This window comes from Primulina tabacum, chromosome 8 (assembly GCF_025594145.1).
Source record: "Primulina tabacum isolate GXHZ01 chromosome 8, ASM2559414v2, whole genome shotgun sequence".
Lineage (NCBI taxonomy): Eukaryota > Viridiplantae > Streptophyta > Magnoliopsida > Lamiales > Gesneriaceae > Primulina > Primulina tabacum.
Window position 1 is genome coordinate 15,522,169 of NC_134557.1, and position 72,089 is coordinate 15,594,257.

The 72,089-nt window shown below is 36.9% G+C and overlaps 2 protein-coding genes and 1 long non-coding RNA gene across 3 annotated transcripts; 1 reads left to right on the forward strand and 2 right to left on the reverse strand.

Annotated features, from left to right (window-relative positions):
• The first annotated feature begins 2,555 nt into the window (after window positions 1-2,555).
• LOC142553826 (long chain acyl-CoA synthetase 6, peroxisomal-like) lies at window positions 2,556-12,211 on the forward strand. Its single transcript, XM_075664326.1, has 23 exons — window positions 2,556-2,907; window positions 4,163-4,223; window positions 4,328-4,405; window positions 4,634-4,705; window positions 4,797-4,878; window positions 6,082-6,187; window positions 6,268-6,344; window positions 6,743-6,787; window positions 6,882-6,968; window positions 7,648-7,737; window positions 7,869-7,948; window positions 8,026-8,119; window positions 8,843-8,931; window positions 9,019-9,107; window positions 9,480-9,609; window positions 9,704-9,822; window positions 10,023-10,146; window positions 10,237-10,323; window positions 10,588-10,691; window positions 10,764-10,849; window positions 11,421-11,507; window positions 11,739-11,825; window positions 11,980-12,211. The coding sequence occupies exons 1-23, from the start codon at window positions 2,790-2,792 to the stop codon at window positions 12,076-12,078; spliced, it is 2,091 nt and encodes a 696-aa protein (XP_075520441.1). The 5' UTR covers window positions 2,556-2,789; the 3' UTR covers window positions 12,079-12,211.
• A 115-nt stretch (window positions 12,212-12,326) lies between these two features.
• LOC142553825 (aminopeptidase P2) lies at window positions 12,327-32,107 on the reverse strand. The gene is made up of 13 exons (XM_075664325.1): window positions 31,716-32,107; window positions 31,322-31,447; window positions 31,073-31,192; window positions 30,266-30,541; window positions 29,378-29,550; window positions 27,338-27,592; window positions 26,942-27,093; window positions 19,588-19,778; window positions 15,415-15,523; window positions 15,161-15,315; window positions 14,876-14,968; window positions 13,133-13,213; window positions 12,327-12,604 (listed from the first exon to the last, which is right to left on the reverse strand). Exons 1-13 carry the CDS (start codon window positions 32,028-32,030, stop codon window positions 12,539-12,541), a joined length of 2,112 nt encoding a protein of 703 aa, XP_075520440.1. The 5' UTR covers window positions 32,031-32,107; the 3' UTR covers window positions 12,327-12,538.
• Window positions 32,108-71,106: 38,999 nt separating this feature from the next.
• On the reverse strand, window positions 71,107-72,032 carry LOC142554828 (uncharacterized). Its single transcript, XR_012822215.1, has 3 exons — window positions 71,598-72,032; window positions 71,342-71,523; window positions 71,107-71,242 (listed from the first exon to the last, which is right to left on the reverse strand). It is a non-coding gene; the product is annotated as an uncharacterized LOC142554828 (long non-coding RNA).
• Between the last annotated feature and the right edge of the window lie 57 nt (window positions 72,033-72,089).

Consider the following 72,089-nt stretch of genomic DNA (forward strand, 5'->3'; position numbering starts at 1 on the left):
AGCAGTACACGTCATCGGTTAAGGAAAAGAATGTTCAACTGACAAAAGATGACTGCAACAAGTAGTGGGATCGCCGCATTTCAGAAAAGCTGCAGTGTATGACTGTCAGAAGAATGTTGTCGTGGAAAACAACGGATAGAAAGTTTCAAATCGCATTCAATATTACCGTTGGAGGGAAAGCCTATAAATAGCAGAGAAGAACAGCTGAGAAGGAGTTAAAGTTACAAAATCAGAATACCAACTAAGCTGTTACTCTGCTGAAATCTTTGCTCACGTTTATTATATACATTCATAGCATTCAAGGCTATACTTCGAGCTCACAAGCACAAACTGTTAATGTTTTAATACTTGATCTTGAAGAGATCGGTTGTGCTAAATTATTTCAGTTCTGCTGAGTACTGTAAACTTTTTTGTAACTAAAAGTTTCAGTTTGGCATTGTTAAGTCCAAAATTGAAGGGGGTCTGTACAACTCATTGTATCGACCAAAGTTTTTTAGCGAATATATTATCTTTGTGATAGAAGGGGTGACGTAGGAGTGTTTGAAATCTCCGAACATCCATAAAATTTTGTGTTTTATTATTTCAGTTTTATTCTATCTATCAGTCAGTTTATTTTCGCACTTTTTATTGTTAACTGATTGATATCGACGTACAAGATTCCCGAGTATCAGTTTATCACTAAACTGACTCATAAATCGAAAAAGTTGTGAAAAGTGTCAATGTTTATTCAACCCCCTCTAAACACTTTTTCGTTTCTACCCGATCCTATCAATATAAAATAATAAAAAGCTTGCTAATATGTAATCCACACTAAAATCGATCCACTAACAATTTATTACAAAAATAAAGAAACCAAAACTAGGAACGAGAATCAAAACTTTTGATCCTGGATTTTTATTTCTCTAACAATCCATGATATGACTTGGCTCAATCCATGAGATTTATCAAATTTGTGCAGCCCATTTCTTACATCAATTGCTTTTGAAAGCTCTTAGTGGATCCATTTTTTTAAGTCAATTGCTTTTCGAAGGTCGTGCATGATCTCACATCATTTCCCTTTCTTTGAAAAGTTTAGAAAGAGTTGTCCTTAAATCTTGTTTACTCCTCAACTTTCACATTATCCAAAATTTGAAAAATGAGATTGCAACAACTTGAAGTTTAGGGACAGATTTCACACTTAAAATCTGTGTGACTTCATAGCAATTTTATGACCCAAAAAGATATAAATTTTAAAAAATGAAATCTATAGGGACTTTATGCAATTATGGAGGAAAATTTTCTTAAATGGTAGGTAAGTATTAAAGATACGTGAGGATAATATGTTATATGATTGAAGGAATCAACATTATTTTGAGAATGTATATAGTCATAAATAAAGAAAAATCAATCATGAATCCTATTTGAGGTAAATAAGATATATATATGATAGAGATTTTCTTATTCAAAACTCTTCAAAATCAAATATTTTCACACTTGAAAAATACCACATTTTTCACTAATTTTCATTTTTTCCGACTCTAAGATTAAAACAAACAAACAAAATAATGATCTAAGCAAAACGACAACTCGAATAAATATAGACACAAAAAGAAATGATGACTCAACAAAACGTTTGATTTTTATAAAATCAAGGCCCTGATACCAAATGATACGACCTTCAGACGACATTGTTTGATAAGACTCAAAACAACGAAACACGGGAATAATATTTAAAAGATTGTTTACTAGGACTTAAAAATCAAGCAAGATGTTGAATTAATAAAAAATTATTTAATGTAAGACACTAAAACAAAAACGGCAAGAACACTATTTTTGGATAAAGACTTCTACATGTTGCTTACCCAAGCAAGAACCTCGATATATGATTATGCCTTAACCCATTGTCTAAAATTTAGGCAAAAACTTTGACACATGAAATCTCGACCTATCACTATGATGAAGAATGAAACTAAACTATCCATAAACTTACATTGACCCATTGCCAATAATCGAGATAAGAACCAAAGGTACCTAGATTCAAACACCACATAGATTTACCTTGATAAGTTCATGATTGGTCACAAGGACCAAAATTCAGAAAAAAATCATGTTTCGAAGACCTCAAATTCAAAGATAAATTTCAAATAAAAAGTCTTCCTTTAATAAAATAACAAGCCTGACCTAATCATAATAGGTTTAAAATAAGTTTGGGCTACATTCTAAGTAACTCACAAAATTAAGTTACGAAATCGATCATGAACTAATAATGGAATCAGATTCAAACGGACTCGATTAAAATAGTGTTGGGTCCATTTTGAATCAAATTTGATTCACTATTGACGTTAAATTCGATTCAACTCGTAACCAAATATATTGGTTCCGGATTAAATTAGATTAAACTAAACCGAATTTAAAATGATTTCGGATTGATTATCATGGCTACATATTGGTCAAAGTTTTATGTTAACCTATAATTTGTTCATACGCATCCAATTGTCGGCATATAAAAGATAAAAAACAGAATAGAGAACCCGTGGAGACTAGTACACCACGGCACCGGCGACTAGTCTTAGTCCCCCCGACCATCGCTACGCTGAAACTTATCTCTTATATATACACACGCACACCACATTTTCATCATCTTTGAAAAGCGTGCCTAATTTATCTTGTTATTTTCAGAAATATATATTTATATCACACAAAGACACCATTTCAACATTCACATTTTTTCAATCTGCGGCTTAGATTTTCGATCCATCGTTGTCTTTATTTGGTTTTTCCAAACGGGTTATTGATTGAATTATAGTTCAATGGAATCGAGGGCTGAGCGGCGGCTGAGATTGATCCAAGGGCATCTCATATCCTCTGAAGATGATGATTCATTGGCACGGTTTTCTGCGAATCCCACTGCTGCTGAGTTCTGTCATGGTATGATCATTTTTTGTTTACGGAAGAGTTCTTATCAATCTTTCAGCTTTCGGTTTTTTTGGGAGTTGAATGTTGTGTTGTCTTTTTTGTATGGCTGCTTTTTAGCACGTGTCCCTATTGTTTGAGCGCGCATTAGCCTTTGTGTTTTTTGGGTGAAAATTGTTCCGCTTTTTAACTTTTTTGTAACGGAGCATTTTAGTTGGTAATATCAATAGTGGTTCTGGTCAACCGTCTACGCTTATGGGAATCAAGATGTACAACTTCGCATGGAAGATTGCATATTGAACATTGATGGGCCACTGATTTCGACTTTACAGGACAATTGAATGAATCCCTTCGATTTCTAGCTTCAGCAGAACCCCAACTTTCCTTGTGGGGGATTGGTTGGGGGTTGCTTTGTTCTCTTTCTTCTGCCATTGCGAGACATTACAGTTTATTGAATCTTACGTTTATGATTCTTTAGGAGTTTTTCTGCCACTGATATGTGATATTCGGCGGCATGGATTATTTCCTGGTTATCTGAATATCCCATTTCTTTTGAGAAAAGATGGGAGTTCTTGGTACCAATGGGCCCCCACTATTTTTTGTGACCTTTGTACCTTCTGCCAAAGCTAATAGCTTGGACAACACGTCATTATTATTTATTAGACAACCCAATATCTTCAATCATATATGTGTCAGATTTTGTGATGGCAATTTGTTTCTTTTTTCCATAATATCTTTTATATTGTGCAAAATTATTCTGTTCACCGCTTTTATTTTTAAATTGAACAACATTTCCTTTTCATAATAGATGATCTGGGCCATTTGGCTGTAGGCCATTGCATGACAGGAGTATTCTTTGACGATTTCTTAGAAATCAGATTACAGACAATACCAGCCCAATAGAACTGGTATTGATCAGTTTTTAACGTAATTTCCAGATTTAAATTTTCTGGAAGATTGGATTTTCTGAAATCTAGACTTGACTCTGTGTCACAACCTTCCTTGTATCGTGTAAAACTGAACATAATATCAATCATTCTCCAAAAAAAGAACTTTACTGGTCTGGAATTTGTGGGATTTTCTGACATTTAATATTAATTCAGAAGACCCACTTTTTTCGCTGAGCCCTCCTCCTTTTAAGGCCAACGTGCTTATGCATGGAGAGACATGCTCATAATTGATTTGATTCTTGTCCTTCGGTCCTTTTTTGGTAGGGATATCCCAATATATATCAGTTTAATTTGGAGAGTAAACTTTTTAATATGTTTAGGTCAAAGATATAGTGTAGTTCTTCCTGAGAAACTGAGGACGGGGAAATGGAATGTCTACAGGTGCTCTAATTTCTTAAACTGAAACTATTTAATATTATTCTATTGTTTGTCTCATGGAAGGTATGCATTTTGACCTTTTCTTTGTAATGCTTGTCTCATGGAAGGTCCACAATCTCTCCATTGAAGCTTGTTGAAAGATACCCTTATCATCCTCAGATCGGCACACTGCATGATAATTTTCAGTGAGAATTCTTGCTGTTTGTCGTTTACCATTCTGGTGTTGATACTTGTGTTTGATATTTATTTTCTAATGAATTCTAGTTGTAGCTATTACGTGAATGTGTTTTTAGGTCCCGTTATTCTTTTTCAAACTATCAATATTCTAATGCTTCCATATCTGTTGGAGAATCTGCTTTTCATTAAACTGTTATAGACTCGTATAGTTCCCATGTAAGGTTATGTACTTCCAGGCATGCAGTTGATAATTTCCAAGACCACAAATACTTGGGAACTCGTATTCGAATAGATGGAACTATTGGAGAGTAAGTTTATCCATGAAATCTTATCTTCTCGAGTCGGAAAGAATTAAACTAAACAAACCTAAATATTGTTTGTTATCCTCATCATGTGAAGCTACAAATGGATGACATACGGAGAGGTAGGCACTGCTCGATCAGCAATAGGCTCTGGTCTCCGCCATCATGGATTACGATCAGTATGTTATTGTTTTCTTTTCCCATTTTATATGTCAATCTTGGCAGTCAGTATGTTCAACAAGTATGATTTGATTGAAATGTTTTTCCATGTCATGACATGAAATTCTCCTTTAAAAAAATTGAAAGAAAATCAAACAAATAAATTAGGGGATTTACCAATCAAATAGAGAAGGGAAATTTATGAAACAGAAGTATTAGCCGCATCCAAGCCTATACAAATATTGGGAATTTAATTGATTGAAATGATGATTTGAGTTGATTTTTGAATGCTACTCTTGACACGAAAGAATAAAATATACTTTAAGCTTGCGTAAAGGTTAAAAACCCAATTGATATTGACATGGAAGCAATTACTCTGTCACATAGCGTACTTTGTTGTTAACAAAGCCTCTGATTACCAAACTCGTTAGTTGCTTGTTAAGTTTCTTCACTATTTCCTGCTCATGAACGTAAAGACTAATTACTAGTAGATGATGCATAATCATGGGAAAAAATGCCCTGGCACTATGGATCATTGTTATATGCTACTTGTCTCGTATTGTATCATTTTTCTCATGTATTAACACCATATATTACCCTTTCATGTAGTAGTTATTCTTCAATACAATATCGGAACTTTTGCAACTCATAATTTTGCAATGACTCTTAAATGATACAGATTTGCGGTTCTTGTCTCTTATGGTAAGATGAATCGAAGGGATAAAAATTGGTTATGAAAACGCATAGTGTAGAGAGCGAAAATTGAAATTATGATAGTGCAATGCCTGTCAATTGCTTTGAGAACTCAAGGGCTTTATAATTAAAACAAAGCTTCATTAAAAACTCGATGTTGAGCTGAATAAATCTGAAGACAAAAGTTTTTTCTCTTCTATTTGTCGTGACAGTTATGGCTCAAATTATATGGTGCTGCAGCGGCCCTAGGGTTTGACAATTATCTCTCCCACCAAATAACTTTTAATAACTTTGATGATACAGTATCAAAAAAAGTAGATGAATTATTATTCTCTTTTTGATTATCTGTCTATGGACTTGTAGCACTGGACTTGTTTTGGAACATCTGTTAAAACTAACAAGTGGCACCTTTCCTTCTTTGATATGGATATTTGAATGTGTATCAAATATTTTGAGTTATCATGCACCATCAGTGAAATATCGTACAGAATCACGAGACTCTGAAGTAACTTGAATTTTTCTCGGAGTAGGGAGCTTGTATTGGACTTTATTTTATCAACAGACCAGAGTGGCTCATTGTGGATCATGCCTGCTCGTCATATTCATATATTTCAGTTCCTTTATATGACACCCTTGGTGCGTAAGTTTGCACTTGATTCATTCTTCTTTAGTCTAGTCACCTTTATTAAACTCGTGACAGTTTGGTTGGTTTGCAGGTCCTGATGCTGTTAAGTATATAGTCAATCATGCCGACATACGTGCAATTTTTTGTGTTCCCAATACCTTGAACACAGTGAGTCCTTTTCTTCCCTGTAATTTTTGGTTGCTCATCTCTGGTAGCATGTGACGATCCATCAAATGACTTCTGGAACACTCACAATTGTGCTAGCTTTTGCTTCCACAACACAAGGCATGGAGATGGTGACAGTGTAGTTTTGAAATCGCTTGTACATTTCTCATTCCTCCTAGTAAACTGAAAAAACTGAAAATAAAATAGCAGACCGTAGTATCAGTATGTGGAGATGTATAAATGGATTTCGATGGCATGATCGTCGTAGCTGTTCTTTCTATTGCACCATTTATATTACCTTTAACTGAGAGAAAGAAACACTATTTGTATTGTAGATCTTCATGAATGTTAATAATTAAAGTTCTGGAATTTTTTTTAACTTATTTGTCTAAATTTTGCAGCTTCTTACGTTCCTGTCAGAGATTCCATCTTTACGTGTTATAGTGGTATGCTTATGAATCTCGTCTGACTTTTTATTTTGTAATAAAAAAAACATAGCGCCATTTCTTTTAATCGTGTCTGAATGTTTCTTAAATTTAGGTAGTGGGAGGTATAGATGAACATCTTCCAGCTCTACCCTCCGCGTCAGGGGTTACGATTATATCATATTCCAGGTTACTCGGTCAGGTAATTGTATTTTCTTTGCAGTGGCATGCTTTCCTTTTTGGAGACTGTGCATTAAGACTTGTGATTTCACTTGACGGGCCTGTGTTTTGGGGCCCATACTAGAGATACTAGTCAATTTTTTTGCTCGCAAAAATTGGTAGATACATGTCAAATTACATTGATAACATGAAATATCAGCCACAAGTACTGAAGTAAAACATGTTCATTACGAGGATTAATACCTTTCCCTTGAATTATGTCTTGCCTTCTAACCTACCCAGTTTAACTCGTCGCATCCAAGCTAATAAATTCTGTCTGTCTGATGAGAGGAGAAAATGGATGTATGCTTCTTTTGTGAATCTTTCTGATGAATGGAAAGAAACACAAGAAGCGTTCATTGTTCCTTGATATTTTACTTGAGCAGCTTGTTACCAGACTCTACAGACACATGAATATGATAACACCATTTTATTTTTAAATGAAACACATAATGGAATAAGAAGATATCTGAGGCTTCCTTCCCACTTCTATATGCAAGAACTCTCGACGAGATTTTTCTTCTTTCCTTAAGTTTCTAATATGTTTTCCGTGTAGTAAATTAGTGATCCGCTTTCTCCGAGTTGGATATTTTCTTTTGGAAAATAATTGCCCAGTGATCGAAAGATCGATATGTAAATACTTTTAGTTTTGTACTTGTTAGGGCCGCGGTAATATGCATCCATTTTGTCCTCCCAAGCCTGAAGACACAGCTACTATATGCTATACAAGTGGTACTACTGGGACGCCAAAGGTGCACTTGTCAATATTAGTTTTTAGATATAGACAGCTGAATCATCCTACTTGAACAATAGGTGGTTATTACAATGTAATACCACTTTTTCTTGTTTTCCCATCTGTTTTATTTTATTTTACTTTGCACAGGGAGTTGTATTATCACATAGAAATTTGATAGCAAGTATTGCTGGAATGACTCATTCAGTCAAATTTTATTCCTCGGATATGTGAGTTTTGTCTTGTATTACATGTATTATTTCTATTTCCCTTTTAACCGTGGAATAACCTGTTACTCTTTGGATAGTTACATATCTTATCTTCCCCTGGCACACATCTATGAGCGAGCTAATCAAATCATGGGTGCGTACTACGGTGTTGCCGTTGGCTTCTACCAGGGGGTATGTGATTCATACATGGCAGATCTTTTTCTTCCAGGGATCTGTTTATACACTTGAGGGTATTCCTGGCTCTGTTATGGTTCATTTCACATGTATACCTGTATGACATGAATAAAGAAAACATACTTCTGAAACTTGATGCTTGAAAATAATCTTCTTCCATAGCTTCTCACCCTCCCTCCTCTTGCTTTCTCTCCACCTTAGATAATTTTCCTGATATATGATCGTGGAACAAAAGATAGTTACATTGTAGAAGAACTGGGTTATTAAGTTTGTGGTTGTTTAGAAAATTGACTAGCTGAGGCATCTATTTTTACTCTCATACAAACGTGAGGAAAGAACTTATCTGTGTTTAGTAATTTAGTACTTAGTTATACTTTTCACTGTGGACTTAAATTATGCATAAAATTGATCAACACCCAGCGACTCAGAAAATCAATTATAAGTGGAATCTGTTTTCGAGTAGTGGTGCTTATACCTACAGAGTGGCTAAGTAGGGACTCACTAGTCACTGAGCTGTGAAAATTATGTTCAGGTGACGAGCATTAAGCCAATAGCCTAAAAATTGGATAGGAATAGCAATGTTCAGCTTTTTGCTGTTAATTGAAAAAGTTAAAGTTTCAGTTTAACAGTTTTCCCGCTGTAAAGTGATTTCTTTGTTCGAAAATTTGAATTGCTATGCCGTATGAGTGCCGTGTGTATGAAATTTGCTACAAACTGCAGGATAACCTGAAGTTGATGGATGATCTAGCTGCTCTAAGACCCACAATATTTTCAAGTGTTCCTCGTCTATACAACAGAATTTATTCTGGGTATCAACTGATTATGTCCATTTAATCATTGCTTGAAACCCTTCATTAAACTCTAGTATGATTTTCTTTTGGGGTGTCCTATTGCAGGATAACTGGTGCTGTAAAAACTTCTGGTGCCCTGAAAGAGAAGTTATTTAATGCAGCATACAATTCCAAAAGGCAAGCCTTGATAAATGGTATGACCTAGTGCAACTCAGTATATTTGTTTGTACAGTTCTTTTTTGAAATCTCTGGTTTCATCATAATGAAAATTTTAGTCGTGGGAAGTGGACATATCTCTCACATCGAAAGAGCCATTATAAATTTTGTGTACATTCTCTGTGTTTTTCTTTTTCAGCAATTATTAGTGCTATGATAATTAGGAATAGCATCTTCGGTTCTAAGATCTATATTGTTTAAGTTCTCTTTGTACTCTACCTATTAATTCCCCTGTTGTTTTTTTTACAGCAAATTATGTAGCGCAGGATTTGGCTTGAGTTGATTTCTTTCCTCATAAAATATGTTTTATGGGGTTTCTGCATATGTTTACAATATTCAGTACATTTTAGGTCGAAAACCATCACCAATGTGGGATAGGTTGGTATTCAACAAAATAAAGGACAAACTTGGAGGTCGAGTTCGTTACATGACCTCAGGTGCTTCACCGTTATCTCCTGATGTGATGGAGTTTTTAAGGGTGTAAGTTTATTATCACATTCTGCCTTTGAGTGACTAATATGACCAGTTCCAGCCATTTTTAGTCTCTCTCTTACTATAAAGCACCTATCTGCAGATGTTTTGGCTGTCAAGTAATTGAAGGTTATGGCATGACTGAGACTTCCTGTGTCATAAGTTCTATGCAGGAGGGAGACAACTTGACTGATCATGTTGGTTCTCCCAATCCTGCATGTGGTAAATAACCAAATTATCCATGCAAATTTCAACACTGTGATGCTGCAGAATTTTTAATGTGTAGGAATTTTTAATTTCCTCACCCTTGAAACTCTTGGAATAGAGTGAATATTAGAGAGCTTAAGAAAATGCAGTATGTCTTAAGATTTTTCCTTGAATGGTATGATGGTTATTTCCAATTGATTTCTTCGTCTTTGCAGAGATAAAGCTAGCAGATGTTCCTGAGATGAATTACACTTCTGAGGATCGGCCTCATCCTCGTGGGGAGATCTGTGTTAGAGGACCCATTGTTTTCCAAGGCTATTTCAAGGATGAACTTCAGACGTACTTACCTTTCTAACTTAGAGTTTAATGTTCTCAGATTGAAGTTTCAATTCAAATCATAGTTACTTTTTTAAATATGATGAATAACAGGAGAGAGGTATTAGACGATGAAGGCTGGCTGCACACAGGAGATATTGGATTATGGCTACCTGGAGGCCGCCTAAGAATCATTGATAGGTAAGTTTTACAATTACTTTAAGACATCCCTGTCCTTGCCCAAACAATGCAATTAGTTTGGGCAGTTTTTATCATCTTTTTATTGACCTTTAAATGTAACTGTTCGGATGAGGACTCTCAATGAGGTTTGAAAATAAAGATATTGGTTTTTTCTTTAAATATCGTTTTTGTTCAAGATTGCTTGAACTGATTTAGTCTGAAAGTGTATTTTTTCTAGTCTGGTTTAGGTAGAGGTGTAAATATTGACTTTTCGCTGTTAAACAGGAAAAAGAACATTTTTAAGTTGGCACAGGGTGAGTACATAGCTCCAGAGAAAATTGAGAATGTCTATGCAAAATGTAAATTTGTTGCCCAGTGCTTCATATATGGTACGCTCATTTTTATCTCCTTCATAAAACTCTCAAATCATTTATTTTTTATTGAAAGTATCATGTTTATAGGTGATAGCTTGAACTCCTGTTTAGTTGCTGTTGTCAGCGTGGAGCCCGAGTCGTTAAAGGATTGGGCTGTATCAGAAGGTATCAAGGTAATTTATACCCTTCTACTTGTTCCGTGGGCAGACAATTATGGTAGCACTGATATATTATCATCTCACGTGTGTGAAGCTGCATTTTCTTGTTCATTTCTTATATATGAAATCTCTCTTATTTACACAGCTATTTATACAAAATATTTATTGTACTCTATCTGCGACAAAGGAAAAACAATCCTAACAATCTTCTAAGGAAACGGACATAAAAAAAATTACGATGTTCTTTTATAATTGGATCTTCCTCAAATATAAGAAACTGAGACATGGAAAATGTTGATTTTGTTGTCTTTTCGAAAGAAAATACGAGGGAAAGGCTTGGACTATTGTCATCATGAGAAATGGTTAATTATGTATGCACTTCATTTCCTTTTGTAATGATAGTTGATCTCATATTCTTTGATTTGATTCTCTCTTACTAAATCCTTGATCTCAATCAAGCATCTGCGAAGTGATGGAATCCATTCACAAAATTTAGGGAACTCGAAGTCGGTATAAAAATAAAAATGACATTTAAGAGGATTCTATCTTATATATGTCATGCTTGGTGAACTTGCATGTATCACAGTATGATAATTTGGGTGAGCTGTGTACCAATCCAAGAGCAAAGGCAGCGGTTCTCGCTGAAATGGATGCTGCTGGAAAAGAAGCTCAGGTAATCTAATTTCACGGAGATTTAACTTTTAATTTTTTCAAAAAAATATTTGGTTTGAAGGGAGTGATCTGAATCAATTATAATATATATATATATATATATATATATATATATATATATATATGTAAATTTCCACCCCCAATGTGAACCTATGACTTGGAAACAAATAGTTCTAGGTTGGACTATACGATTACATTTTATTCAATATTTATTTCTTGCATTGTTGTGCAGTTGAGAGGTTTCGAATTCGCAAAAGCTGTGACATTGGTGCTGGAGCCGTTCACGGTGGAGAATGGCCTGTTAACACCTACCTTCAAGGTAATTCAATTTTGCTTGAAAATTTTAAATCTCGGATGTAAATAAATTTCCGTGGTTGAGATTGCTACAAAGTTCTCCGATAAATTCGTATTTTAAATACTTATTTTGCATTAAAAACCACATATTTTTTGACACTATTTGTTTGGAAACTCAGATCAAGAGGCCTCAGGCAAAGGCCTACTTCGCTGAAGCATTATCTAAGATGTACAAGGAGCTTCCCACATCTGATCCAACCCAACAGCCGATGCTATGACAAGGAGTCTTATCAACCAACGGATATTTCTTGAATTTTTGAGAAATGCTTACAGTTGAAGACGACTAAAATTACTACAGCTTTCACAAAGATTCTAGAGATTGTTTTTAAGCAAGGCTTGCACAAAAATGTAACCAACGCACGCCTTGAACTGTGTTTATGACATCCACAAACATGTATATTTGGGAGAACTAGAACTTGATTGTTTTTAAAAAATATTATTACATATGTGATCCATACAATCATGCTGTGTAAAATTAAAATATTTAAAATATAAGACTAAGTTCATACACGAGATCAAGTTGAGCCATATCCAAAATTGTCAAAAATAAAATATGCAAATATTAGAAATTATAAGCTATTTCTGTGCAGTATACAAACTAGAATCTGCCGAGTGTATGATAAAATGCGGGTCTCCACGTTATAATTTGTACATTTCCATTTGCTTGAAAATCAAGGCTCAACAATCTGGCCTTGTGTTGTCCCAAAGCCACTGTCTTGCTGCACCATCCAGCAATGGAGAAACCTGAGGATAAAAAGGAGTATTTCAATATGAACCGTGTGCACTCTAGTCCCGACCATCAATCTAGAAATGCAGTTTCAAAAGAAAATAATAGATACGGCACAATTCATTAGTTAATTTTTTTTTTTTTATGTATCATACGTTCTTGGAATGCATTCGAATAAATAACAACATTAAGTTTAAAGAATACACTTGCAGTACCCTAATATGTCATCGCTCCATTACTCAAGGAACTTTGACCAAACAACATGCCCGAAAAACAGATAAATTAACTACCGAAAGTCACTCTTTCCAGCCCTGCACGCAGATTAGTGGTCAGCAAGTAAAAAGGGAAAAGCTATGGCAACAACATGCATAGATGGCTGGTAGAATCCATTAAAAGTTCAAATGGCCATCACAATTACCAAGGACTAGTTTTGATGATATTGTTGACGTTTCAGTCATAAAATGGGAAACATTAAATAAAAAGTGAGCAGATACATATACCCAAGTTAACATGTTTGTCAATGCAACTAATGGACGTTCTCTTACCTTCTCCCACACTTGTTCATGGTAACCATTGAGCCAATCAATCTCTGCCGCAGAGAGTAATGAGAAGTCGACCAATTTGGTCTGCATGGCATATTTGGAGTGATTTACAAATTAAAAGATAAGTATTTAATGACACAAACGTTCTCAATCAGATCTCATCACAAGAATGCAAGTTAAACTCATGTTACACCATCAGGAAAAAATCAGTCCTCATGAAATATAAGGAATACCTAAGGCTGTGTCAAATGGTTCAACAATTTTTGAAGTGTATTAAGATCTTTTATTTGTCTCTGGAATCGGTGGGATTCGGAGAACGTTGCGTGTGTGAATTAGAATAGAATTAAATTACAGGTAGCGCACAAGTTATGTCACGAGTTGTACCAGCTCAAGTCAGAGGCCAAATGAGCACATAAAAACAAGTAGAAACAAACTAATGCCCTGTGAATATAACATAACGTACACCTTCAAATTAGTCGGTAATGATCCAAATCAAACACAAGCAGATTGTTGAACAAGTCAATGTACTTGTAAACCTTGAACCCTATTGACATGTAGGAACAACACAAAGCCTTACTGCCTAGAACCTATTGCCCCGTGGCCACAACCGACTTACTCATAAAAACTCCCATGCTGGTACGTGAAGTTCTTGTTGTATCTGATTCAAGGGTCCATGATCTAAACCACAATTAGAAGCACATTATAGTGGAGAGTAGATAGCGCAATGAGTGAATGAGATTCAATTGTCCGAACTACGTCATCCATAAATAGCTAGTCGGAAGAAGCATTTACTCAGGAATTTTAAATCAAATAATTATTTGCCTCACAATTGGTACAGAACAAATAGTTAGACTAATGAGATATCCACTGAACTCAACACATTACTTAGTGATCAAGTGAGAAGCTTATAAAGAGTTCCAGATTCATGCTTCGCAACGTAAGCACACTCGTAATGCTTTTTTAAATTTTTGGAAATTGAAAAGAAAAATGGTATCAAGACAAAACTGATTAGCAAGCACTATGTGTTGTTGCAATTGTCCTTGCCCAATATCTTAGCTACGTCGTGCTAAACAAAGAATATACTTACTGCTACCACAACATTGATCAGTAGGCCTTCTTGATCAGATTATATGTGTGTCGTTTACTCCACTAAAAGCCCTTTGGCTAAGCTTGAAAACCAAAGATTATATCAAACAAAGGTCTAGAAGATACAAAATGTATCATGATTTCTAAATTATGAGAAGCACTAGAGCATATGATAATTGAGGTGTTGAACTATTGGCTTGATATGTTCTCCACTTCTCCATAAAAGTGAAATGCTGTGTTCAGTAGGAAAATGATGTTCTAGCCTTGCATCAAAACCGTCTTTCATCATTTGCATTTGTTTTCAGTAAACCATGTTTGCAGGGTAATTAGAAAACAGAATTTTACACACACACACACACATATATATGAACTTTCATAACTGCTAAAAATCGCAGGCAATTGTTATGACCACAGATTAATAAAAATGGTAACCATCATTTGTGGTACCATTTGACATTTTCCATGTTCATGTAATTCATCTCACGGGTAAAGTAAATAGGTCATAGTAAAAAGACCAATGATGCAATTGAGTATGCCATAGGTCAATAAAATTAAGATATTTGCTTTAACAAAAGGTGGTTGAAGAAACCAACCCCCCAAGTTTCTACGACAGGAAATTGAGACAGAGCAGAACTTGACCTTAATAGTAAGTTAAATTACCTGAATTGGAACAAATGTAAGCTTTTCAAATCCAAAATATCCAATTCCTCCAAAGCGATTTGGCGTGTCAGCTTCTTTCACGTAAAGGAGATTCTACATGACAAAAATGCATTAAGAACATTTTTGTAAGACAGCAGGCTGGTAATAGTGTCAAATATTGCGAGGTTAATGCCATAAGCTCCCATGGACCCAAATTTTTTGAAAAAAACATATCTTGCAACTGATACATTTATGTATTATAAGTTGGTATGAAGAAGAACAAATATGAGAAAAATGGTTACAAACTTCGATCCTGATGCCAAATGAATGGTCCTCATAATATCCTGGTTCATTGCTGACAACCATGCCTTTCAGCAACGGAGTCATGTTTCCAAATCGGAAGCTGATACTTTGCGGGCCCTCGTGAACATTCAAGGCAGCTCCTACACCATGACCAGTACCTAAACAAAGGATGAAATGAGTCACAATAACAGATTATTTGAATCTAAATAAGCATCGAGAAAATCTATCTACATTACAAAGGATAAGATGACAAATACCATGGCGATAGTCAAGACCAATCTTCCACAGTGATGACCTTGCAAAGGCATCTAACACAAAACCAGGGTAATTTTCAGGAAAAATGGCCTGATCAAGAGCTATATGTCCCTGTATAAAAGCGGATTACTATTAGTTCAATATTTCATATGCTACACTTTTTTTTAGAAATACAGATGAGCCGCGAAGACTTCTCAAATGACAACAAAAGTAAAGAAAAATACTCTATATGTCGAGGCACTTAACAGAAGCAGCTGATTACTAATATAACTATACCACCCACTAGGTTTATGCTCATCATTGATTTACGCCGCATGATGGTAAGATGAATCGTTTAGATTACAACTCTAAAAAACTAATGATAATCACATATTTAAATATCTCATTGAATGAACGTGGAATGTATTTCTCTTTCTAACACCTGTCATTCAAAAAGAATCTGTGAAGTAAATGACATCAGAAAAACCTAGTTATCTAAGTTGGTCAAGTAAACAGGAGCTACAGTATCATCATACATCACTAGGTTTTTGTATCTATCCAGTGAAATATCCCATTTTTCCCCTGCCTCGGATCACCATGACCACATATTGAGACCACTGAAAGAAGTTCTTGCCATTTAATTTGTGATTTGGTAATGAGAAGAGAGGACTGTATGAAGCAGTGATAAATGAATTTTGGGAACAGAAACTAGACTCCTCACTCAAGGTTTCTAAAGCCCCCACTCAAAGTTTCTTTTCTGGATGTCTCCATGGCTGAGAAGATGTTTCTGACCCTTCTCTGATACCATGAAGATTTGGAGGGAAAAACAATTATTAGTTTTATCGCGTTACAACAGTAAAGACATACAAAGGAAAGCAAGAACAAGTTCTTTTAGTAAAAAACAGCTAATATAGAGATTTACACAGATTCAATTTAGGAATTTATAAATACTAGCACGTAGCACGTGCACTCGGACGTGAACCCACGTTTTATATGGCACAAATTAATTAGTTATATATTCTAACAAAATCAATATTAATAATAAAAAAATACAATGTTAGACTTTGCTGTATAGTATTTTTAAAACTTTTTTACACAAGTAAAATGGACACTGAATTTTTCATTCATCTATTTTAAAGTACTAAATTTTGTGTGAAATATTTATCTTGCTTGCTATGGAGAAATTTCCTATTTTCTCATGATTAATAATAATTGTTTTTTTTTATTTTCTACAAATATTATAATTATAAATAATTAAAAATTTATATAAAATGAAAATTATTTATGATATAAGTTGTTGCTATAGCTTTTTATTAAAATTTGTTGTGTTTGCATGTTGTCTTATTTTTTAATATATTTCCTTTCTTTTTCCGTTATAATTTAAGAATATTTTACTTTTTCTACATTTTTTATTGCTTAGTAGTTGTTATATATAACTTGAGTTTCTTAATTTATTTGTAATTGAATTAACTGAAAATATGTTCCAACTTTTGAATTGCAATTTGATATCTTTTAATTATTTTACTTTCTTTTAGGTTAAAAAGATGGCGTGGTACTAATACACGATGGGTAGCTTGTAACTTTTGATTCTTTATTAAACAGGAGTAGTTAATTAGGTAGATTGACATGGTTGAGAGTTCTAAGGATTACTAATTGTGTTGTTTTAAGTTAAAAAAAATTTCAGACATTTTATAGTTATAAATAGCTATATGATAATTAATCATTATTAAGTAACATGGTCATGTACAAATAGTAAATAGGATTAATTATATATTGCTTATTTTTAATCAAATTTGTACGATAATATAAATGAACAAACAATGTAACTAAACTTCTAAAAAAAATAGAACTTAAAGCAAACTATCCAAACTCTTCTAACAGCTTTGTGGTTTTATTAGATCATAACGTACTAAAATTTATAATATTATGTGCAATATATTATGGTTTTTTTACTTATAATTGTAACTTTAACTTTAGGAACTTAAATTCTTGTTCTTATAACTTTAGGAACTTAAATTCTTGTTCTTATTTAATTTAATTATGCAATTTTTTTTTATATATTTCACTCTCATTTATAATCCTCGGTTTTATGATAATTGATTGTTCATCCATCTCTTACTATACAATATTGTAGCATATTCACTTTTTGCGAGATAAAACAATATACTTCAACTTCCAATTTATGCTACAAGTATATTTTCCCATTTTTTCCTTTAACTTTCTATAGACTTGTTTTTGCTTATTCTTCCCTTTTTCTACATTAAATAAATAAAATATTTATCAAACACAATCAAAAGAAAAACATTTATCAACCAATTAAAGAATTAAAAAATATATCATTATGGCATTAAGTACTAAACATAATTAATTAACCTAGAATTTAAGTGTGAAATTAAAAAATACTAAGTAAAACTCTTGATAACAATAAGCATGAAAGTACGCTTTTTGAATCCAAAAATGAAAAACATATTGACCATTTAAAGAATTTAAAAAATATAATTATGGCATGCATTAAGTACTGAAACCTATTAAATCAACCCAGAATTTAAGTGGAAAATTACAAAATACATAGTACAACTCTTAGTAACAATACGCATGAAAGTCCAACTTTCAATTTTAATTCTGAAATGAAAATCGAACCAACTAATGAAAAAATAAAATATGTTGGTATATTATCAACAAATTGATTTAAAGAATTAGTATGTATAATTGTGGTCAGGCGGCCCTTGAATGTATAATTGTGGTCAATGTTCTAAAAGGATGCCAACTTCTTTCCTCCCTCTTGGCCGAAATTTTTAGCCCAATTTTTCCAAAAATTTGCTTCTTCATTTTGATGAATTGATAGCATATTTCTCAATGAAAATGCCTTATATTTTCTAGTGCAAGTGTAAGGTGGTTCTAGCTTGTTGGTGGTGGCTCGATTTTGAGCAAGGACTGCTCAAAGGAAGCTTGTAGATTTATCTACCCATTGAAAGCTAAGTTGTTTAACAACTTAGTTGGAGCCATCATCAATCCTTGTGACTGATAGGTAAAAATCTAAAACACACTATGTATTTTTTTGTTTTTGTATTTGCTACACATTAGTGAAGGGTGCTCGATTTTTGCTCATGTAAAATGCTATTTTAAAACATTCATTGCCCATTCCAGACACCCGTAACCGATCCCTTTCAATTGGAACTTAAATAAGTTACCTAGAGCGCTCATGAAAATCAAAAATGGCGCAAGGCCAAAATATGCCCAACCGCTTAGAACAACCCAGTATAGAGAAGTGAATTGTGGGAGGTAAGTCACTGTATTCAAATTAGGAAGCCAGGTTCATAGAAATCTAATTTCACCGAACTTCCGTTAATTAACACCTATTTTCACTACGTATTGGTACTTGGTTCATAACCCCAAAGGTACCATCATTTGTGCATTTCATTTCTCAATTTGTCACAATAGTTCTTATCATCTTTATCAAAACTTTCTTTGAAATATGTGGAGGATTGTTGGGATTTTTAAAAAATCATTTTTAGTTCAAAGAAAGATATGATTGATTTTAATTTCTAAATTAAATATATTAATTTTTCATATTAACACCTAGTTATTATCATAGTATTTTGTAGCCGTTTTCCATCATTATTCTCAGTTACTACTATTAATGGTGTCCATTGGAGTCTTTGCTAATTTTTGTGTATAGTACAAGGAATGATGGAATCAATTTTATCCAACATAAAGAAATACATTTTTCTCTTGATAGTTTTGTTTTGCAATCTAACAATTGTGTATTCTAGCTACTTATGTGCTCTAAGTTGAGTCAACTCTCTTTTATTTCTTCAAACACTGTGACATAATATGAGAGTTGTTCATGGAAGTCTTGCTCCGAACTGTGCAACTCGCGAGCAAGATGATATCGTAGTATTTTGAGGAGTATTTGGCATAATGTTATTGCATCGGGGTATTACCTACAAGGTAACAAAAATACTCTTTAGTTCAGCCATTCGGCACGCCTCAATTTAATCATTTTCCTCCTAAAACTGTTTTTCTCCCCAACCCATCGACCAAAATTCTCAACAATTAACTAGGATCGTTTAGTCCTTTCACAATTGAAAAACATTTGTCTTTCATCCACAATTTTATCGGTGTATAGATATAGATTAACTTCCCCTTCACAGTCATGATTACCGATATTAACTATTAAAAAAGAACGGTAATACCTGGAGAACTCGGGTAAAACATTCTTTTTGCCATGAAGTAGGCTCGCCAAAATGCACTGTACGGGTAACATCGGTTGTTCCATCAATATATTGAGCACCACTGTCTAATAAGAACAGTTTCTCAGGATCTATTGTACTGCAACTGTTTGGCTCTGGTTTGTAATGTATGATAGCACCATTTGCACCAGACGCTGTGGAGAACAATCTGACAACGTGAGACTAATTTGGTAAAGAGATAACCTAGTATGATTCAAAATGAAAAATATACAAGTAGAGATGGTATGCTTAATGTTCATAATGCAACTCATGGATATCCAACATCCCTAATATTATAGATTGTTACCTGGAGTTTAAAGGAGTACACTAATGAAAAATGTGTTACATATTTCCTCCGAGTATTCAGGTTTCTGATAAAGAGAGAGTAAATACGCTTGCAGCACAACAAATATAGTGAAAATATCACATTTCTATTCCAAAATTTGATTACATTTACAAATTTACAAGCTTATGAATCCATAAATCTTTTGGAAAGGGGAAGGACTTAACTTTTCTTTTAAATTACCCAGGGGAATTGTACAACCCCACTATTTGGTTCTCGGCCATTTTATGATCTATGGTATATTTAAGTATTTGTATTGGATAGGGCAAAATGGTAGAAGATTGGAATGACAGAAATCAAAGGTGTTATTGTGTACAAAATATAAAATGAACAACTTTGCAATTTATAATTCCCACAGCACTTCCTCGTGTTTCCCATCCTTTGACGGCCTAATTCCAGCACTATGTCGACAGAATCTTCCACTACCTCTGCAATCTCCAACGAAACAATAAGGAAAAAATCTATTGGCTCCATGGCTTCTCTTCCGATAGCAAGTTTTCATCTCTACAGATTACCACCCACAAATTAAATGGGTGAATTATCTTCAGTCTCAATCAATCAGGATTGTAGTATGTGGTCGTCGAAAACTTGGCTATCTCAATGGCGAACTACCCGCGCCAAAGCTGTCTGATCCTATGTACAACACTTGGATGGCAGAAAACTCCTTTGTTCTTGCCTGGCTCTTCAATTCAATGGAGCCCAATATCAGTAGGCGATACTTGTTACAAACTGCAAAAGAACTATACGACGCATTTCGAAAAATGTATTCAGATCTTGGAAACTCATCTCAATTCTTTGAACTTCGAACAAACTGAAGGACGTCAAGCAAGGGGATGATTTTGTCACTCAGTATTTCTCTGATCTACAGGATATTTGGCAGGAATTAGACTTGTTCCTTGAGGATTCCTCGCTGTGTTCCAACAGCATTATCAAAGTCCGGCAGTCCCTCGAAAATGAAAGAGTCTTCGACTTTTTGGCTGGCCTCAACTGCAACCTTGATGATGTTCGTGGCCGAGTGGTTTCCCGTGATCCATTTCCCTCATCTGAAGATGCCTTTGCTGATGTTAGGCGTGAGGAAACTGAGCATAAAGGTGATGTTTTCTGATGATACATCGTCCCAACGTTCTTCCCCTGATATCTCTGCCTTTGTAACTCACAAGATGCCACCCACTGCTAAACGAACGTTCCAACGACCGGTGTGTGATCACTGTAAGCACCCGGGTCATACGAAAGACAAGTGCTGGCAGCCCCGAAAGAAAGTTGATGCGCATGTGTTTCAGACTCGAGCCATCCAGGATGTTCCTGGACACTGCACGTCAAAACCATTCACCAAGGAGAAATTTGAGTAGATTGAACAGTATTGTCAATTCCTCCGTCAAATGTCCTTCAATCCTCCAACATGACCCAATCTGGTATGGCTGTCTCGGCCTTTTCCTCAATTGTGTTGGCTCTTGGTTGTTGATTCCAGTGCTTCCGACCACATGACACCAAATCCAAACTTATTTTGAGCCTTTACTAATTATTTCAGTCCAACTATTGTAAAAATTGCAAATGGGTAATTCACTCCAGTCATTGGTATTGGTAGCATCCGTCTTTCTAAGGATATTACCCTAAATTTTGTTCTGCTTGTTCTTTCCTTAACTTGCAACCTAATTTCTGTTATTAGGTTCACAATTGATAATAAATGTGTTGCTAAGTTTGTGCCTGTATCGTGCATTTCAATTTCTTTTTTTTACAAGAGACGAAATTTTATTAAATATTAAAAGGTTTTAAGAACAGAAAGTAGTCCACTTTCGACGAAATACTAAACAATATCCTAACCAAATCAATAATACACAAAAGCACAATCTCTAAGTAAATCTGATATCGAAAAATTCTCAAATTCTATATTATAGACCAAATCTAAGTAGTTATTTTAATCTTGATCTTTTTCCAATACTATTCACCCGTGTCTTCAATGTCTCCAAAAATTCTTTTGTTTCTCTCTAGCCACACCGATCAACAAATGTCATGAACTACCACTCTCTAAAAAAGTCTCTCTCTTACCGAAAAGTTGTCCAAGATCCGTAGCGAATAATTTTCGCACAGCCCAAACAAATCTCAATTCTTTCAAAGCCCTAGCCCACAATCCACTTGTGAAAATACAATTAATCAACATGTGGTCTTGAGTTTCCATCTGCCAACACAACAAGCACCAATTAGGGCACAGAGCACACGGCAAGTCATCTCTTTCATATCATTTCATAGGCCAGTAACTTTCCCAAAACAGCCATCCACGAAATACCTGAATCTTGGTTGGAACCGGAGTTTTCCAAATGATATTAAAAAAAGGGAAAGACAGAGAAGCGACTGTTCGAAAAGGACTCAAAGTCGTGTCAATTTCAAGACCTACTATCAGGGAGGTTAATTGGTAGTGCTAGGATTCAAAATGGCCTTTACTATATGCTCCGTCTTAAGGTCTTTCCACACAGTTTCATGCAAATATCCAATCCCTTTGCACAGAGAATGGTAAAGAATACTTCAATATCATTCTGGGTGACTATTTTTTAAAACATGGGATCATCCATCAAAGTAATTTGTGTCCGATTTTATCGAGTATTTTTCCTTTTGAAAAGCAAGTGATGTGAATAATCTAGCTTAGTTTCTATTCTTTCTTACAGTCCACAACAAAATGGGGTCTCCGAAAGAAAAAACCGTCATCTATTAGTGGTTACCAGAGCCCTAATGTTCACAAAGAGTGTCCCCGAGTATTTCTGGGGAGACGATGTCCTTACTGCTGTTTACCTTATCAATCGCTTACCAAGCCAACCTCTAAATTTTGCAACACCGTTATCAATTCTCATCCAAACATATCCGCACCTATCTCAAACACGTAAACTTCCCATCAAATGCTTTGGTTGCACATCCATTGTCCATATTCATAATCACAACCGAAGCAAACTAGATCTCCGAGCCATCAAAACTATCTTTCTCAGTTACTCTCATACTCAGAAGGGTTATCGGTGCTGCTGCCCAAAAATAAGAAAATTATTTCTCTGGGGATGTCATTTCCTTGAAAACACCCCACTTCTCTTCCACTTTGATTTAAGAAGAGAATGTGAATGAAGCTTTTTATTATTATTATTATTATTAGAAAGGAAATTTTATTAGAACAGAAAAACAAAGCACAAGTAGGTGGATGAGAAATTCGCAAAAGCCACAAGGAAAACTACTACACTTTCGTTAATAACATAGAAATTTCTAATACCTCACTATGTCTGAGGCAAGTAAATGGTTAAATTCTGTCAACTTTGTCGTCCAACTAGCGACCCTGAATGTGAATGAAGCTTGTTGGGACAATCTACTTTTTCCCACATCTGATCCTGTTCATCTTACTTTTACCAAGACAAATCCAAAACCAGTTAATCCAAACATCCAATACTCCAGAACATACCTCAGGGTCAGAAGCAGGGAGAGAATCAATACCACTACAAGAGTTGCAAGTCTACTTAAGACGGAAGCCTCAAGATAAAAAGACCACTGTGAATCTAACCACAGTCAAGAAGAAGAACCGATAGTAGGTTCTCAGTCAGGTACTACCTTCGATATAAATATACCTAAGATGGTAGAAAAGGTATAAAGACTTCTACCCAACATCATATCTTAAATTGTCCCTTACTCAAACTTATCATCATCATCATTTTGTGTGTTCACCACGAGTTTGTCTAGTATAAAGTTCCCAGGACTGTTCAAGATGCTATTATTGTCCCTGAATGGAAAACATCAATTCTTGAGGAAATGCGTGCACTAAAGAAAATAATACCTGGAGTTTGGTGAAACTACCACAAGGAAAAAATACGGTGGGATGCAAATGGATATTCACGGTAAACTATAAGGTTGATGGTTCAATTGAACGATACAAGGCTCATCTTGTAACCAAGGGCTTTACTCAAACCCATGGCACCCATGGCATTGACTACACTTCGCTCTTGTTGCTAAACCTAACACTATTCGAATTCTTCTATCATTAAAAGCAAATCTAGATTGGCCATTATATCAACTCGATATAAAGAATGACTTCCTAAATGGTGAACTTAAAGAGGAAGTGCATATGTGTCAACCTCAATGATTTGAAGAACAATTGGGGAATCAAATAGTATGCAAGTTTCACAAGCCCATGTATGGGCTAAAACAATCCCCCCACGGGTGATTTGGCAGATTCTCCAAGGTACTTAAAACATTTGGATATTTTCGGCAGCAAGAAGATAATATTCTCTTCATCAAACACTCTGAGAACAACAAAATTACAATTTTGACAGTGTATGTTTTAGACATTATTGTTAATGGCGATGACTGTATAGAAATGGCAAATATAAAACTCATGATGGCAAGAGAATTTGAGGTTAAAGATCTTGGAACACTCAAATATTTTTTGGGAATGGAAATTGCCAGGGGAAGGGATACCTATTTCGCAACGAAAGTACACATTGAATCTCTTGGATGAGACTAGAATGCTAAGATACAAACCTAGCAATACATCTATCGAGCTAGGAAACAAAGGTAAGATGTTTGAACGGAAAACCGTGGACAAAGGAACAATAACAGCGACTTGTCAGAAAATTCATTTATCTCTCCCACACACGCCCATATATTGCCTTCAATACATGCACTCACCACGTCAAGGCCACCTCGATGCTGCATACAGAATTTTGAAATACATGAAAAAAACTCTAGTAAAAAGCTTATTATTTGCAAAACATGATGATCGACAAGTACACCCATTCACAAATGAAGATTGGGCTTGATATATATCTGATAGGAAGTTTACATCTGGGTATTGTACAATCGTGTGAGAAAATTTGGTCATTTGGTGCAACAAAATACAATCCCTGGTTGCAGCATATAGAGCAGTGGCATATGGAGTTTGTGAACTCGTTTGGATAAGGAGAATCATGAGAAACAAAAATTCAAGTTTGAAGACCCTATGTAATTTTTGTGACAACGAGTCAATTATCAGTATTGTGCACAACCCTGTTCATCATGACATGACAAAAGATGTTGAAGTCGATCGTCATTTCATAAAAAACATGATAAAAGAGGGTACTCTCAGTGTTGAATATGTTTATTCCTCTCATCAATTGGCTGACTTACTCACCAAAGGACTATCAGAACAGACTCGTGAATTCTTGGTTGGCAAGCTTGGTCTCATCAACATCTACTTCCAAGCTTGAGGGGAAGTGTATATTAGAATAAGTTTATTTGATAAGATAACATATATTTGTATTTGTAAATTAGGAGGATATGATTTTCTATCTCTTTATCTATAGAATCTGATTTGTATCTATAAATGATGCACATAATCATTGAAATGAATACAATTACTGATTTTTACTCATTTACAGCAACAAGCTTACCAAGTACAAAACTGAACCAGCTAAGCTAGTGTAAGGAAATTTATTAGATTTATGCGGTCATTAGTGATGCAGAACCCTGGAAATTGGTACGCCTTTTCAAACATTCATTTTTATGATAGGTTGCCATAATTGAACCTTAAAAGACCATAAATAATGTTGTATTCATCAGACAAGTGACAAACTGTTACGGTGTTTCATGGGTAGTAGTGATAATGGCTGGATTCAAATAGGAACTATACATAATGTACATGTATTAGAATTAAATGGGGTGGGGTTAGTAATTTTGTGCGTGGGCAAGGAGTAGTCATTTGGATATAGATGTGTATTTTGTTATGGTTGTTGCTAGCCTTGCTAGGGAGAGAAATTTATTCTCTAAAAATATTTTCTGCTCTAGGGGTCACTCTCCTTGTAAGAATTGATCGTTTCTTATGTATATTTCTCTTTTAATTAATGAAATTATAGTTTTCTTTGTATCTGTGGGTTGAGTTCCTGAGACAAACCCATCAGCTTTACAGCAAGAAACTACACAATAGTAGTATATATCTTTGGTTGGTCTTATCGGTTATAAATAGACTTCTGTTCATACTTCACGACAGGTTTATAAAACATTCAAAAGGAATTTATTCTTATGGTTAAGAATGTGTTGAACATGTATGTGTTTGAAATGTTATGATCTAATGAGATTTACACATGCTATTTTCTTGTAATTATCGTGCTCGATGGCATCGTGCCATTCATTTCTCTACTGTTTTTAGCCTGGATGGATTTTCTGATTACTTGTTGAGTTGTCAGCTCCCATTTTTGCAAGTTATTTTAAACCGATGAGGACCTTAGACTAGATTTGGGAGTCGAATGCTGGCAATTTTTTCCAGTCTTGGCCCCTCCTCTAGCTCATTTTAGAAGAAAATATTGTATAAACAGTGTTAAGGCCTCAGTTTTGTAAATTGTAGTTTAGACAAAATTGGGTATCTATAAGTCAATCAAATTTTTTATTGGATGCTGGGAGAGCTATTGTATCTTGCATCATCAAATGAAAGACCCTATCTAAAGAGATGTCATTGAACAACATTCAATGCGGTACTTGATAATGTAAATTGTATTGGCACCTGGCTTGACATAATAAAATTTAAGGAAAAGTGATTTTGATGGATTAGGGCGCATCCACATCCTGTTCTCCAATAATGCATTTGGATTAAGTCATTTGAAATGTATTTACATTGTTTATATAACTTAAACAAAGGAAATAAAAATTCATCTCATGCTTTTTTACACAATAATTATTCTAATTACAATGGATTTAAAATGACCCCAATATTATGTGGATTTGAAAATCATTGTGAACTCCAATTATATTGTAAATAAGCAGCAGGTGGATCTAAATTTCATTTGTTTAAGTTATCTAAACAATGAAAATGTATTCAAAATAATGAATTTCAAGTGACTCAATCCAAATAAACCCTAAAATCAATTAAAGTAGTGGATTCTAGCGACTGGGGTGATCAGTAAACTTTTTTTTAGCAAAAAGGAAAAAATAACAAAAAGTAGAAAAGATCAAGTTCAATAACGTGGCAAGCCGATTTACCACTTATTGTGTCGAAGCTTGTATCAACAAAGCCATCTTGCCTAGACCGGAATTCGAGAAGTTTGTCCACGGCGTCTACTTCTGTCAAAATAGCACCATTGCTGATTTCATTCTCCAACCAAGTCCAAAATTGTGCAAGAGCAGCTGCATCCCTGCAAAACATTAATCTCACTTAAATACTCCTAATAAAATTCACAAGTTAGTTCATTAATCACTACTATTAATTGTATCTAATGCTAAGCAAAAACCACATAGACACTTGCAACATATTCAATTAAATCAACCAAAAATGATGTAAAAAAAGGATGGTGATTCGAGCCAAGTCACATTTGCAAAAGTAGAGTTTCATTAATTGTTCTCTGCATGAAGTACATCCTTTCAAAGAGGTGGTGTTACCTTAGATGAGAGCCACACATCCCTTGTAATTCAGCTTCATTCTTGATAGCTTTAGCCAGAGAAACAGGAGAGCTCTTGTATACGGCAGTGGATCCATAGGATAGGTCTTCTATTCCATTTGGTAAGACCCTTTTGTTTTTACTAGCAACTCCAGCAGTGCCCATGTATTTATTGCATGAGCTTTTGTACGTGTCAGTGATAGCAGCACTAACAGATGATGAGTCCAACCAAAGGCTTGCCCCTTTTGCAGCCAAACTTCAAGAAAGTTACGCTGAAGTTAATTGGTTATGAAAATCTAGTAAACAAGTGCTCTGAACGAATATCACATTCCATGAATGACATAATAACTTTATGGTGAAAAGGAAATTACAAAAGACTGCTTCAATGCCAACAGAATGAGTAAAGTTATCATAGGGATGGCAGAGTGATCTTTCCCAACACATTGACAAAAAGGTTTGGTACCTTAATGACAACTCTCACCCATCCATGGAAATAGAATATATATATATATATATATATATATATATATATGAATGTCAACCAACAGAAGAAGATATTCTTCTTGGTAATTGAATAGGTAGAAGCGTTGGAATAGCAACCGATGCCTTCACAAGACTCAGTATAAGAGGTGTTGAAAGTGATATACAAATCCATGTGCTCATCACCTTCTATGCGTTGAAGCTAGAATTGATAAGATGCATATAGAGGTCAACCAGGAGAGAACACAAGCTTCCGCTTATCACAAGAATGCAGAAAGAGTAGCTAACAGAAGAATTTGTAGCAAAAAAGAACAAGTGGAGTTTGAAGTGATTGCATTAATAGGTCATCTGATGCAATGTAAATCAAAGATAAATCGCAGACAATAGCATCAACTAAGGCTACTATATGTATGGTTTTGTAAAGGTGTTTGGATTAGAATGGAAACTAGTTTGCATTGATATGGCCTTAGGAATTTTTGGTTCCATCATTGTTCATTGTATTTTTTGGTCCACATGGATGAAGTGCAACAGTAGAATTTTTACTGACAAAGAGGACTCGTGGAAGGATTTATGGGAAAAGATCAAATTCAGAGTAGCGAGTTGGACGATTAACATACCACAGTTTCAGCATATGCTCATATCGGACCTAGTTAGGGATTGAAGTTTTATTTGTTACTAAAGAGATTGCAGTTTACTGATTGTTGTGGTGTCTTGTGGATCGCTCATCCACTAGCTTTGTAATTCTAACTATTATTATAATAAAATCATAGTTTCCGATCAAAAAAAAGTTTGCACTGATATGGTAATTAAAAACAACTTATGTATTGTCATATTGATGGATCAAGTTTGGAGATGATGCATGATGAAACAGAAACAAAAGGTCCATGTAGCTAAAACACGGCAAGTATGATTTATTGTTTCTGTTAAATTTAAGCAGAGTTGCACCTTCATCCAGTTCATGCTCTGATGATAAGATCAAATTTGTTAAAGTGATGGGGTTAATTTTACTCTTTTTCAGACACAACCTCATAACCAACACTTAAGTCCTTCAATTTTTGTTGATGCTGCTTTTTGTGATGACTATACTCAGTCATGTGAGTTTCTTCAAATTTCTTTTTTTGGATAGTAAACAATATTATATTAATAAAACATTTTAGATACATAAAGCAGACCAGAGGTCCACGCCTGATGAAGTAAGACCCGGATTCAACTTAACATAATATTAGACTAGGATTTCTATACATATCTGAAACCGAGAACGATTTAAACTCCACATTCTTCAAACTCCAACAAGAGACTCTAAATTTAATTTCATCCCAGCACTCTTGAAGTGAGTTTTCTAAGTTTTCAAAAATCCTCATTTTCCTCACCACCCAAACGGACCAACGTAAGCCATGGATCAACACAACCCAGAATATTCTACCCCTCCTCGAGTTTCTTGCAATTTTTTGTTTCAGTAAACCATCTATATGACTCTAAAAATCTCCCAACCCTGAAAGTCAACAAATGAATGTAGCAGGATAGAGTTCACTTCAATGTGCACTTGATGCTTCTGAAATACCTTTCTACTTCTGCAAGAATGGATTCATATGGTCTCAACTCTATTCCGGAATTCTTCAAATATTTCATCACTTCTGGGGTAATTTTCGCATCATCGGTAAATAATTTTGCTTCATCAATCTCCACAACCAAATAGGCATACATGACTGGTGAATGTGGCACATCACTACCTCTCTGTTAACAAAAGTTATATGTCAATCATGGGAAGGAGACAATAGTAAGAACCTCCATTAATTTCTCACAAAATCACTGGCGTCTTCATCGGAAGAAAAGCACAAGGAAAAGTCTTTATACATATACGTTGCACCAAAAATAATCAAGATTCAATTTTAATATATCCTCAAATCACTAAAATGAATTTTGATGATATAATTAATTAACCAAAGAGAATTTTAAAACAGGTTAGAGTCTCCTAAAATGGAATCTACTTGACAAAATTATAAAATAAAAAGTTAATAAAGTTCTTCACTCTTACATTTTAGTTTCAAAAAAGCCTGACGTGAAACAAATATAATTCAATGGAAGCTTTTTTTTTATTTAGTAAGGAATATACTTGGAAATAAATATTTTCTTACCTGCATGGAACTACACCTGAACCTGATCCCCTCATAATCAAATCTCGACCTACACAACTCCCTGCCTATTTATGGGATCCTGATGGTATTTCTCAAATGTAGGACCCACAACATGATTTGACATACACAACAAAACATTCCATTCTGTTATTATGTTTCAATATTTTTCTAGGCTAACTTATCGGAAACATGAAGAGATTTATCACACTATTAAGGACAGGACTTTTTTCCCCTTTTTATGGGGCAAAGAAAGCAGGAATTTATTTTCATCAACCAGACGACGAAAGATTCAAGAAAGCAGGTTAGCTATCTACCAAGTTCAACAGCCATGCTATCTCATCCAGCATTGAGATAACAATTGCAGATGAACCAGCATCATTTAATTCTGCTCGCAAAGAAGACAGCTTAGAGGACACATCTAGACCAGCATATTTCAGGTCATGCACTCTGATATGTTTCTTTGGTGGCTTTGGTCTGGATGGTTTCCATATCTCATCCACAAGATTGATATCATATAAGTAGACCAACTCATGATTCTTTTCAGATACGGCTTCCTTCAGTTCATCAGCAGCATTTGAAGAAAACAGGAACTGCACTCTTCACAAAAACAAAAGGCGGGATTAGATGGATGCAGTTGAAGAAATAACAAAACAGAGATCGACACTCTATGTGATCAAGAAAACAAAAGAGGGAAGAGTCATGAACACATACAAGAAAATGATTACCGAAATGGCAATGCCAGCTGGTAGGAATACTATTAATAAAGATGCTGGAATGAGTTTTAGTTCAGTAACCAGACAAATATATTTTCTATTCAAACTTTTAAAAAAACAATTTTCACAAATATAAAAAAATATCTTATTCCCTTTGCTAGCTAACATCGTTCACTGAAGGTATAAATAATTTTTGTGTGGATAGCTGCTTAAATTTTCTGAATAACTTAAGCACATTTTCTGGATTTGGTGAAGGCCATGGCACAAGGGGAAACAGGACCAAAATCACCACTACTTGACAGAGATATATTCACGAACTTTGAGTGAACCAGTTTAAGTGCTATTAGGGGGAAAAATGAATGAAGATCATTTGCTACAATACTGAACGCAACAAAAGATATTACTCACAGGATCAATACCAATTCTGCAACCAGGAACCAGGACATTATTAAGCCACTCACTTGTCGTGGGTACTCCAAGATTACCAGCTCTCATAAGAATCCAGCCTGAAGTTAACTGCTGCTCAGCCTGTTAACAAAAAGCGGAGGTAATAACATAGATATAGGCAAATCCCATAAAATTCATCAAAATTAAATCATATTCCAGAGTCCCTGACATATAACTGGAAGAGATGATCTAGCCATGCACATGCCAAACCTGAAGAAAGTAACGTCCATCAGTCCAAAGAGCTGCTTTATCTTTCGTTACAATAGCCGTGCCTGCGCTACCAGTAAAACCTGATATGTATGATCTCCTCGCATAACATTCCGCAATAAACTCGCTCTGAAATTAAGAAATTCGATGTAAGAAAATCCAACTGCAACCACGATTACACTAATGTTTACGAGAATTCAACGAAATGTTCAGTTTCAAACAACGAAATGCATGCTACCTTGAGTAACACTACAGACTATAAGCAAAAACAAAGAAAAGTAGCACCTAAATAACCAAGAACAAAGACGGATGATGCATCCACAAATGTCCCAATTGTCCACCGATACGAGAGTTAAATTCAATTTCTCGTGATAAAAAACTCCAAGTTGCCATGTACCTGATGAGCATCCTGGGAAGGAATGATATAGGCGTCTATGTTGATGTTAGGCCTGGAAAAGAGTTCGCGAAGGGCGCTGAGCTTGTGATCAGGCTCGGAGCTTTCGGGATTCCTTCGGAGCTCTGACGAAGGCTTGGCAGTGATGGAGGCACATATTTGGCGGGTGGGTTGGCCTCGAAATCTGGGGATGAAAATGAACCCACGGTGAAATGGGGACGAAGAGGAGAGGAAAGGGAAGCAGATGCGAGCGTGAAGTTGAAGAGAGGAGTGGGAAAACAATTTGGTAGCAGAGAAAGATACCGCTGATTCCATCATAGCAGCCAAAGATTCCGCAACAGAGATGAGGATAAGACCTACCTTTTTTTTCTTTTTTTTAATGAAAAATAAGGCCTTAGTTTTCTTTGTTTTTTGGAACTAAAGATAGGTTTATAGGAGGAAATATGAGAAAATACCAATTTCATCCTTATTGTTTGCTGCCTTTTTCCATTTTAATCCTCTCTATTGTCGACCTCGTAATTAATCCCTCAAGTTTCTGATATCTTTCCAAATTCGTCCCTATCAGTTATCATCACGTTAAAATTAACGTTGATCCAGGCATGTGCGTCTCATATGACCCATTTTTATTTTCAACTAATTCGAGACACTACTACTCATGATTTCATTCTCCCCAAATAAAACTGTAATCCCAAATTCTCTCAAATCAGACGAAGAAATGCCAATTGATTGGAGACACGACAGCGAAATCGAAGAATTACATCTTTTTCAATGAAGTAAGCTCGTTATATTTGATTAATTTGTTGTTACAAACGATTATACTTGAATGAACGATGGCCGCGATTTTCTCGAAATAATTTCCACTCGTAACATTGGAGTTTCAAGGCTCACGTTCTTTGACTACGAAATCACAGGACTGGAGTTTCAATATCTCCATACCATGTCCAAACTTTTTCTATTTTGTTATACTATTTTTTCATTGAGGATTGTTTTGGCATTATTTTTTTAATAGTTCGGAATATTTGTTCATTTCAGCTAGAATTACATTTTTTTAATACAAAAGCATAGCTGTGATTTTTTAAAAATTGTCCATTTAAGTCGGAAAATCTCTCCCTTTAGCATTCACTGATTTTTTAGTTGTCCATTTCAGCCAATTTTTTTAAATTTCAGCTTATTAGTAGATATTGCATTTGCTGTAAGTGGAAGTTGTTTACGGCTAAACGAAGTACTTGTTTTAATAATATTCTTTGTGTTTTAGGCTGGATGCGAAACCTACTCTTGTTACAATTAAATTGTATTACAATAATTCAATGGAAACAAATAACAAGAGAAAAATGTACAAAGATGGGAGTATTGAAAGAGTTAGTAGGCCAGCTAAATTGAGAAAACAACTTGCGGAAGTACCAGTTTCAAGGCAAATAAAGTTGAAAAGTGTGGAACAAAACAACGTATATAAGAGATGTGATGAGTTTGGCCACAATCAAACGAGTTGCAACATAAGTAAAGTAAGTGGCTTACATATAAAACAATGAAATGAGCATGGTTGAAATGGAAGCACCACAAGATTACAGTGAAATGGGTATAGGTGATGTTGAGTTGAAATGAAAGCACCACAAGATTATAAATGAAATTGAAGCACCGCAAGATTATGTCAATAGCATTAATTCCTCTATTTATGTATGTAGTGTCCAAACATTAGTACACGTAAACCTCATGCATGATTGAAATATTTTTATTTAATTAATAATTTAGGTGAATGCATGTATGTTTTAAATTATTTTAAAATTATATATTTATTTTATTATATTTAAGATATTTTCATGAGTTTTAGTTTTAAGACGAATGTTCGATACCGAACTGGGAAAGGAGACCGGAGACGAATAAGATGCTAAAAATTTAAATTATAATTTTATTTTAAGTCATGAAAAATAGTATTTTAAAGGATTTATAAATTTTAGCATTTTTTAGGGTTAAATTTAATTTATCGAGTATAATAGAAACACCAAGCATTTTGATTAGAAAAATTCGAAAATAAAGAATTTAAATACTTCCACTCGAAATAAAATATTTTAATAATTATTTTATGACTTAAATAATTAAATTAGATAGTATTTAATCATGAGTAGAATTTTAAAATTGTAGGAATCTTAATTCAAACGTTGGAAAGTTAAATTAGTGATTTAAATTATAAGGACTTAATTAATAAGTAGTGTTTTAATTAAACTAAAACACCTAATAAATATCCTAAGTAACTTATAAAAGAACCATATCCTAATCTACAACCCAACTACGTAAAAGCACAACACACACACCTATACACACAAAAACACACACTTTCATAGGTGTTAGCTTTACAAAAACGTGATCACCTACGGCAAATTCAAGATCCCTTCTTCTTTTGTCAGCATAACTCTTTTGACGGCTCTGGGCGGTCTTCATCCTGTCTCGGATCTTGACCACCACATCTGCATTCTGCTGAACAATCTCTGGACCAAGTTCTGATCTCTCACCGACTTCATCCCAATGAATCAACGATCTGCACTTCCTCCCATACAATGCCTCGTAGGGAACCATACCTATAGATGATTAAAAGTTGTTGTATGTGAACTCCACAAGAGGTAGCTTCGATTCCTAATTCCCATGGAAATCAATCATACAAGCTCTCAACAAATCCTCCAAAATCTGAATCACTCGCTTAGACTGGCCATCTGTCTGAGGGTGGAAAGCTTTACTGAATAGCAACTTCATCCCCATGGCTGCGTGCAAACTCTTCCAGAAGGATGATGTAAACCTCGGGTCCCTGTCAGACACTATAGTAACTGGGATCCCGTGCAATCGAACTATCTCTCTGATATAGAGCTCCGCATACTGCGTCATGGAGAAAGTCGTCTTCACTGGCAAGAAGTGTGCCGACTTAGTAAGTCGATCAACTATAACCCAAATAGCATTGGATCCTCTGACTGACCTCGGCAAACCAACAACGAAGTCCATGGTGATATTCTCCCCCTTCCACTTGGGGATAGGGAGTGGCTTAAGCATCTCTGCTGGCCTCTGATGCTCTGTCTTCACCTGCTGACAAGTGATACATTCAGACACAAATTGGTGGATGTCTCTCTTCATACCTGGCCACCAATACAGAATCTGCAAATCCTTGTATATCTTGGTGCCTCCTGGATGAATGGAATACGGAAATGTGTGTGCCTCTGTCAGAATATCATCTCTGATTGAATCAACACTCAGCACCCACATTCTTCCTCTGTGCCTCACAATACCATCGGACACCGCGTAGAGAACACTGCCCTTGGCTTTATCCTTCAGTCTCCATTTCTGCAACTGCTCATCTGAAGGTTGACCTCTACGGATTCGGTCAAACAAAGAAGACTGGACTGTCAGATTAGACAGCTTAGGAGCTCTGCCCTTAGGATAAACCTCTAACCCAAATCTCTGAATCTATGACTGCAGAGATCTCTGTATTGACAGCTGTGCTACGACTGCAATCTGCTCAAAGCATCTACCGCAACATTAGCTTTCCCCGGATGGTAGCTAATCTCACAATCGTAGTCTTTCACTAACTCTAACCACCTGTCTTTGTCTCATATTCAGCTCTTTCTGCGTGAAGAAATACATGAGACTCTTGTGATCAGTAAATATCTGGTATTTCTCGTCGTACAAGTAATGTCTCCATATCTTCAATGCAAAGACAACGACGGCTAACTCAAGATCATGAGTCGGATAATTCTTCTCATGCACTTTCAACTGTCTAGAGGCATAAGCTATGACCCGACCATGCTGCATCAACACTGCGCTTAACCCGAGCTTAGATGCATCAGTGTACAATACGAAATTGCCTTGCCCTATTGACATGGCTAACACTGGCGCTGAAATAAGAGCTTGCTTCAACGTATCAAAGCTCTTCTGGCACTCTCCACTACATATGAATTTAGCATTCTTCTTAGTCAATGAAGTGAGTGGCACTGCAATTGAAGAAAATCCCTGAATAAATTTCTTGTAGTAGCCTACTAAGCCTAGGAAACTGCGGATCTCTGACGCATTCTTCGGCTCAACTCATTCCTTAACCATTGCCACCTTAGCTGGATCCACCTCAATACCACTTCTGGATATTATATGACCCAAAAACGCTACTTTCTCCAACTAAAATTCACACTTACTGAATTTTGCATACAACTTGCGACTCTGCAAGACTTGCAAAACTGTACCCAAATGCTGACGATGCTTCTCTTGGCTTTTCGAGTAGGTAAGAATGTCGTCAATGAATACTATGACGAACTGATCTAGGCAGGACTGAAATACTCGATTCACGAGGTCCATAAATATCTCTGGAGCATTCGTCAGTCCAAATGGCATTACTAAGAACTCGTAGTGCCCATACCTGGTTCTGAAGGCTGCCTTATGAACATCTGCATCCTTTACCTTCAGCTGATGATACCCAGATCGTAGATCTATCTTAGAGAACATAGTGGCTCCCTGCAACTGATCGAACAAGTCCTCGATCCTTGGTAGTGGGTATTTTTCTTGATCGTTACCTTGTTTAGTTCTCGATAATCGATACACAACCTCATGCTCTCATCTTTCTTCTTTACGAAGAGTACTGGTGCGCCCCATGGTGAGAAACTAGGGCGGATGAATTCCTTATCCAAGAGCTCCTGAATCTGCTGCTTGAGTTCTAACATCTCAGCTGGAGCTAAACAGTATGGTGCCTTTGAAATTGGCACAGTGCCTGGCATAAGGTCGATGGCGAACTCCTCCTCTCTCTCTGGTGGAAGGCCTGTGACGTCGTCTGGAAAGATGTCAGGAAAATATCTGACAATCAGTACACCAGATATCGACTGGAGTGGGTACGTCAGGTGCGGAAACAATGTTGGCCAAGAAAGCCTGACAACCCTTATGAATAATTCTATGTGCCTGCATACAAGAGATCATGCGAGGGAAACTCCTACATCTATCTGGCTAAAGAGAAACTGCTCCATGCCCAAATGTCTTACCAACACTGATCTTTTCTGGAAATCAATGAGAACTATGTTCTTTGTCAGCTAGTCCATTCCCAAGATAATATCAAATTCTGGCATTGGAAACACAATTAGATCGGCATACACTAGGTGGCCTTGCAGTTCAAGATCGATGTCTCTGACCACGCTAGTAGCTGACAATTCTTCCCCTGATGGAACTGTCACTGAATAACTCATGTCGAGTCCAATAGAATTGACGTCCAGATGATTAGCAAACGTCTCCGAAATAAAAGAGTGAGTGGCCTCTGAATCTATCAAGGCCTTCGTGGCTACTCTCTTTATGAAAATATTGCCTGAGAGATGTTGGTACAACACAAAAACTTATATCCCAAAATTCTAATCTTAACCTCAAGCATAGCAGAAAAATCTCTACGCAAATCACCCAACAATACTAACTAGCGCACTAATAATCCCAAATAAAATTCGAAACATGCATAGCAAAAATAATGCGGTGCTGAATTAAATAAGTTGCCAGTCAACAAGGTCGTGACTGGATTCGCCTCCTCTATTTGCATGGCGAACACTCTACCCTGGGTCGGCTGCCTCCACTGCGGGAAGTCTCTCAGCATATGATCGTTGGCTCCGCATTTGAAGCACTTGCCCGATTTCCATAAACACTGTCCCGGATGCTGGCGGTTGCAATTCGGGCACACCGGGTGCTCTCCCGGCCTCTGAGGAGCCTCTACTGAGGGATAGGACCCTTAAAAATTTAAAAGATAGATTTTATTTAAAAAAATTAATTTAGATTTGTATCTAAAAAATTGTGTTATTTACACGCTTAATATGGTCAACCAAAAAATTGACTGTATTTTCACACTTGTCCACAAAGAATAACATTTTTTCTTACTATTCGAGTGTAATCTACGCTTTTTAAAACACTTCTAAAATATACAATCTCATTATAATTACTCTATTTTGATGTACTTTGTTGTAACCGTCATAGGAAAAACCTCAATTAAATTAATTGTCTCGTTAAAAGCCTTGTCGTGCAGAACTACATGGAAAAAGTCATAAACAAAGATAGGGATATAAAAAAACTGAATCGAGTCAAATATGAATAAATTTTTAAAGTTCTACTGTACAAGATCAGAATATGGTGAATTAATGATTTGAATTGATATTTGCCATAGAGAGAGTAAGTCTACACTGTATATTTTCTTTCCTTGTCTAGAGATGTAAATCAAGTCGGCTTGGAAAACTTTATTTCATATTCAAAATTCTTGAATTCGAGTCGTACATGTTCGAAGGTTTTTTGAGTCGAAATCGATCTCAAATTATTGTGTTCGATATTCATGAGTCGCTCGAGAGCTTTAATATTTTATTAATACATCTTAAGATCGAGACTTGAGTCAAATTTCACCCTAAAGCTAGCTAAAAGGTGGAAGTTTGCTCAAATCCAAATATACAACTCTCAATAACTTAATACATCTTATTTGAGATATCTAACACAAACCTCTCATGCTAAGAATTGAACAACTATAGCGTCAAAATTTATGTTAGTAGATGGCTCATATGATGTTCCAACATATAATGGTGAGCATGAGTTATGTACCATTTTAAGATTTAGAGTCAGGCTTAATTCTATCCCAAAAACTAGCTCATGTGAAGAAGATTGTCTAAGTTTATATATAACTCCCACGAACTTAATCTATTTGTTAAGATTGAGATTTAGACATAACTATATCCCAAAAACTAGCTCAAATGGAGAGAATTATCCAATTCCATATATACAACTACCAAAAACTTAATCCATCCAACGTGAGACATCTAACACACTCCCTCACATTCAGAAATGAATAATTAGAGCATGAATTTTAAAAGATGTAGGATTGAGCGCTTGTTACTTTACTAAATAATACAACTTAAATATTTTAAACTTTATAGCAGCTCAAGTACCACAGTTCGATCGCTCTTCCAACAGAGACAATTTGTAACGTCCCGAAAATTTGAAAAACCGCGTGAACAACATGCATTCAAGTTTCAATTTCTTATATATTTTAATTAAATTATTTAAATGCATAAAATGTATGATTTTAACACGAATATGTGTTTTATTTCATGGTTTATTAAAGTTTCATGCATAAGAGATTTTAGCAGTTTTTTGCGTTCGAACGAGGAACAGAGATCGGGGATAAATAGGAAAAATATTTTTATTAAAGATTTATTTTAATTATTTAATATATGATGTAAATCAGGGTGATTTTCGAAATGGACTTTTGTAGATTATTTTTACTCATCGCGTCATATTTTAAGCTAGTACGCAAATTTTATCAAATCGCATGACTTTTTGAGAGATCGGACAATATTTTCAAAAGGTACCTAAACGATATATTTCTCGAGAGTGTTTTTTTGGGCTTAATGGGATTATTTAATGCATAATGGGCCCAAAATTCTACTATACTTCATTATTTTAATTGAAGGCCCATTATACACTAATTGTTTTATTAAAACCTACCTTCAAAACGCTAAACACTCTACCCTTCACTTGGCCGCCTCCTCCATATACAGCAGCAGCTCCCCCTCGAAAAAATACAGCAGCACCTTCGAATAATGCTCAAGGTTTTTCAAAGGATATCTTCCCCGTCTCTCCGGTGCACGTTCTACACGTTGTGTAACGTCCCGAAAATTTGAAGGTCTACGTAAACCACACACATGCAAGTTATCAATTTCTTATGGATTTTAATTAAATTAGTTTAATGCAATTAATGCATGTTTATTTCATGAATTTGTGTTTTAATTCATGGTTTATTTAAAGTTTCATGCATTATGATTTTAAATTGCATTTCGCGCTCGAACGAGGAAGAAGACCGGGGATATTCCTGAAACATCTGCTCATTTTAAAATTCTATTGAATTTTTTTTAAAAAAAGCTAAGGCGAAAAATATACACGCTCAAAAATATTTAAATAAGTTGAACAAGCTTTTAAAAGGTCATCCAACCTTTGAATAAAAATAACTGCACTTAGTTAAATCTTTAAATGAAATCAACAACGTAAATCAAGATTCAAAACATTTAACCATATTTCTTAAAACCATGTCTCGTAAACATAATATACGGAAGAACGCAAGGTCCTCGGGTTATCCAGTGCACCCCCAGCTCAGCCTACTTAGTCTTCGACACCTCTAGTCACTTCATAGATATGCTCACATGTATCATTCGTACCTAGTGAGTCTAAATACTCAATACACCTGTAACATTAAAACAAATACATATACATAATATGCAACAATGAAAAATACTGTAATAAACATAAATTTCATGATCTTAAAAAAATAACGTAAACATGTCATAGAATAGCATAACGTGTCAAAACATGTCTCATCATATATGTATACATATTCTTTAATCGAATTCAATTCATTAGTTGTGTCTTTCGTATCAGCTCTATTTGATGTATCTATCTATGTATAACCACAGTGCCGGGCGGCGGGGACATCAACGACATTCTCACTCGTCAACTGAGTCTTGGTCTATCATATCATCATATCATGTCAATGAAAATACGATCGTCAGGCTCTCTTTGAGGCCTTCTCCAGTAAAAGGGCTCCTTCTAGGGCCTTTTCTCTCACGATATCTCCAATCATATCATCGTATACATATATCGTCAGTCACAACCAACTCTCATCCTTCAAAAACATCATCATTTTCATCACTTATCAAAATCATCCATATACGCAAATTTTCTTCAAAATCAAGCATGTAACGTATTTTCATAATTTCATAAAAATCATATACATAATACATAAACATTAAAAACATGATAAATTTGTGCTCAGGGCGCTGTCCGGACTAAGTACTCTACTCGGGTGCAAAATGACTATTTTACCCCTGGAAACCCAAAATGACCATTTTACCGCTGGACCTCAAAATTTTGACCCGAAGCTTGCCAAACTCCTTAAACTACTCAAAACATATTTAAAGTATTTCTTAGACGTAAACTCAAGCCTGAATAAAAAATTAAACGATTCATTTTAAAACTTGGACCGGGGTCCCGGTTTTAACCCGAATCAACCCGAAACTTAACCAAATCTCTCCAAATTTAAATCATGCCTCAACCATACCCTACCAGACCTTAAATCACCTAGACCAGCCCACTTAAGACCTTCGAACATCACCTGAAAGTTGCTGGATTTTTCTGCACCAAAGTGAGCCGAACCCTAGTGCACTAAACCCTTGAATTCTCGACCCTAGACCAAACCAACAGGGACCAGACCTGAACCAACTTTTCCTAGTCCACCTCTGGACCTTCTTGGACCACACCATGGCCTGTTTTAGCCCTCCTTGGCCGAGCCTAACCTCGCAACTTGAGAAAACGTGAAAAACATGCACAAATTTTCACAGCTTGAGCGAGTTTATGATAAAAATCATAGCTCCCTCCTTTCTTATCAAAAAATTACGAATTGGCTATAGAATCGAAGATAACATAGAGTACTACAAATTGTATGTTGAAAACATTTCCAGAAAACTAACCTATAAGTCGCAAAATTCGAAATAACATAGGGTGACTGGTTTTGTGACATAGAAATTTCACAGCTTGTATGGTTTTACGATAAAAAAATCATATCTCCCTCGTTTCGTAATAGAAAATTACGAATTTACTATTGAATCAAAGATAACACGGAGTGCTATAAATTGTATGTTGAACACATTTCCAGAAAACTAACCTATAAGTCGCAAAAAAATAACAGAGGGTGATGAGTTTTGTGACACAAAAATTTCACAGCTTGTGCGGTTTTACGATAAAAATCATATCTCCCTCGTTTTCATCAGAAAATTACGAATTTGATATCGAATCTAAGATAACACAGAGTGCTATAAATCTTATGTTGAACACATTTCCAGAAAACCAACCTATAAAGCGCAGAATTCGAAATAACAGAGGGTGACGAGTTTTGTGACACAGAAATTTCACAGCTTGTGCGGTTTTACGATAAATTCATATCTCCCTCAAGAAGACCGATCGATCCTCACCAAAACGTGACTAACTCGTGACTCCAGCCCCTTGACACCTTAACTCCGAACGTATACAACACCCTAACATCTCAAACCGGCAGCCCCTTACACAAGAAGTCAAGAAAATGTGAATTGTATCAAAGTGTAAGTGTATTTCATGTCAAAACTATGCAAAAACGATACCATATAATAGATCAAAGGATTTATCATACGTCAACACACAAACCAGCATATTATGATGAGAAAAACGAGAATAGAAGCGTGCCTCTGCGTTTATACGCTCGAAAACTCGAAGATATGCACGTAGGACTTGCACCAGAGAAGCGGGGATGGAACTTTCTTGAAAACCTAAGGAGAATTAGAGACTTGCTGATGAAAATGAGGGGAGTTTGATGTAATTCAAGTGAAAGAGGTTTCTGGACGATGAGGTGGGCGACCAACGATTATAAAATAGGTTTAAGATTTAGTTTAGGTGGTAATTAAGTTACTAATGGACCCTAAATAAAGGTTTAAATGGATTAAAAGGGTTGTGAGCTCATTAATTATTAAAATAAACTTATCAAGCCCAAAAACAAACCCGAAAAATATTTCTTTTAGATACGTTTTTGAAAATATTGTCTGAGCCCTCAAAAAGTCCTCCGAATTGTTAAAAACTGCGTACTGGTTAAAAATATAACCCGGCGGGTAAAAATATCCAACCAAGGCCCATTTTTAAAAATCATACTTAAAAACACCTCAAATTAAATGATTGAAAATAATTCAATTAAAATACTTTTCCTGAATATCTGCAGTCTCCGTTCCTCGTTCGAGCGCGAAGTGCAATTTAAAATCATAATGCATGAAACTTTAAATAAACCATGAATTAAATAACAATTTCATGAAATAAACATGCATTTAATGCATTAAAATAATTTAATTAAAATCCATAAGAAATTGGTAACTTGCATGCGTGTGATTTATGTGGATCTTCAAATTTTCGGGACGTTACGCGTTGGTATCGAAGTTTTCGAGCGTATATAGGCAAAAGCACGCCATGAATCTCTTTTTCTCGTCATTCACGCTACCATTATGTTGTTGTGGTGTGTTTGCATGAGGAATGCATAGAAGTATCATGTTACATCATTTCTTTCATAGTTTGTCACAAAACATGTATTTGTTTGAAATGTAACTACGTTTTCATGATTCTTGTGCAAGGGGCTGCTAGGGCTAGGTGTAAGGGCTGTGTTATATCATGTTGGAAGGCATATAGGAATGAAGGTCGGCTGTGGAGGTTGTTTCATGCAAGGGCCGATCGAGTGTTATGGTTTTAGGGCTTGAGATGGTTCGGTCGGGTGTTGAGTCACGGAGGCTGTGTGCAGGCCCGTTCCAAGCCGTGGTTCAATCAATGGAGGGTCTGAGTCAGGGTCCTGGGGGGGTCGGTGCTAGGCTGGTTCGTGATTTTAAGGGCGAGCCATGGAGTCTAGGTGTGTAGTTGCTTGAGGAGTCGGATTCGGGAGGGTTGCATCCCTGCTTGCATGGCTCGGTCTGGAGTGTCAGTCAAGTGCCCATGGGTCTAGTCGTGGTCCTAGGTGACCTAGTCAAGTTTTGGTTTGGGTCTTGTCGTGGTTGGATCGGTGTAGGCCTGAGACAATGGTTGGGTGCGCCACTAGGGTTTGGCCGCCATAGTGCAGAAAGTCCAGCCGCCTTTTGGTCATGCTAGAGGGTCTTAAGTGGGCTGGTCTAGTTGGTTTAAAGACTGGTAGGGTACGGTTAAGACATGGTTTAATTTTGGAAAGATTTGGTTGAGTTTTGGGTTAAATCAGATTAAAACTGGGACTCCGGTCCAAGTTAAAAATGAATTATAGAAGTTCTTGCATGGGCTCGAGTTTACGTCTAAGAAACGATTATAAATATTTTTTGAGGTGTTTTAAGGAGTTTGGTTGGCTTCGAGTCGAAATTTTTGAGGTCTAGGGGTAAAATAGTCAATTAAGGTTTCTTGGGGCAAAATGGTCATTTTGCACCCGGGTCGAGTTAGTGGTCCTGGCAGCGTCCTGATCACAAATTGATATGTTTTAAATGTATACGTTATCATGAACATGATTTTTTTATGGAAATATGAAAAATAGGTTAAAGTCTACTTTTTAAAATGCCACTAATTTTTTTTAAATCTAATACTTGAAGATCTCAATTAAATGTATGCATGCAGGCTGCTGAAAATACGCTTTTGAAATTAATCATAATCGAATGACAATTAAAAAGAATACTGCATGTTAACATCATTGCCAACTCGGCCATCGATAATATGCGTATAAGTAAGACAAGTAAAAAAAATCCTGGAAAACATCCACATATCAAAACGAACGTAAAAACTGATCATCTCTACTCAAAACTCATAAAAACTTGATGTGTGGAAAAATAAGGTCCTCGGGTTGTGTGCACACATCCAACCCTGCCTACTCAGAATTCGACACCTCCAGTCTCCTCAACGATATGCTCACCTGCATCATTCACAACTAGTTAGTATAAAGACTCAACACACCTGTAACGTGATATCAAATACATATACATAACATGCAACGGTGAAAAATATTGTAATAAACATACATTTCATTATCATGGAAAATCGTATGCATAATTGTAACATGTTAAAGCACAATCATATATCATCATATCAAAATATACGTGTTCATTTTCCTAATTTGAATTTCGATCATTAGTTGTGACTTTCGTATCATCATGTCAGTCGATGGATCCATCTATGTATAACCGAGGTACCCGGTGGCGAAGACATCAGCGATAACATTACCCGTCAATTGAGCCCTAGCCTTACATGTCATCGTGTGATCGTGTAATCGTATTAGTCACAACCAACTTTCATCATTCAAAACATGTCATCATATTCACCACTTAATAAAATTATGCATATACGTAATTTTTTCCTTGAAATCAAGCATGCAACATATTTTCATAATTACGTAAAAATCATATACGTGATGCATGAACATTTAAAAAAACATGATAAATTGGTGCTCAGGATGCTGCCAGGACTAAAATCTCGACTCGTGTACAAAATGACCATTTTGCCCATGGAAACCCAAAATGACCATTTTACCCCTGGACCTCTAAATTTCGATCCGAAGCTTACCAGACTCCTTACAACATCCCAAAACATATTTAAAATTATTTCTTAGACGAAAACTCGAGCCCGTTTCAACACTTAATCGATTTCTTTTAAAACTAGGATTGGGTCCCGGTTTTAACCCGAATCAACCCAAAACCAAATTTCTCTCAACTTTTTACCAAACCTTACTCACGCCTTAACAGCCCTTAAAACATCTAGACCAGTCCCATTAAACCTTTCGAACACAGACCACAAGGTGCTGAAGTTTTACATCATACACTATCGAAAAACCCTAATCCACCAAACTTGAAAAATTATTGACCTTAGGCTCTACCAGCTCGGACCAGCCCTGGACCAACCCTTCCTAGCCCACCTTAACACCCTACTGGACCGACCTAAGCCCAGCCTCCAGCCCCAAGCGTGCGCGTCACCCAAACCCTCAAGAACAAGCACAGACGTGCCTTACCCGAAACACAACCTACTCCTAACTAGTCCACTTCCTTCCTGGCCGAGACCAACTGGTTATGGACCACCCCTAGTCTCGGTTGGACCCTCCTGGATCACACCTTAGCATGGTTCAACCGTTCCCCAGCCGCGCCTTCCCAAACTCTCACCAAACACCAAGAAAACTCTAGCCGCCTAGTGACAAACAATCGGCCCTCTCCTAGACCATACACCTTTAAACCTCCAGCATTGTTTCACCTCATCTTACAGCATACACGCCCCTTAGAAACTCTGAAAATCGGCAGCCCCTTGCAACAAGTCAATAAAAACGTGAGCATGCGACATAAAGATGCAATTTTCATGACAAACTTTCAACAAAACGTGCACACAAGTAGACTGAGAGATTTCCATGAATTTACACAAATGTTTGTATAACATTGTGTGAATGATGTGCAAAAGAAGATACATGCATGCCTTGATGTTTAAACGACCACAAACTCAAAGAAATGCACGTTAGGGAGGCACCGGAGGAGCGGGGAATGACCTTGCTTGAAAGAAAAATGGAAGAAACATTTTTTCTGCTGGTTTTTTCACGTGAAGGTGCTGCTGATAGAGAGGGGAGGCAACTGCTAGGTTAGGGAATGCTTAGGGTTAGGTTTATGTTAAGTTAATGACACCCTAATGGGCCCCTAATAAAATTTAAAAGGATTAATCGGTTTTGAGCCCGTTAAACATTAAAAAAAACCCAACAAGCCTAATAATACTCCCGAAAAATATTTTATTTTGGTACGTTTTTGAAAATAATTCTCAAGCCCTCAAAAAGTCCTCCGAATTGATAAAATTTGCGTACCGGTTAAAAATATAGCATAACGAGTAAAAATACCCAACCAATGCCCAATTTCAAAAATCATATTTAAAAACAACTCATATTAAATAATTAAAATTAATTATTAAATAAAAATATTTTTCCTGAATATCCCTGGTCTCCGTTCATTGATCAAGCGCAAATTGCAACTTAATCCTTAATGCATGAAAATTTAAAATAAACATGAAATAAACACTACTCATGCAATAGCCATGCATTAAATGAATAAAAATCATAAAACACAAATTTTAAATTAAAACTCTAGATTGCATGCATTCAAGTTACGTACTTTAAATTTCCTGGACCTTACATGCTTGATTTTAAGGAAATTTATGTATATGCATGATTTTTATAACTGATGAACATGATGATATGCTTTGAAGGATGAGAGTTGGTTGTGACTAATATGAACACGAATACAAACAAGAACATGTAAGGCCAAGTCTCAGTGGATGGGTAATATTGTCGCTGATGTCCCCGTCGCCAGGTACCACGGTTATACGTAGATGGATCTATCGAATAGAGCTGATACGAAAGTCACAACTAACGATCTGAATTCAAATAAATAAAATGAACACATATATGTTGATATGATGAGACATGTTTTGGACACATTATACTTTGACACGATACGTTTAAGTTCATATTTTTAAGATCATGAAACGTATGTTGATTACAGTACTGTTGGAACTTTTCATGTTCGCAATCTTACTTAATTTTGATGTTAACAAAATTTATTATTTTGTTTATAATGAATTTACATAAGTGTGCAGCAAACTGAACATAACTGAATCTATCAAAAATCGCAAACTGAAGACATCAAACTGATTGCACAAACTGAACCAGTCGAGCTGAAATGTAGACAAACAGTTCCATGGATTGTCCAGCTGATAGGTGGTTCAGCAGGAGATCTTCAGAAGCCTGGCCAGCTGATTAAGAGTTCAACTGATGAAGAGCCTAGCTGACCAGTTCAACTAAAAGAGTGAAATTAGTTCAACTGACGAGTCAACTGATTTCACCAGCCCAACTGAAGATCAGTTGAGATGACCAGTTCAGAGCATCAGTTAGAACCAATCAGTTGCAGATCACGACAAGCTTATCTAATTGGATTCCAGTTACGCACAAAGGTACAAAAGCTATTATACGATCAAGGTACAATAATGGACGTTGTATCAAAAGCGTAAAGCCAAAAGTTCCGGAACGAATCTCAAAGAACACATTCAAGTTGCAACGGATACAATAGTTGAGTCTCACAGTACGGTGAAGTTTCCGGCTTATAAATAGAACATCAGTGAATACCAACTACAACAATGAGAGGAGAGATAACAAGTGTGGAAAAACAGATGACACACTTATTGCACATCAGCTTACAAGAAGCAATTAGCCCAGAGGGAACACTTCAATGTGTTATCAGCTTAGATTATAAGTATATTTCACTCAGTGTGTGAGAACACTTTCGGGTAGTTTCAGAGATCATTTCTCACACACACACAAACATCACCACTAAAATTTCGTCTGACAAACAAACGTAAAACATGTGTATGTAGTCTTTGACACAAAAGATATAAAATATATCAGTGTTTCTTAACGAATGATTATTTTGGGTATTTTTCGCTTGGTTTTAAACCAAACCCGTTCTAATTCATCGGTGTATATATTCTTAGAACACGAGCTATTGTAGCTCATTGATTTATTGTATTCGAAGAACCAGTTTTGGTGCCATCACACGATCTATCAAGTACGTTTCACCGTTGCATGTTATGTACATGTACTTGTTATAACGGTTCAGGTGTGTTGATTCTTTAAACTCACTAGGCGTGATTGATGCAGGTGAGTATATTGACGAGGACACTGGAGGTGCTAAAGACTGAGTAGGCGGGGCTAGATGTGCGCACGCTAAACCAATGACCATATTTTTTCCGCACATTACATTTATGAATTAGGAGGAACCATGAATATTTTTATATACTTTCGTTTTTATCTTTTGATGGTTGTCAAGACTTTGCATGTTATTTGTGTGAACTCTTTTGAACAGTAGTTTAGGAATTTGTCATGTTTAAAGATATTTAAATTCAATATTTTTATTCAGTAGTGCATGACTATTTTTAAATGCATGTGTTGAGTTATTTTCGAAAATTAATTTTTTTTAAAAATTTCTAGCAGTATTTTAAGTAGTAGACGTTTCACAATTAGTCCACCCCAATAGTATCCCTCCAAATAATTGCACTATTGCAATCAATGGGAATCGAACTCGTGACATTGACTCTGATACCAATTATAGGATCAATCGCTTGTCACTTTAGCAAAAGTTATAGCTAATGGTAATTGTGCAACTCAAATATTTTAAACTGTATAGTAGATCAAGCGCAACGGTTTGATCACTCTCCAAAAAAGGACAATTGTTGCACTCTAACACAAGACATTAGCCGGTGGCTAATATGACAGTCCAATACATAATAGTGGGTCCAAACTCTGATATCATATTAATATTATAACTATGATTCACCTCATAATGTTTTGTAAACTCCACACTTCAGTTGTTTATTCCTATGGTTGAAAAGGTGTGTTAGATGTCACACATCTGGATTAAGTTATTACTAGTTGTTAATATGGATTTTGATAATACTTGTTAGAACATTTCATGTTCGCAATCTTGATTTTGATATTAACAAAAATTTTTATTGTATTTTTAACATATTTACTAACGTGAAAAGTTGCAAACACAAGAAGCAAACTGAAACTGAATTTAGTCAAACTGAATTTCTGGTGAGTTTCGGTGTTTAGATGATATCTCTCCGATGGATGATTCAAATGGCAATCCGCAAACTTGGCTGATCAGAAAATTCAATTTGGAACTAGTCATATTTCACGTCAGTTGGGTAAAATCGGATGTCATCAGGGTCTAACGGATCTCTGAATTACCGAACTGATTGCACGAAAACAACAATCAGTTGAGTATGAGCAGTTGCGGTATTTTGGTCATATCTCTCAGCTCAGGTATTGGAATGAAGCGATTCAATATGCATTGGAAAGATAAGACGACGATCTAAAAATCATATTCAGAAGTCAAAGTCTGAATCTGTAATGATCATGGGCCATTAGGCTGAACCAAAATGGGCCTCGGCCATACCCATGCACCACTACTGATCATGGGTCGTTAGGATAGTCCAGCATGGGGCCATGCACCGCCACTCATAGAATATCTCACTCCTGGAAAGTGGTTTCTTTCGCCTTCCCCAACACTTGAACCAAGTACCTCTAGGCATAAGTACCTAGATTCTTAAAGTGTTGGTACCAGTTGAGCTACTACTGAAACGTATGTCTTTCTTATTGCTTAAAAAGTACTAGAATTTTTTTTAAACCTTACATAGCATCGGCCGAACCATACATATTTGTATAAAATATTTTTGACATCATTTTAAAAATAAAAATACAACTAAAATTTAAAAATCCAAAGGAAATAGTTTAAAATATAAAATCGTTAAACTTTTTATCAAACTTATAAACATTATTTGAAAAGTATAGCTCATACTATAACCTCTCAAAAATCACTCATAAATAAATCGTCGTAAAAATATCTTTAACATCACTTAAAATCATAAATTATAACTAGTGCGGAAAACTAGCGTCAGTCCTCGGGTTATGTGCACTTTCAGTCCAGAAAAGTCAACCTCAAGACCTCCATAATCATTATTATCATAATCACCTGCATCAATCACACCTTGTGAGTCTAAAGACTCAACACATCATATTCTTGATATCAAATAATACATATACAGATCACACACAACAGTTAAAATACTTGTACTTAAAATATCGTTTTCACGAAGATGCATAAACTTTAAACAATAGCATTTTCGTAAACATTTTCATGATGAATAAACTTTAAATAAAAATATTTTCATAAACAATCTCATATCAACATAAACATATTCATATTCATATCCATATCCATATTCGTATCAACATATTCATATTCATATTCGTGTTTGTTGAATTCAGATCGTTGATTGTGACTTTCGTAATCGTATACGTGTTGGACGATGGATCCATTTACATGTAACCACAGTACTGGGCGGCAGGGACACCAACGACACTCTCACCGGTCAACTGGGCCTTGGCCTTACGTATTAACATATCATCGTAAACGTGTTCATATCCGTATCCAAGGAAATACGATCGTCGGACTCCCACTGAGACTATAACCCTCAAGATATCTCCAACATATCATCGTCTTAGTCACAATCCCTTCACGTCCTTCAAAGTATTATCATCACTTAATAAAAATCTTGCATATACGTTTCATTTTTATTTTTGAAACCAAGCATGCAACATTTCTTCTAAATGCTCAATAATTAATCCATAAAAATCCATAAACATTTAAAAATCACGATTTAACATATAAAAATTCATAAACATCCGTAATCATTGAAAATAATCACATTAGTATATTAAATAGCATTTAGGACACTGCCATTACGTTTACTAATTTTTAGGTGTAAAAAGACCGTTTTAACCCTGAACGTAAAATTTCACGCTTTTGACTTTTTTTTTTTAAATTTGACTCTAACATATCCCAAATATTTATTTAAGCCTAAATTAAAATTCTCATAATTTTATTTAGCTTAAATACTAGGCCTTTTAATTAATTTGTAATTAGTCGTTTTGACGGTGTTTTAATCCCGAAAAATTCCAAACTTTAATATAAACTTCCTAAATTCAAAACTTAGTCTTTTTATATTATTTTAACCTTTGTGAACCACGACTCAACCCCCGTGAGCCGTGTTTCGCTTAAATTAGGAATTAAAATCCTAACTTGACCCTTGAAGGTTCCACCCGAGCCATGTCTCGAATTCCTCGAGCCACCCTCGAGCCATGTTGAACCAAACCCTGATCAACACCCTTAGGCACCCCATTGGACCCTAGGAACTCACAGAAACCGCCCCTAGCCCCATAACCGAACCACACCAGCTTTCACATGAAGTGGTCGAGAAACCCATGTGGACAAGGACTCATGTTCGCACTCCTAGGACTCTAGCCGGCCTAGCAACCCTTGAACTACCTTGTTGTGTACTCACCTAGGACCCCAAAGAGTCAACCTAGCCCAGCCTAAGCACCCCCTTGGCCGAGCCCACATCCCTGTGCAGACCATAGATGTAACGTACCGTATTTTGAACTACTTGAAATTTGCGGAAAAATAAAAATTTTCTTAAATAAAAAATAAAATCTCAAATTTCGATTTAAAAATGAACTGTTCATCCCAAAATATATGCGACAAAAGATGTTCAGTAATGTTGCTAAAGAAAAATACTTGTTTAAACATCGTAAACCAAAACGTGGAATCAAAGTATTTTGAACATTGCATAAAAACTTAAAATATGGCGGTCCTCGGGTTTAGCCTCCCGCTCAGTCCAAGCCAGCTCACTGGTCCTCACCCCTCGTCTCCTCAAATTCATCCTCACCTGCATCGATCAAGTCTAGTGAGTCTAAAAATTCAACATGTATAATCTAGAAGTAACGAGTAATACGTAATAAAATCACATGCAACTTTAAAATAGAACGTACATACTTGAACTTGAACTTGCATAAAAAATCTTGAACATACATACATATCATAGACGTGCCATAAACGTAAAACTTTTCTTAAACATGCTTGCATCGTACATACATGAACTTCATCATTTTGCGTAGAGGCATGTTTCAAAGCAAGTGACCTATACATAAATACACCTGATCAGACTAAACCAAAGTACTGGGCTGACAGGGAAGATCCACTGCCACATACATGAGATCCCCATTCATAATTTAATGGGTAGATTGGTCCCTGGTCATACTTTACCGCTTTCCAATCATGATCTAAACCCGTTCATAATTTAACGGGGTGGATTGGTCCCTGGTCATGCTTTACCGCTTTCCAACCCATACATAATTTGGTCACAAGACAATTAGCATATCTCAAAAACTTAAAAGTATTTTCTTTGCACGTCGAACATACTTACTTGGCGTTGCGGGATTCGTTGGATCTCGATTGGGGCCACTGCTGCACATACTAACGTGAGTTCAAACCTTTATCTTTCATAACTTAGACGTAGGTACTCGTGCTCACTACCGAAGCAAATAAATATCCACAGGGAAGCTAAGGTAATTACAAGTCCACTACAATATCTTTTTGTTTGTTTTTTTTTTCTTTTAATGGTTTGAATCTTTAATTGGTAATTTTTAATTGTTCAAATTTTAATTTAAGTAGTTGAGATTAAAGGATCCACTCTTGGTATTTTAATAAAGTTATCATTAATGAACATTATTGAAATCCACTTAATAAAATGGTTCCAATATATATTAAATAATCATATTTATATTATGTTATATATTATTATCTTATAAGTATATAACCAAAACTTGTAAATGTTGTTAAGTATTAATTGTGCTATATATATATTTGTAAACACTAAATCAAGGTTCCCACTTTAAATGGTTGGCAAAACCAAACAAACATTTAAATGGTACCAAGAAATTAATATTATGATATTAATATATAATAAATCAAGGCATCCATTTTAAATGGTTGGTAAAACCAAACAAACATTTAAATGATACCAAGAAATTAATATTATGATATATTCATATATAATAAATCAAGGCATCCACTTTAAATGGTTGGTAATATCAAACTAACATTTAAATGGTTCCAAGAAATTAATATTATGATATAATCATATATAATAAATCAAGGCATCCACTTTAAATGGTTGGTAATACCAAACTAACATTTAAATGGTTCCAAGAATTTAGTGTAACATATAGCAACAATAAATCAAAACTCCCACTTATAAGTAGGGTATAATAATACTTAAAGAAATAAAAATAACATTAACAATAAATAATGATTAAATAATATAAAACATAGATTCTTACTTTTTAATAACCTTATTATCATGCCAAGAGTTTCACCTTTTCATCTCAACTTTGGGAAGTTAGCTACTCATTATTCAAAGTGTAAAAATTTGAATATGAATTTAACATGCTAATTATATTTAAATGAAGAAATAAAGAAAAAACAAAGAGAGAAATATTATGAACTCAAAGGTTTGTTCATAAAATGAGGGATATCTCAATACATTACAATGCACCCCTATTTATAGCCAAATTTGGGGAGACAACCACAAATAAAATATTATTTTTTACACATAAGTCTTCATTGGTGTTCCAAAAAATTAATATTTTAATACACATCACTTTTGAAAATCTTCCCATCCGAATTTTCTTCTCCACATAAAACAAAACATGTAGATATCTGAGTTGTTTGAATTGTGGTATTTTTTTTAACCATTTGACCAAGCAATTTGAGAGATATGGTCAAAATGCTAGAGCATGGTAAAACTGCCACTTTTTTGATAACTTTATTTGTTGCTTAATTTGATCCCACTTGTGGGAAGATTTTTATCTCATGCTTGCCACCAATATTGTAGATATTAACATCAACTTTCTACAGGTCCAAGAATCATCTTAATCTCATTTGCAACGCCAAGGTTATTCTTGTTTTATGGAACCTATAAAAAATAGTAAAAACTTATAATTACACAACAACTTATATTTCTATAACCCAAATAGCATTGGATCCCCTGATTGACCTCGGCAATCCAACAACGAAGTCCATGGTGATATTCTCCCATTTCCACTCCGGGATAGGGAGTGGCTTGAGCATTCCTGCTGGCCTCTGATGCTCTTACTTCACCTGCTGACAAGTGAGACATTCAGACACAAATCGGCGGATGTCTCTTTTCATACCTGGCCACCAATACAGAATCTACAAATCCTTGTACATCTCGGTACCTTCTGGATGAATAAAATACGGAGATGCATGTGCCTCTGTCAGAATATCCTCTCTGATCGAATCAACACTAGGTACCCACATTCTACCTCTGTATCTCACAATACCATCAGACACTGAGTAGAGTACACTGACCTTGGTCTCATCCTTCAGTCTCCATTTCTGTAACTGCTCATCTGAAGGCTGACCTGCACGGATTCGGTCTAGCAAGGAAGACTGGACTGTCAAATAGACAGTTTAGGAGCCATGCCCTTATGATAAACCTCTAACCTGAATCTCTGAATCTCTGATTGAAGAGATCCCTGCACTGACAACTGTCCTACGACTGTAACCTTTCGGCTCAAGGCATCTGCCACAACATTAACTTTCCCTGGATGGTAGCTAATTTTGCAATCATAGTATTTTACCAACTCCAACAACCGTCTTTGTCTCATATTCAATTCTTTCTATGTAAAGAAATACTTGAGACTCTTGTGATCAGTGAATATCTGGCATTTCTCGTCGTACAAGTAATGTCTCCATATCTTCAACGCAAAGACAACGACGGCTAACTCAAGATCATGACTCGGGTAGTTCTTCTCATGCACTTTCAGCTGCCTGGAAGCATAAGCTATAACCCGACCATGCTGCATCAACACTGCGCCTAACCCGAGCTTAGATGCATCAGTGTATAACATAAATTCTCCTTGTCCTGATGGCATGGCTAACACTGGCGCTGAAATAAGAGCTTGCTTCAAAGTATCAAAGCTCTTCTAACATTCATCACTCCACACGAATTTAGCATTCTTCTTTGTCTATGAAGTGAGTGGCACTGCAATCGAAGAAAATCCCTGAATAAATTTCCTGTAGTAGCCTGCTAGGCCTAGAAAACTGCGAATCGCATTCTTCGGCTCAACCCATTCCTTAACTGCTGCTACCTTAGCGGGATCTACCTCAATATCACTGCTAGATATTATATGCCCAAAAAACGCTATTTTCTCCAACCAGAATTCACACTTACTGAATTTCGCAAACAACTTGCAACTCTGCAAAACCTACAAAACTGTACTCAGGTGTTGACTGTGCTCCTCGCGGGTCTTCGAGTAAATGAGAATATCGTCAATGAACACTATGACGAACTAGTCTAGATAGGGTTGAAATACTCGATTCATCAAGTCCATAAAAATTACTGGAGCATTCGTCAGTCCAAACGGCATCACTAAAAATTCGTAATGCCCATATATGGTTCTAAAAGCTGTCTTATGAACATCTGCATCTTTCACCTTCAGCTGATGATACCCCGATCGAAGATCTATCTTAGAGAACAATGTAGCTCCCTGCAACTGATCGAACAAGTCCTCGATCTTTGGAAGTTGGTATTTATTCTTGATCGTTACCTTGTTCAGTTCTCTGTAATCGATACACAGCCTCATGCTCCCGTCTTTCTTCTTCACAAAGAGCACTGGTGCGCTCCATGGTGAGAAACTAGGGCGGATGAATTCTTTGTCAAGCAGCTCCTGAATCTGCTGTTTGGGCTCTAACATCTCAGCTGGAGCTAACCGGTACGGTGCCTTAGAGATTGGCACAGTGCCTGGCAAAAGATCAATTGAAAACTCCACCTCTCTCTCTGGTAGAAGGCCTATGACGTCATCTAGAAAGACTTCAGCAAAATCTCTGACTACTGGCACATCAGTTAGTGACGGAGTGGGTACGTCATGTGCAGAAATAACACTGGCCAAGAAAGCCTGACACCCTTTGTGAATGAGTCTCCGCGCCTGCATGCATGAGATCATGCGAGGGAAACTCCTCCATCTAGCTGGCTCAAAGAGGAACTGCTCCATACCCAAAGGACTTACTAACACTGAACTTTTCTGAAATCAATAAGAACTCTATTCTTTGTCAGCTAGTCCATTCCCAAAATGATATCAAACTCTTGCATCGATAACACGATTAGATCGGCGTACACTAGGTGACCCTGCAGCTCGAGATCGATGTCTCTGACCACACTAGTAGCTGACAATTCTTCCCCCGATGGGACTGTCACTGAATAGCTCACGTTGTGTCATTGAATATCTCACGTCGAGTCCAATAGACTTGACGTCCAGGTGACTAGCGAACATCTCTGAAATAAAAGAGTGAGTGGCTCCTGAGCCTATCAGGGCCTTCGTGGATACTCTCTTTATGAAAATGTTGCCTGAGAGACGATAGCACAATACAAAAATTATATCCCAAACCTCTAATCTTAACTTCAAGCATAGCAGCAAATTTCTATCCCAAGTCACTAAAGTATTAACTAGCACCCTAATAATCACAAATAAAATCCAAAACATGCATAGCAAGAATACTGCGGTGCCTAAATAAATAAGTTTACCGGTCAATAGGGTCGTGTCTGGGTTCGCCTCCTGAGCATGCATGGCGAACACTCTTTCCTGGGTCGGCTGTCTCCACTGTGGGCACTCCTTTAACATGTGATTGTTGGCTCCACATTTAAAGCACTTGCCTGATCCATATAAGCACTGCCTCGGATGTTGGCGGTGGTATTTCGGGCACACTGGGTTCCCAACCGACCTCTGAGGAGCCCTCTGCTGGGGAACAAGACCCTTGCCTTTCGGCGGTCCTTGAAACGGCTTTTTCCCTGGCTGTCCCTGGAATGGCCTCTTGAACTGAGGTCGCTGCTGCTGCGGTGCCTGATAGGGCCTCTTGCCTTGCCTATCACTCTCGATATCCCTTTGGTCCTGCTCTGCCGCCAAGACTCTAGATACGGCAACGACATAGGTAGTAGGACCAGCAACCCTGACATCACGGCGCAAGATCGGCCGCAAACCATCCATAAAGTGCCTCAGCTTCCCCTGGGCATCAATAGCTATCAGGGGCACAAAGTGACACCCCTTTCGAACTTCTTGACGAAGTCTGCCACGCTGTTGTCTCCCTGACGCAGCGTCATGAATTCTCTTGTCAATCTGGAGCGTACTTCCTCAGTGAAGTACTTGGAGTAGAATACCTCCTTGAAACCGTTCCAAGTCAAAGTCTGTAAATTAACCGACACAGACGCACTGTCCCACCACATTCTGGCGTTCCCTGTCAGAAAGAATGTTGCACATCTGACCCTATCAGCATCTTGCAGCTCAATAAATGCGAAAATCACCTCGATGGACTTAATACATCCTTCAGCTTTCATTGGGTCAGTATTCCCCGAGAACTCCTTAGGATTCATCCTCCTAAACCTTTCATACACCGCCTCTGGTCTGGGCCTAGCCCCCGCATCCACTGTCGCCTGGTTCCCCACAAACTGTGCGAAGAACTGAGTCATTCCTGCAAGCATCTGTGCCTGCATATCTGGCGGTGGAGGAGGAGGAGCGTCTCTCCCCTCCTCTCGAGCCTCTCTGTCCTCATCCCTTGCTTCCCAGTCAATCATACGTCTAGGAGGCATACTGATCCAACAATTTACCCAACACGTAAACCCAATATGCATGCATGAACGTAATATCAAATAGCATAAGATGCACATGAATTTGAACTTGAAACATGAACATGCTGAAATCATGACTTAATGCTTAATACATGGAATAATTCAAAACCTTAAAACTTACAGACTTGAAGAGTGGCTTCGTGAGCTTCTCACAACTGGCAGTAGGCATAACCCTTTACAAGAACACCGCTCTGATACCAACTGTAACGTACCGTATTTTGAACTACTTGAAATTTGCGGAAAAATAAAAATTTTCTTAAATAAGAAATAAACTCTCAATTTTCGATTTAAAAATAAACTGTTCATCCCAAAATATATGCGACAAAAGATGTCCAGTAATGTTGTTAAAGAAAAATACTTGTTTAAAAACATCGTAAACCAAAACGTGGAATCAAAGTATTTTGAACATTGCATAAAAACTTAAAATATGACGGTCCTTGGGTTTAGCCTCCTGCTCAGTCTAAGCCAGCTCATTGGTCCTCACCCCTCGTCTCCTCAAATTCATCCTCACCTGCATCGATCAAGTCTAGTGAGTCTAAAGACTCAACATGTAAAAACTGGAAGTAACGAGTAATACGTAATAAAATCACATGCAACTTTAAAATAGAACGTACATACTTGAACTTGCATAAAAAAAGCTTGAACATACATACATATCATAGACGTGCCATAAACGTAAAACTTTTTTTAAAAATGCTTGCATCATACATACATGAACTTCATCATTTTGCGTAGAGGCATGTTTCAAAGCAAGTGACCAATACATAAATACGCCTAATCAGACTAAACCACAGTACTAGGCTGACAGGGAAGATCTACTGCCACATACATGAGATCCCCATTCATAATTTAATGGGTAGATTGGTCCCTGGTCATACTTTACCGCTTTCCAATCATGATCTAAACCCGTTCATAATTTAACGGGGTGGATTGGTCCCTGGTCATGCTTTACCGCTTTCCAACCCATACATAATTTGGTCACAAGACAATTAGCATATCTCAAAAACTTAAAAGTATTTTCTTTGCACGTCGAACATACTTACTTGGCGTTGCGGGATTCGTTGGATCTCGATTGGGGCCACTGCTGCACATACTAACGTGAGTTCAAACTCTTATCTTTCTTAACTTAGACGTAGGTACTCATGCTCACTACCGAAGCAAATAAATAGCTTATGACATTCTAGATCACTCGGGACTTGATCTCGTTTAATCGTACTACACCATGATATAGAATCCGCAAAACAAATCTCAAAAGGAAGCCTAAACTATTCCCAAACAGGAGGTACACGGACCCCGTGCCCAGGTCCGGCTCTGGGTCCGTGTAGGTTCTGGAAAGACACACCGAAAAGAAGGAAGGACACGGATTCCGTGCTAGGGTCCGTGTAGGCACTGGAAAATGGCACTTCGGAAGAAACAAGGGCACGGGGTCCGTGTAGGGGTGCGGCTAGCCTCGGTTGAAAACAAACCTGCGGAAATTCTTATATTGTGCTTATTTCTCCCAACTCAACCGAATAGACTAAGAATCGATACCTCGAGACCCATCCTAGGACGCTACGGTATTGACTCCAACCCAACAAAACGACAAATTCCAAAATTCGACATCATCATTTTCCTACGACTTCTATTGTCTCCCAAGCCAAGCCCGACTCGAAATGACACAACAAATGGTGCCTAAACACATCCCAAAGCATGTCTAAACTCAGTACTACTGGCCCGGCGATGCCCAACGAAGCCTGCAACTCAAACACTTCAAGAATTCATCAATAACATATTTTTCAGAAAAACGCAGTTTGAGCAGTCCCATGAAAATAATCATAACTCACTCAATTTTTGTCGATTGGATTTTTCAAATTTTATATCAAATCGAAGGTATCGAAAGGTTCTACGTTTTATATGTTGAAAGTTTTTCTAGAAAAGCGACCGAAAAATCACAGTATTTAAAAGAACAGTAAATTTTGATTTTTAGATCTAAAAACGTTTCAAAAATTGATCCAACATTTTCCTGCTCAACTTTGCACATCACACATGGATTTTTACGCATAATGAACAACACAACGCATAATATGACGAGATTGATGCAGGAAAAATATAATATACATGCCTTTAAATCTTTAACGTTACCGAACGACGACACCGAAGTGGGAAGGATGCGAGAGATGATCCGGGACAAACATGGCACGATTTTCTTACAACAAAAGTGACGAAAACTTGCTGGAAATTTAGAGGAAGGGGGCGGCTGTTCTCTAGACTAAGAACCATAGGTTTTCTCTTTCAAAAATATAAAAAATCTGAATAATGAAGTGTGTGTGTGTTAGCCGATTTTTATTGTGTGTAAAAATGTGTGTGCGTGTGATTAGTGTTAATTAGGAGGAAAATTTGTTTAATTAATAATTAACAAGCTAATTTAAAATACTAACTCTCCCATAATTATAATAAAATCTCTAAATTTAAAATAACTTGCACAAGTGTCAAAACTTTTAAAAGTTTATAAATCATAAAATAGCTAAATAGATAATTTAGGCTTTAAAATGCTAAAAACTTAATAAATTATTTAAAATGCCCCATTCTTAACTTAAAATAAAATACCACGTTTTAAAATTGCCAAACTCGTCGTCGGTCTCTTTTTCTCGATCCCGCATCGAACAATTGCCTGAAACATGAAACTAAAGAAAATATTTTAACGTGCATCACATAAACATAAATAATTTAAAATAATGCATTTGAATAAATTATGCATCGCTAAAAATCCATTTAAACTTAAATAAACAATTTGACAATTTAATAAATACATGTGTTTTACATGTACTGAATTTTGGGCTCTACAATAGAACATGTGCATCTCACCTTCAACTCTCGAGGAGGAGTCCTTCCCAGCCCACTAACTCGAGTCCTGGCATGGCAAGGACTCTACCCCTGACTCCCCCACGGCCCTGGCTAGCCCCTGGTCCCAGCCAAAGCCCAGCCGAGCCATGAAGAACAAAAACCGAACCTTTGACCACAGATGACAGCAACCTAGCTTCCAGCTTGTTGTTTCTTGATATGCAGCGTTTCTAGGGTGATATTAGGACTCTAGACTCCTGTAAAACCGTGCTTGGGTATGTCCTAATCATGGCAGCCCTTTTCAGATCATAATAAATGTGAATTTGCAACAAACTTGAGCTTTTAAAACCCATACTCATGTGAAAAACGAAAATAAGTTTCATGCCACTTGATTTCCATACAAAACATGCATAAAATCATAATATGGCGTGATGATGTTTTGAAGGAAAGAATATGTGTGTCTTTGCGTTTTGAACGCACAAATATACGTTGACAATTGTGAAGAACGACGACACAAAGACGATGGCTTGAAAGCCTTGCAAACTTGATGTTTTTCCCCTTAATTTTCCTTGTGTGTGCGTGTGTTTTGCTTGGTGGGGGAGGGTTTGCAAATTGTTGGGGAGATTTGAGAAAGTGGCGTGAGTTTATGAATTAATGGGAAGGGTTTTGGATATTTTATAGTTTAATTAATCACCAATTAGGCTTAGGCCCATTAAGTAGGTAATTTAGGCCTATTAGTGCTTAATTAGAATTTTAAAAATAGTTTTGTTTAAATAAGTTTGTGAATTTATTAGCCGGGTTGCCAAAACATTCGTATTTTTGTTGAAAATCCAACACCGATAAAAATTACGCTCCGACGTATAAAATCACCTCAAAACCCCTTATCTTCAAAAATAAGAAAAAGCATCCCCCTTAATTTAAATAATTAAAAACAATTATTTAAAAAAAACATTTTCTATTTTTCAGCCCTCAGTCTCCGTTTCTCGATTGCAACTCGAATAACCTTTAAAAATACATTTTAATGCAACCATGTAGAAAAATATATTTTAAACGTGTAAATAAGCATAACATAATTAATTAATGTAATTAAAACATTTAATTAAAATACAAAAAAATTTAATAATTTGTATGCATGTGGTTCGCGTGGACCCTCAATTTTCGGGGCGTTACAGAATCGAAGCTTAAAAATTCTGATAAATGACGATGAATCTACTGATTCTGCACAAACAGAAATCAGCCTAACTGATTTCAGCACACCAGCTAAAACTGAACCAGTTGAATTGAACCAGACGAGCTGAAACTGAACTGAACCAGACAAGTTGAACGGAACCAGACCAGTTGAAATTGAACCGAACCTGGTGAACTGAAGCAGACCAGTTGAACTGAACCAAACCTAACCAGCTGAACTGAACCAGACCAACTGAACAGAACCAGCTGAACTGAACCAGACCAGTTGAACTGAACCAGACCAGAACTGAACTGAACCGGACCAGCTGAAACTGAACCAGTTGACCAGAGTTGACCAATGTAAGCTCAGAAAAAGTCCAGTAAGGCGAATTTGACCGTTGGAATTTCAGAAACAGTACAGAAACTTTCCAAAGAGTCGTATTCTTGTATATAACGTATATATCATTGTTGGGGTCTATAAATATAACATCTTGAAGATCAAACAAGAGCTTTTGAAGAGGATTCAAAGCATGGGCAGTTACCATGAAGAAATCTGCTAGTTGAGAGCACAAGCCCTTGTGTGAGGATACATTTGAGATGTATACTGTAAAGGATAAAAAATTTTCACACACACAATCACTCACACATATACAAGAGAGTTGACCTTCAAAGATTAGTTGAGTGAGTCTTGCACAAAGACAATAAACTTGTGTATGTGATATTTGCATATGAGACATTAAGTGGGAGAATGTTACCATGGACTTTGTGACCGGATTGCCGAGGTCAGCCAGATGATCGAATGCTATCTGGGTGATTGTAGATCGTCTTACCAAGTCAGCGCACTTCTTGCCTATTAAGACGACTTTCACCATGGTTCAGTATGCAGAGCTGTATATCCGGGAGATAGTCCGACTTCATGGTGTCCCAGTTTCTATCGTATCTGACAGAGATCCCAGATTTACTTCCTCGTTTTGGAAGAGTTTGCATTCGACTATGGGTACGAAGTTGCTGTTTAGCACAGCTTTCCATCCGCAGACAGATGGGCAGTCAGAGCGAGTTATTCAGATCTTAGAGGATCTTCTCCGTGCTTGCGTCATTGATTTCTCCGGGAGTTGGAAGTCGAAATTACCATTGGTTGAGTTCACCTATAACAACAGCTTCCAGTCTTCTGTTGGTATGGCTCCGTATGAAGCACTGTATGGCCGCAAGTGCAGATCTCCTGTTCATTGGGATGAAGTAGGAGAGAGAGCAGAGTTGGGTCTTGAGATTGTTCAGCAGGCGGCAGATGTAGTAGTCAAGATCCGTGATAGGATGAGGACTGCTCAGAGTCGACAGAAGAGTTATGCCGATCAGCGGAGGAGAGAGTTAGAGTTTGCAGTGGGCGATCATGTCTTTGTGAAGGTGGCACCTATGAAGGGTGTCATGAGATTTGGGAAGAAAGGGAAGCTCAGTCCGAGATTCATTGGACCCTTTGAGATCCTTGACAGAGTTGGGACGCTAGCTTATCGTGTTGCTCTTCCGCCGAATTTGGCCGGAGTACACAATGTGTCCCACGTCTCCATGCTGAGAAAGTACATGGCGAATCCTTCGCATGTGCTGAACTTTGAGCCGTTGCAGCTTACCCCGAACCTGTTTTATGAGGAGAGACCAGTGCAGATCCTAGACCGTCAGGAGAAGAAACTTCGGAACAAGTTGGTTAAGCGAGTCAAAGTCAAATGGCTCAATCATTCAGAGGAGTAAGCTACATGGGAGTCTGAGCCAGAAATGAGGAGTCGGTACCCAGAATTATTCGGTGAGTTCTAATTTCGAGGTCGAAATTTCTTTTAAGGGGGGAAGGATTGTAGAACCCGTAAATTAGACTACGTACGAGCCATGCATAATTCTAATATTTTGAATTTAATTGACTTTATTGCATGATTATTTAAATGTTTTTCTTTGAAGTTAATTATTTTAGCTAGTAGTTTAATTTTATTCTTTCAGTTATTTCAGTGAGGCCGGACTGGAGTTGGAGTTTAGAGATAAATTTAAGATTTAGAAAATATTTCCAGGATTTATTTTAGCTAGCAAGTAAGTTAATTTAAGTTAATAAAGAAGTTTAAGGAATTATTTAAGCTACTTGAGGTGAGTAAAAAATAAATTCATTTAAGTTCCATAATTAAGGGGTTAGTTCACTAAATTAATTAAGGGATAGGTAAGGCTCTTAAGGTATTAAAATTTATCAACTAAACAACATTCCCCCTTCATTTTTATTGTGTAATTTCGGCCACCCTTAGTTGATTAAGCATTGATATGCCAACTCACCCTTTGACCCATTCTTTGTTATTTTAGCATGCTAACCCTTTTAATTATTAATCAACCTTAATTAATTAATTATTAAGCATTATCCTAGTCTAGATTAACATGAGGAATCGGCCACTCATTCTAGATCCATCCAAGAAGATTTGATAGCAAACCAAATTCAAATTTCAAAAGAGGAGACTTGGTCATACCTTGGTATCCCTTTATTTTTGGATCTCCATCACACTCCTAACCATTTCACCTCCCCCCACCACCAAAATCTTGAGAGAGTTCAGAGCATTTTCGTGGGTTTAGTGAGGAAAAATTGATAGCTCATTAAGGAAAAATCGAATGAAGAACGAGGTCGCAAGAACGCTCCACCTCCTCCGCGCCGAGTCGTCGTATTCTTTCGTTTTTCATTCAAACGAAAACCAAGGCATGTCTAGATTTCTTTCAAACCTCAATCAAGTCCTACTATTATTTTAAACATCACTTTTACATGATTTTTACACAAGAAAACTGAAATTTACATCAAGCATTTTCGAAATGCATGTGCAGAATTTTTTTTGACTTTCATGATGCTCTTCACGGTTTTCTTTTGTTTCAGTTGCTACAGGTTATGGTTCGACTCCAGGCTCACTAGGCTACATCTAGACACATACTAGGGTGTGTCAAGACCATGATGGTCCATTCAAACCAGCCCCATGCATGAAAGAAACCGAAATTGACAGCAGCTTCTCATTCATAGCCATTTGTGTTTTTCGAAAATTCTGTTTTGAGGTCAAGGGAAAGGATATGATCTTGGCTGGCCTAAGGCCTATAGCCATGGTTAGATCACTTCCCTAGCATGTATAAGACGTGACTAAGTCACCGCTTGGTCCATGGTGAATCGGTTTTTACTTAAAACAACAAGAACAGCCCCTCCCCTCTCGGCCCCTTTGGTTTTTGACAGCATGTGTGTGTTCGAGTTTTGTGGAATGGTATGAATCTTGGTTGGCCTATGGCCCTTATCCACGGTTCATACCATACCGCTAGATGTCTAGATCGTGCCATGGTCAATCAATGGCCACTGGAACGAGTCGAGACAGCAAGCGAAGCACAACACCACACACGCACGCATGAGGGCCCTCGGTAAGAGCTTTTGGTTGGTTGCTGGAATGGTGAGGATTGTGGCTGGCCTAGGGCCCTTAGCCATGGTTCAAATCATTCCTTGGGATGTTGGTAAGAGTCTCTGGTCGGTGGTTCACGCCCCAATGGCCGGTAGTCTCGAAAACAACACAAGACACGCGATTGCACAGCTGCTGGAATATGACAGCAACTTGCTGTGACGGTTCGGAGGCTTGTTTGAGTTCTTGGTTGGCCTTTAGCCTATGGCCTTGGACTAGACAGTGCCTCATCGAGTTAGGAAGGTCGTGTTTTTGACCGTTTGTGATTCAGATCATTTTTGAGGTCGTACGAGAATTTACGGTGCGATGTGCCAAATTGACTCTCGAAAGAGCGTTTCTTGTTTTGGCCTCCATTTCACCTAGATTTCGACCCTCATCATTTTAGGAGCATAAGTTCATAATTTTAAGCGTATTTTAATCATGACTATACGTCGGTTCAGTCTCGGTTCGGGTTGGTTCGGAGTCATGATTAAATACGAAGTCGTTAGACGTAATTGTCGCATTTTCAAACTTAATTGCATAGTTTGGTCAAGTATAAGCTATTGCATATTTTTCATGGCATATTTAGGTTGCAGCGAGCCTGGGAGCGATCCAATCCAGTAGGTAAAATATACAGGATATTTTCATTATGCCATTTAATTATATTACGTGCATGAAAATAGAAAATACTTATTTTTGAGATTTATGCGATATTGCTTGTGGTCAATTCACTATTATGGGAGCATTATTTTATACGGTCGCCAGTGACCGATCAGTTCAGTTTGGTACCGCCCGGTCGCCAGTGACTGGTCAGCTCAGTTCAGTTTGATATTTCCCGGTAGCCAGTTACCGATCAGTTCAGTTCAGTGCAGGGGCCACAGGCGTAGACCATAATCTCAACAGAAAATTTTTATCAGTTATTTCAGTACAGAGCTCCAAGGAGCAAACATTCTATTTACTATGACTTTCTGTTCAGTTATGCACGTATTACAATTGCTCAGTACAAGTTATTTTAAGTATGCCTCATGACATGATATTTTATCCATGCAAATTACATTTTCTCGTTACCTATGATATTTGCATGCTGAGTCTTTAGGCTCACTAGACTTGATTGTTGTAGGTACTGATGAGGCCAGGGCCGAGGGCGGGGACCAGTGAGCCAGCTTGGGTCGGCTGTAGTGGCACCCGAGGATGATGTCAAATTCTGGCATCGGTAGCATGATCAGATCCGCATAAACAAGATTACCGTGCAGCTCAAGGTCTATATCTCGGATAACATTGGTAGCTGCCATCTCCTCGCCTGACGGCAAAACTACTGAAAAGGCTATGTCTAGCCCAATGGTCTTGATATTCAGAAAGTTTGCAAAGACCTCCGAAATAAACGAGTGAGTGGCCCCTGAATCTATCAAGGCCTTGGTAGCGGAACCAGATATAAAAATTCTCCCTGAAAGAGCGGAACTCTAAGTTGAATCCAATAGCTACAAGAACTAAACTTATAGACATGCAATGGTCAAAGTTCTTCTAACTTAAATCTCCAAAATACTACTGAGTAGCATGCAATCCTATCACAGTTCTAAGTTCAATCTTAATCCTTATTCCCAAAACACGAAAATTCAAATAATAACTTAAAGTTTAAAGGTACCTGTCAACAACATAGTCTCCGGGTTGGTTTCCGCGGCATGGAGAGCAAAAACTCTGCCTTGGGTAGGCAGATTCCTCTGAGGGCACTGCAGCAACATGTGGTCTGGACTGCCACACTTAAAACACTTTCCTGAGCCAGACATACATGCTCCAGGATGGTGGCGTGAGCACCTGGGACAGACTGGGTGCTCATAAGTCCTCGGGGCTGGGCGTCCCCGCTGCTGCTGCTGCTGCTGGCCTCTTTTTCTAGGCGGTCCGTGAAAAGGCCTCTTGTTCTGCTACTGATGATGATGAGGAGGAGGGCGGTGTGGTACCTGGACTGGGCGCTTGCCCTGGCGATCCCTCTCGATATCCCGCAGATCCTGCTCTGCGGCTAGGGCCTTGGAGACAGCAATCTCATAAGTAGCAGGGTCAGACACCCTAACATCCCGGCGCAAGATCGGCCGTAGACCCACCAGGAAATGCATCAACTTGGCTTTGGCATCATTCGCGATCAGGGGCACAAAATGACAGCCCCTCTCGAACTTACGGATGAACTCCGTAACCGTCATGTCTCCCTATCTCAGGCTCATGAACTCAGTGGTCAACCTGGTGCGAACTTCCTCAGCAAAATATTTGGAGTAGAAAACCTCCGTGAAGCGTGTCCATGAAAGTGTAGCCAAGGTCAGGGCTACTGACGCTCCTTCCCACCATAAGCGGGCGTCTCCAGTGAACAGATAGGTGGCACATCGGACTCGGTCTGCGTCTCCCAGCTCCATGAACTCGAAGATAACCTCGAGGGATTTGATCCATCCCTCGGCAATCATGGGGTCAGACGTCCCAGAAAACTCCTTCGAGCGCATCTTCATAAACCTCTCATAAACAGCCTCGGGCCCTGTCGGCTTGGCTGCGGCTGCGGCATTGTTCCCCGCAAACTGTGCGAAGAACTGTGTCATCCCAGCTAGCATCTGGGCACTCATGTCAGGTGGGGGCGGTGGTGGAGGTGGAGGAGGAGGAGGAGGTGTCTGCCTCTCTTGTCTCTGATCGTCATCGTCCTCTCGACGGTGCTCGCCACTACCTCTCGAGCGTCCTACTTGACGTCTAGGGGGCATACTGTTCCAAACATAACCCATACGTAACTAACATGCATAATTCCATAATTTATTTTAAATAAACACTGAAATGCTGAAAATCTGGTCGAATTTATTTCATGGAAGCATGCTGTCAAATAATTCATGCTTTAAATAAAATGCTGAACTGTAAAACTTACAGACCGAAGGCGTGGCTTCGTGAGCTTCTCGTGGTCAGTAGTAGTGTAACCCTATACAGAACCACCGCTCTGATACCAACTGTGAAGGCCCGAAAATTCTTACTTTGAAAATTTGCGGAAAATTAAAAATTTTTCTTTTAAAATAAATGGAGTGCCTCATCCATAAAATCAACTGATGAATCAAGTTCAATGTTTAAAACAATATAGCAGCGGAAGAAAATAAAATTTGCCAAAAATAACAATTCAAAGAATGTCCAACAACTGGTAAAAATGTTTGAGCATAAAATGACATGTGCTGAAACTGAGGTCCTCGGGTGCCACTAGTGCCGACCTAAGCTGACTCACTGGTCCCCGCCCTCGACCCTGGCCTCATCAGTACCTACAACAATCAAGTCTAGTGAGCCTAAAGACTCAGCATGCAAATATCATAGGTAACGAGAAAATGTAATTTGCATGGATAAAATATCATGTCATGAGGCATACTTAAAATAACTTGTACTGAGCAATAATAATACGTGCATAACTGAACAGAAAGTCATAGTAAATAGAATGTTTGCTCCTTGGAGCTCTGTACTGAAATAACTGATAAAAATTTTCTGTTGAGATTATGGTCTACGCCTGTGGCCCCTGCACTGAACTGAACTGATCGGTAACTGGCTACCGGGGAGTATCAAACTGAACTGAGCTGACCGGTCACTGGCGACCGGGTGGTACCAAACTGAACTGATCGGTCACTGGCGATCGTATAAAATAATGCTCCCATAATAGTGAATTGACCACAAGCAATATCGCATAAATCTCAAAAATAAGTATTTTCTATTTTCATGCACGTAATATAATTAAATGGCATAATGAAAATATCCTGTATATTTTACCAACTGGATTGGATCGTTCTCAGGCTCGCTGCAACCTAAATATGCCATGAAAAATATGCAATAGCTTATACTTGACCAAACTATGCAATTAAGTTTGAAAATGCGACAATTACGTCTAACGACTTCGTATTTAATCATGACTCCGAACCAACCCGAACCGACACTGAACCGACGTATAGTCATGATTAAAATACGCTTAAAATTATGAACTAATGCTCTTAAAATGATGAGGGTCGAAATCTAGGTGAAATGGAGGCCAAAACAAGAAACGCTCTTTCGAGAGTCAATTTGGCACATCGCACCGTAAATTCTCGTACGACCTCAAAAATGATCCGAATCACGAACGGTCAAAAACACAACTTTCCTAACTCAATGAGGCACTGTCCAGTCCAAGGCCATAGGCTAAAAGCCAACCAAGAACTCAAACGAGCCTCCGAACCGTCACAGCAAGTTGCTGTCAAATTCCAGCAGCTGTGCAATCGCGTGTCTTGTGTTGTTTTCGAGACTACCGGCCATTGGGGTGTGAACCACCGACCAGAGACTCTTACCAACATCCCAAGTAATGATTTGAACCATGGCTAAGGGCCCTAGGTCAGCCACAATCCTCACCATTCCAGCAACCAACCAAAAGCTCTTACCGAGGGCCCTCATGCGTGCGTGTGTGGTGTTGTGCTTCGCTTGCTGTCTCGACTCGTTCGGTTGGCCATTGATTGACCATGGCACGATCTAGACATCTAGGGGCATGGTATGAACCGTGGATAAGGGCCATAGGCCAACCAAGATTCATACCATTCCACAAAACTCGAACACACACATGCTGTCAAAAACCAAAGGGGCCGAGAGGAGAGGGGCTGTTCTTGTTGTTTTAAGTAAAAACCGATTCACCATGGACCAAGCGGTGACTTAGTCACGTCTTAGACATGCTAGGGAATTGATCTAACCATGGCTATAGGCCCTTAGGCCAGCCAAGATCATATCCTTTCCCTTGACCTCAAAACAGAATTTTCGAAAAACACAAATGGCTATGAATGAGAAGCTGCTGTCAATTTCGGTTTCTTTCATGCATGGGGCTGATTTGAATGGACCATCATGGTCTTGACACACCCTAGTATGTGTCTAGATGTAGCCTAGTGAGCCTGGAGTCGAACCATAACCTGTAGCAACTGAAACAAAAGAAAACCGTGAAGAGCATCATGAAAGTCAAAAAGAATTCTGCACATGCATTTCGAAAATGCTTGATGTAAATTTCGGTTTTCTTGTGTAAAAATCATGTAAAAGTGATGTTTAAAATAATAGTAGGACTTGATTGAGGTTTGAAAGAAATCTAGACATGCCTTGGTTTTCGTTTGAATGAAAAACGAAAGAATACGACGACTCGGCGCGGAGGAGGTGGAGCGTTCTTGCAACCTCGTTCTTCACTCGATTTTTCCTTAATGAGCTATCGATTTTTTCTCACTAAACCCACGAAAATGCTCTGAACTCTCTCAAGATTTCGGTGGTGGGGGGAGGTGAAATGGTTAGGAGTGTGATGGAGATCCAAAAATAAAGGGATACCAAGGTATGACCAAGTCTCCTCTTTTGAAATTTGAATTTGGTTTGCTATCAAATCTTATTGGATGGATCTAGAATGAATGGCCGATTCCTCATGTTAATCTAGACTAGGATAATGCTTAATAATTAATTAATTAAGGTTGATTAATAATTAAAAGGGTTAGCATGCTAAAATAACAAAGAATGAGTCAAAGGGTGAGTTTGCATATCAATGCTTAATCAACTAAGGGTGGTCGAAATTACACAATAAAAATGAAGGGGGAATGTTGTTTAGTTGATAAATTTTAATACCTTAAGAGCCTTACCTATGCCGTAATTAATTTAGTGAACTAACCCCTTAATTATGGAACTTAAATGAATTTATTTTCTACTCACCTCAAGTAGCTTAAATAATTCCTTAAACTTCTTTATTAACTTAAATTAACTTACTTGCTAGCTAAAATAAATCCTGGAAATATTTTCTAAATCTTAAATTTATCTCTAAACTCCAACTCCAGTCCGGCCTCACTGAAATAACTGAAAGAATAAAATTAAACTGCTGGCTAAAATAATTAACTTTCAAAGAAAAACATTTAAATAATCATGCAATAAAGTCAATTAAATTCAAAATATTAGAATTATGCATGGCTCGTACGTAGTCTAATTTACGGGTTCTACAGTTAGTGCATGACTCTAGATCTAAAATGCTCCCAACTGTCAATTAACAATTCATCACCTCCCAATACTTTTCAAACTTTAATTTCGTATTTGTTGCCATTGTATTCACTACATTATCATCCAAAAGAAGCCAATCATCAATTGCCAACTTAATGTCGCAAATAGTTGAGGAAAAAATATTTATAGTGGAATACTTGGTCCCCGAAAGCAACTTTGTGGCATCATAAAAATCTCCAATTTAGAAGAAATCTCTCTCACTTTTGACCAATCATCTTTTGTGAGAACTCTTTTATACAAACTCTCACGGTGTCTCAAACGAGCAAACACATCTTTATATTTAATGCAGTGTTAAGCATCAAATATGTAGAGTTCCAACGTGTTTTGCAATCAAGTTCTAATTTTATAGTGCTTGGAACCTTCAACTATCGAGCTGTTTCAATAAATTTTTCATCTCTTTTCGGTGTTGCTGTCCAAAATCCGACACTATATCGAATTGTTTCAATACTACCACTGATTAATTGTAGTCATTCCTCACAACCAAATTCAAAATATGATCACAAAAACGCATGTGAAATAATTTACCTTCTAAAATAAGTGAACTCGGAGGAAGCTTATCTATAATAAGCTCAATCATAGCATCATTAGTTGTGCAATTATCAATAATTAAAGTAGATAACTTACGATCCAAATTCCAATTCAAGAGGCAATCAACAAGGGAATTTGCAAGGACCTCAGTAGTATGTGGACACATCACATATATAAACCTAGTAAAAAAAGAAATATAATAAATTTTAACAACAATAATATTATTAAGGGTAAATAAAAGTACAAATATTACATCAGAAGACAACTTTGTAATTTCCATGAAGCATCGATGAAGTGTGAATTGATTGCCATGAATCCTCTTTTTTGATTATTTGACGTCCACATATCAGTAGTCAATGCAATCCGACTAACATTTGAATCTAATAATTTCATTGTTTTATTTCTTTCATGCTCAAATATCTTCATGATATCGTTCTTAACCGTGTGAGAAACAACTTTAAATAACGGTTGTAAGGTAAAAGAGTACCTTCTAAAGCCCACATGATCAAACCATAGATAGCAGATACTCATGCAATATAATCATATTCGCAAGCTCTTCCCTCCCATGATCTTGGTTGAAATGGCATGTCCCGAGCATCATTGTCTCGTTATTGGATTTTGTTGGTTGCAATTGAGATTGTTTTATAGTTTTCTGTTTTTTGTGCAAACATGTTTTTATGTGGTCAAGTAAATGGCTGGTACCATTCTTACTTTCACCACCAAAAGACTTCTTACAATCATTGCA

What these genes read in the sequence shown, in the direction of transcription:
- LOC142553825 (XM_075664325.1), bottom strand. Translation starts at nt 32,030, where the DNA reads ATGATGGAATCAGCGGTATCTTTCTCTGCTACCAAATTGTTTTCCCAC. An exon ending in ATGGACGTTACTTTCTTCAG is followed by an intron (nt 31,193 to 31,321) that starts GTTTGGCATGTG and finishes TTTTGTTAACAG; the next exon opens with GCTGAGCAGCAGTTAACTTC. An exon ending in TAGCATGGCTGTTGAACTTG is followed by an intron (nt 29,551 to 30,265) that starts GTAGATAGCTAA and finishes TTTTGTTAACAG; the next exon opens with AGAGGTAGTGATGTGCCACA.
- LOC142553826 (XM_075664326.1), top strand. Translation starts at nt 2,790, where the DNA reads ATGGAATCGAGGGCTGAGCGGCGGCTGAGATTGATCCAAGGGCATCTC. An exon ending in CATCTTTACGTGTTATAGTG is followed by an intron (nt 6,788 to 6,881) that starts GTATGCTTATGA and finishes TCTTAAATTTAG; the next exon opens with GTAGTGGGAGGTATAGATGA. An exon ending in TGTTAACACCTACCTTCAAG is followed by an intron (nt 11,826 to 11,979) that starts GTAATTCAATTT and finishes TTGGAAACTCAG; the next exon opens with ATCAAGAGGCCTCAGGCAAA.